The sequence below is a fragment of the Chenopodium album genome, chromosome 5 (genome assembly GCF_948465745.1).
Source record: "Chenopodium album chromosome 5, dcCheAlbu1.1, whole genome shotgun sequence".
In the NCBI taxonomy this organism is placed as follows: Eukaryota; Viridiplantae; Streptophyta; class Magnoliopsida; order Caryophyllales; family Amaranthaceae; genus Chenopodium; species Chenopodium album.
Window position 1 is genome coordinate 17,333,221 of NC_137838.1, and position 72,089 is coordinate 17,405,309.

The window sequence follows — 72,089 nt, forward strand, 5'->3', positions numbered from 1 at the left end:
GGCCGTTGGGGGTGGGTCTTGGGTGGTTGGGATATTTTTAAAAAAAAAATTTAATTTTTTTTTAAAGTTTTTTTTTTAATAATTAATCAACTAATATTAAAACAACCAATTAGTGGCTGCCACGTGGCGTATTAGTCATTAATGACTAACGCTGTTAACTGTCGTTAGTCAATAAGGGCATTTGGTGACATTTTTCTTAAACACAAGTGTATTTGGTGAATTTGAAAGTTTTGATGGGTATTTGGTGAATAAAAAAATTACTCAGGGGCATTTCATGAAATTTCTGTAGTAATAACGATAGTGATAATGATAGTGGTAGTAGTGATAAGAGTAATGAAGAGGAGAATATGTAGTTACTCCTTTAACTATTGTCTTCGAATGTTTAGTTTTTAATGACTACTCGGACTTGTGATATTGCATTACATTTTTGGTCTCATTTTATTTTTTTAATGTCTTATGGATCTAATTTATGAATTTACAATGTGCGATCATGGTACTAACAACTTTTTCAGGTGGTCATCATGGGAGGAGGAAATAAAGGAGAAACGTCCAAGAGGAGAAAGACTAAGGGGAAATCTCAGTTTGTACGTGTTGACGAGGATGAGTCAATGGAGGAAGAGGAGGCACATGATTTGGGGGCCTCTCAAGAAATCGTTAATCGGAGACAGATTCCTAGGCATGTACAAGGGCAACAGGAGCAACAGGAACAACAGGAACAGGAGCTACAGGACCCGCATCCTAATGACTTGCTGGAGTTGGACCCTTCCACACTTTGGTGCGTATGTATTTGTAATGAAATATCCCTAAATTTGTATTTACTTTGATAAAGTGAAGTTGTATTACTTTAACCATGTTTTGTTCACTTTTTATTGATTATCTACTTACATGAATGTATATCCTTTATTATAGGTTTGATGATATCCCAGTGAAGAATGTGCTCTCCGACTCGCTAACCGGCTACTATGTTGAGCCTTGGAGGAATTATGGAGAGGTTGATGAAGATTCGAGAGAGCACTTTTGGAACTTGTTCAGCGTATGATAACTTTAACCTAACATAATACATGTTTTATAAAGTATATTGATGGAGTTGAATTTTGTAATAAAGACATTTTCTTGATTTGCAGAAAAAATTCAAGTGGGTACCCGAGTTAAACAACCAAGTGAAGGACACTTTCGAATCTAAGTTTGCAAATTGCCTACGTGACACGTTCTACAACATCACACACAGGCTGAATGGTGGCAGACCAAGATGGCTTAATAAGGATGTCCACGAACGCATGATGCGAATTGTTGCCACCGATCCAGATTATAAGAAGCGGTCGGAACAAAACAAGAAGAACCGAAGAGGCGGATCCATGGAAAATGTCGTTGAACCGACCCACTTTCAAGGTTCAATGTCAGCTATACAACATGCTAAAAGGATGGTAAGTTTCCTAAAATATGTCCAGTAACAATTAAGTCATTTGTCTATTAATGAATTTTGGTGGGCTAACATGTTTTCATTGATTTTCTACATGTATATATAAAGGCTGCAAAAAACCAAGGCCAATTACCAAATGCCCATGATCTTTTCTTGAATACACACTTCAAGGAAGTGCCTGGAAAAGGCCAAGTGGCTGCCAACACCAAAGCAAAAAGGATTGCGGTAAAAACTTATTATATGAGTTGATATATGGCAAATTAGCAAAGTAGAACTCATTATATGGTTATTTGGATGATTTTGGATGAGTTAGGGTCGAAAATTGACTTATGTGCTTATTTTTCATAATTTCTATCCTTAGGCAATTAAAAGCAATTGATATTGGAATGTTAGAAGAAAGAACGAGTCCATTTGCTTGAAAATATAGAAAATAGGCATGGTTTGAGCCATATAGGCCAAACTTGGATGATTTTGGATGAGTTAGAGTCAAAAATTGACTTATGTGCTTATTTTTCTTTATTTCTATCCTTAGGAACCTACAAGTATGTGATATTGGAATGTTAGCAGAAAGAAACCTTCCATTTGATTGAAAACATAGAAAATAGGCATGGTTTTAGCCATATAGGCAAAATTTGGATGATTCCGGATGAGTTAGGGTCGATATTTGACATATGTGCTTATTTCTCTTAATTTCTATCCTTAGGCACTTAAAAGAAATTGATATTAGAATATTAGAAGAAAGAACGAGTCCATTTGCTTGAAAACATAGAAAATAGGCATGGTTTTAGCCATATAGGCCAAATTTGGATGATTTTGGATGAGTTAGGGTCGAAAATTGACTTATGTGCTTATTTTTCTTTATTTCTATCCTTAGGAACCTACAAGTATGTGATATTGGAATGTTAGAAGAAAGAAACCTTCCATTTGATTGAAAACATAGAAAATAGGCATGGTTTTAGCCATATAGGCCAAATTTGGATGATTTTGGATGAGTTAGGGTCGATATTTGACATATGTGCTTATTTCTCTTAATTTCTATCCTTAGGCACTTAAAAGTAATTGATATTTGAATGTTAGAAGAAAGAACGAGTCCATTTGCTTGAAAACATAGAAAATAGGCATGGTTTTAGCCATATAGGCCAAATTTGAATGATTTTGGATGAGTTAGGGTCGATATTTGACATATGTGCTTATTTCTCTTAATTTCTATCCTTATGCACCTACAAATATGTGATATTGGAATGTTAGAAGAAAGAACCCTTCCATTTGATTGAAAACATAGAAAATAGGCATGGTTTTAGCCATATAGGCCAAATTTGGATGATTTTGGATGAGTTAGGGTCGATATTTGACATATGTGCTTATTTCTCTTAATTTCTATCCTTAGGCACCTAAAAGCAATTTATATTGGAATGTTAGAAGAAAGTAACCTTACATTTGCTTGAAAACATAGAAAATAAGCATGGTTTTAGACATACAGGCCAAATTTGGATGATTTTGGATGAGTTAGGGTCGATATTTGACTTATGTGCTTATTTTTCTTTATTTCTATCCTTAGGCACCTAAAAGTATGTGATATTGGAATTTTAGAAGAAAGAAACCTTACCTTATATTGTTGGTTGTTTTTTTAACAATATTTTTTATTATCTTCAATATTTTGTAGGAGACCTACCGGAAGAAGCTCGAAGAAACAAGGAGTCAGGGGATTCAGAAGAGTCCCAATGAGTTGTACTGGGAGACGATGGGTGGGCGCAATAAGAAGGGGCGTGTGAAGGGACTTGGCCAAAGTGCAGAGCTCTACTATGGCAAACAGATGGGTCGAGGTTCCCGTTCTTCACAGCAATACACGTCGTCTGTCATTTCTCAAATGCAAGACCAGATGGAACACAGGGTGCAAGCTCTCTAAACTCAAATGGAAGCCGAGATGGAAAGGCGAATTGACTCCCGAATGGCTGAAATGGAGAGGAGATACAAGGAGAGTATGGATGAGATGATGAGTCGTTTCACCAACAACGACTCATGTTCCACCATTCATCCTCAGCATCGAGACCCAAGGGACGACCCGGGTAGTGGTGGAGCAAGCCAGGGTTTCCAGGCGATTGCGTAGCTTAGCTTTAGTCTAGCATAGAATCACTCTAACCTAGCTTTTGTTTGGTATAGATACCAAAATGTGGACTATCTTTTGTACTAGGACATAATTATTATATATATATGTAAATAAATATAATTTCGTAGGTCGGTAATTAATTTTTTTAAAACAACAATTTCAGGACTCAATGTTTAGTTTTTTTTTTTTTTGTCGATTTATCATAAAAAAAATTCAGGTTTGAAAATGCATATTTTTACAGATATTTGTTTCGGGCTGGAACTAAAATTTACGACGGAAAAAGTGTCGCAACCTATAATTTACGACGGAATTTTCTGTCGTAACTTATAATTTGCGACAGAAAATTCTGTCGGAAATATATAAGTTGCGACGGAATTTTCTGTCGCAAAGTATAATTTACGACGGAAAAAAGCGTCGCAACTTATATATTTCCGACAGAATTTTCCGTCGCAAATTATAAATTACGACAGAAAATTCCGTCGTAAATTATAGGTTGCGACGCTTTTTTCCGTCGTAAATTATAGTTTGCGACGCTTTTTCCGTCGTAAATTATACTTTGCGACAGAAACTTCCGTCGGAATTTTTAGTTTACGACGGATATGTTTCCGTCGGAATCTTACGACAGATCATCAATAAAGGCCAAATTCAAGTCCGACGATATTATTTCCGTCGTAAATTCCGTCGGAAGGAAGGTTTACGACGGAAATTCCGTCGGAATATGGCCATTTTCCTACAAAGGGTTTTTCGACGACCCGTTACGACGGAATTCCACCGGAACCCTACTTTCCGACGGAATTGACATATGTTACGACGAACTTTTTCCGTCGCAATTTCGCTGTTTTCTTGTAGTGGGAACATATATTTTTTTAAAAAAAATAAAACACATTTACCTCCTAAAAAAACCCTAAAAGCATCCGCCTCTTTCTATCTTTCCTATTCTCACTAGTGGAAAAATTGTCATTCGTAACGGGCTATTTGTAACGGGCAAAGTTATGCCCGTTACAATTAACATATTCGTAACGGTCAAAATAACAGTCCGTTACAAATACATATTATTCGTAACGGGCACCATATTGCCCATTACGAAAAGCATGTTATTTGTAACGGGCAAAATGATGCCCGTTACGAATACCTATTTATTTGTAACGGACAAGATAGTGCCCGTTACAAATGTCTGAATTTGGTCCAGCTAATGAAAAAAGCCCATTCTTATAACTAGGGTTAGTTCCACACTTCATTCTCCTCAAGCCGTCATACCGACCCCTCTTTCCTCTCTCCTCTCTAACTTCACTCAATTTCTCTCTTCTCCTCACTCATTCAATCTCTGAGCCCGAATCTCTCATGGAGAAGATTTCCGAGAAAATTCAACACCCTAATTCTTCTCCCGATGACAATAAACCCGCTCCTTCTTCTTTGAAGCCTAAAATTATGGGTGTTGTTGTTCTTCCAAAAAAAAATATATGGGTGTTGTTCTTCTTCCAGATCTTGGAACAGAGATTTTGATTCCAGTCTGTGTGGTAGTTGGAATCGTTTTCTCTTTAATTCAATGGTACATCGTTTCACAGGTTAAGCTTTCCCCTGATTCTGTGCATGCTAACAATAATAACAATGGATACTCTGAGAGTTTGATTGAAGAAGAAGAAGGTCTTAATGACCCAGGTGTTATTGCACAATGTACTGAGATTCAGAATGCTATTTCTGAAGGTGAACTAATTTCTCTTTCTTTGGGGTTTTATTTTGATTTTTTGTTTATGGGTTCATTTTGTTTTTTTGTTTTTTTTTTTTAAATTTATTTCTTGGTTTGTTTGATCTAATTTGTGTTACTTGATTTGGATTATTTATGGGTTTGTGTTAATTTTGCTGGATATTTTGTTGTATACTCTAATTTATTCGAAATTTTGTGTGTGTGATTTTTTTTTTTGGTGGAATGTGTCAAAGATTAATTCATTTTGGCTGTGTATAATTTTCGTGGGTTTCTTTGATTAGGATTTTTATTTCATACATTCGTTTGATTAAAAAAATTCAAATTTGGGAGCTCTATTATCTGTAATTCTAGATTTTGAGTTCAACTTTTTTTTTTTTTTGCTGATTTGGGCTGTGATTTAAATGCTTAGAAAATAAAAATGGTAATGGAGAATTTGATGTAAATGCTTATGATCTGAATCATTATCGACCCTTTAATCATATTCTATGTGTTCAAGAAATTAATTTTGGATATTTCTTTGTAATTTATAGTCATTTGGGAATTATAAATGCCTGTATTTTATTTTCTTTATTTTTTTTTGTATAATTTTTAGTTTTGGTTTGGAATTTTGATATTTAAATGGAATCAGACCATAGACTATAGATCTAGCTATTTTTAGAATAGCAACAGCCATGTTAGTGCATGTGCATCTGTGTATGTTAATGGAGATCAGGAATTTAGTAGGGGGGAGTGGATTTATATAATATGAATTTTTGTAAAAATTTATTTTTGAAAAAAATATTAATTTTAGAAATATGTAAAGTGATTGAAATTTCAGTTTGTGCATATAAATTCTGCTGGACTTATTACATTGAGTCAGCGACTGTTGTTGCTTTATATATGTATGTTTATTGCTTTATATATGTCTGTCATGTGTTTATTAGTAATGACATTACAAATATTAAGATTTGTGGCTTGACCAAATGTGCAGGAAGATAGACAATTGCATTTACTGCTTGGTTGTAGTGGTGGTGCTTTCAAGATCAATGAGAGGAGGCCACCATAAGATTTATGTCAGAGTAGGTAGGTGACAAGAGAAGATGAAGACAGAAAAAGAAAATAGAAGGGGAGAATATATAGGGTAATTCCAAGTTTCTCTTCTTGAGAAACAAGGAGTGTTTCTCATAGGGATAAACTTGTCTTTTTAGCTAGTAAATCAGGGATAAAAATGTAATTCTCTAATTTTTTTCTCCTTTTCCACAATTACTGACATTTTAGATGTACCATTGAAGCAACTTCTCTCCTCCATTGAAGCACCTTTCTCTCCACCATTGAAGCAGCTTTTGAGGTTAAAAAAACACTTACCTTCTAGGGTTAACAATGTCCTTTCTTTCTCCACTTTTCTTAGGGTTTTCGTAGAACTCGGCGGCGAAGCCGCCGGAAGAAACTGCCGGAAATGGCTGTCGAGATGGTGGGTTGGGGTTGGTCTATGCTGTGGTGGTGGGTTGCTGTCTAATCTGGGTAACAATTCCACCATTGTTACGTTGATAAGTTCAAAAGAAGGAAGCAGGGGAGAGAAGGGAATGAGGGACATGAGTGAATCAGCAACCAAAAAATAATAAAATATTATTAAAGTTGCTTTTATTTACAATTCTTGCCATTTTGAGAAACACTAAATGTTTCTCAAGAAGAGAAACTGGGGCTCCCCTGAATATATATGGTATCATGCTAGTGCTTCGTATATTGGGTAATACATACTCTGGTTCACCCATTGCAATGAGTACGTCTAAAGCTCGTATGTAACCAATGATTTGAGTAAGGTTAGCATCCATGGGTCTTCTTGATGCTCCCGCCATTCGCTCTACTATATGGAAGGTTCTCTCTCTTTCTTTTCATTTCATAGTCTGAATTCATTACTTACTTAAACGGTTGAATCCCTAAAATATGAATTTCAATTGCAATTGCCAGCTAATCGGTTGAATCCCTAAAATACTTACTTATTTATGGGGTTTTGTTTAATTACTTTCTTGCGGACTTCTTGTTGTGTATAATGTTAATTTTTACAGAAATTGTATTTGGACAACATTTTATCTCTTGTATTTTCTGGTTGTGTTTAATGGTATTTGGACACCTTGTCCTCTCTTTGTACTTTGTTTTGTTTTTTCTTTTAAACCTTGTTCTGGTTTTTTTTTTTCAAAAACAAGTCTTTTATTTTAAATTAAAAAAAAAGCCGGGGGCTCTTGATTTTTTTTTACTTTTTCTTTGGTAGGTTAATCTCAAATTTTATTTTATTTTTTTTTTTAAAAAAACCCCTCATAATTTAGCAGTTCATGGTCAATGATATTAGGTGTATAATGGTTGGGTTAAAAATTCCATGATAAGAGTAGCTACGAATTTTACTATATTTTAATTTAATATTGAGCAAAACCTTAATCTAGATGCTACTTAACTATCACTTTTGTGACAGTTGGTATTGTTGAAGGGTGTATTTGATGATAAAGGCAGAATAGTTTTGTGAAGAAAATTAGACATTTTACTAATGTTTCTTTTTGAGGTTGTAAGTTTGTTTATATTTGTCTTTTTCTTGTTGATAAATTGGTTGATGGATAACAATTGCATTTTTGCTCTGAAAACCTATTGCGGATTCAGTCATTTAGCTCTAAATGTGCCCATACATTGCATTCAATCTAAAACATAGTATATGTTCTGTTTTGGTAGTTATGGCAAAAGGATAACTATAACATTTAGTAGCATTGTTGTTCATGTAGTTTCTTGGGACAATCTTCATGTTTAGTAGCTATATTGGCTTAGAGGAAACCTGGATCTGATATTAGTGTGTCAGAATTAGACAAACACTTGTATTGAATTTGTAGTTGTTCAGACTAAAGATAATTTATTAATAGTTGCTGTCGCTGGCTACTTTTTTCGGGAGCTATATGTAGAGTGAGAGGGTGGGAGGTGGAGGTTTGGCTTCTACTTGATTTTTTTTCATACTGAAGAATATTGCACTTGTACATTACCATTTAGCAGTATATGGAATACATTACTCAAATGTGTTCAGAGTCTCTTTTAATGTTCTGAAGTACTCTCTGATTAATTTTTTTTCGACAAAAGCTTCAGAAATTTTGTTTAAGCTTAAAACAAGTATCATCTCATTAAATTGGACTCATATAACTTCAAACACAAGTATCATCTCATTAAAACAAGTATCATCTCATTATTCCACGTGCATATCAACTCATAGAATTTGAAATGCATAATTTTGAATGGAGATGGTAATGTCCAGTTTACTCAACGAATTGTTCAGTTTCTGTACATACCTGTCAATCTATCATTCTCATAATCTCATGTCCTGTGGAAAGGAAGATGTTATAACTTCCCTGGGTTGATATGCACGTGGAATAATGTTTAATATGTACATGAAATTCTGATATTCTGATTTGAATAGTCATTATAATATCTGATTTATGAATGTAGGGTACTAATATACCTGAGGAGAGTCTTCCTGAGCCATTTAACCAGAATAAGCGTGATCTGCTGTTACGTTCCTTCGAACAATCAAGTACAAGCTCTCGCATTCAGAAATTTGCTAGTGTAGCAGAGTCAGACGCAGCTCATGCATCCCATTTTTTTCCATCTTTGAGGAAGCATTTTTCAATGGGAGGCTCATACAGTAAATCAATAAACAGTCTCCAGAGTCTATCAGATTCCGCAGACCAATTACAATCTATGTATGGTTCTAATCCATCTTTGGAAAGAGATGAAGTGGAATATGTAACTTAACTCCTTAATCTGAGACTGTGTCAATTGGTGCTGATTTCTTTTTGGTCAGAAACAAGAGATGATTGATTTTGCGGCGGAAGTTGGTGCTCCAGACAAACCACTTGAGTTGCAGTAACTTGAAAAATTAGTGGAAGATGCAAACGATTTAATATTAATTTAGTGGAAAATCATTTAAATCTCTTATTGCCAGTGAGATTTTCTATTGCTCTATTTTTTCAATTTTAGTTATTAGGCGATAATAAATGTATTTTTTTTTGCTGATTGTATGAATATGAAGTAATATTTTTATCTCAATTAATTAATAAAATAATTTTGCTATAATTATTATGCAAGTTGGCTAATCCAGCACAGCATGTGCTGGATTATTTTAAAAAATTGGGGTACACACTATTTGTAACGGGCAGTTGAAATTTCCGTTACAAATAACCCATTATTCGTAACGGACATTTCAAATGTCCGTTACGAATAACTGAAATGTCAGTTACGAATAACGGGTTATTCGTAACGGACATTTGAAATGTCAGTTACGAATAACGGGTTATTCGTAATGGGCAGTTGAAATTCCCGTTACAAATAACCCATTATTCGTAACGGACATTTGAAATGCCAGTTACAAATAGTGGGTTATTCGTAACGGACATTTGAAATGTCAGTTACAAATAGTGGGTTATTCGTAACGGACATTTGAAATGTCAGTTACGAATAATGGGTTATTCGTAACGGACATTTCAAATGTCCGTTACGAATAACCCATTACCGTTACGAATAATAATGGCCATCCGTAACGGCCGCATACGTAACGGACGCTGCCCGTTACGGATGAGCCCTTTTTGCCTGTTACGGATGACCTTTTTTCCACTAGTGTCTCGTTCTCCTCTCTCTTCTTCTCCCTCTATGTCCTTCTCTCTGTATCTCCTCTTCTTCTCTCGATCTCCCCTCCTCTCCTCCTCTCTCGTTCGCTTTTTCTCACGTTCTCCTCTATTTCTCTTTCCTCTCGTTCTCCTCTCTTTCTCTTCTCTACTTTCCCTTCTTTTACCACCACCACAGCAACATAAACACCAAACTCAACAAGTAATCACTGACATTAACAACAACAAAGGTTAGGGGTTATCTTATTTCGTCCTTTCTCTCTCTTCTCATGCTGAAATTAAAGGTTTTAAGGTCAAATTCGACCATGAAAACTCTAGATTTAGAGTTTTCATGGTCGAATTTGACCTCTTAAACCCATTTTCGAGGTTATGTGCGATCGAAATAAGGTATGTGTCTATTTTTTTTTCAATTTTGATGTTATTTTGTTGTTTTATCGGATTTTTTTAAAATTTATGTTGGTTGTGGGTGGTGGCTGTTGGAGATTGTATTTAGGGGCTTGGGTTGGGATTTTATTTTTTTCTTTATTTTTTGTTAATTTCTGGGTTGTGATGATTTTCGGTGGTGGTGGTGGTGATTGAGGTGGGTGGTGGGGTGGTAGATCTGGTTAGGTAGGTGGCTGTGGCGGTGGTGGTTGTAGATGGGTAGATCTGGTTAGGTAGGTGGCTGTGGCGATTTAGGTGGGTGGTGGGGTGGTAGATCTAGTTAGGTGGTTGGTGGGTAGGGGTTCTGGTGTGGGCTGGTGATACGGTTGGTGGGGTTGGGTGTGGGTATGGTGAAAGTTTGGCTGGTTGTGTGAGGTGGGGGTAGGTGGTGTTGGGTGGCGGCTTGCGGTGGTACGGGGTGGCGGTGTGCTTTTTTGTTTTTGTTTTTTTAATAGCATTTTCCGACGGAAATTTTGTCGGAAATTCACGACGGAATTCAGTCCGTCGGAATTTTCCGACGGAATTCAGTCCGTCGGAATTTTCCGACGGACTTTGCTGGGATATAAATCACTTCCAACGGACTGAATTTCGTCGGAAAAAGTGCTTCCGACAGAAATTCCGTCGGAAAAGGGTGATTTTCCGACAACATTTATTGCAACAACCGGTTGCGACGGAATTTCCGTCGGAAATGGGTTTCCCGGCGGAAAATAGGGTGTTTCCGACGAAAAATTTCCGTCGCAATTTGCCTGTTTTCTAGTAGTGATTTAATATCTCACAAATAGTACCCCAAAGTTGCACATAACATTTAACGGAGGTAGTATATCATTCAGTTAGTTGAGACGACCACTACAAGAGGAGGGTGAATTGTATGTGAGTTCCTATTGACTACTTTTTGCGAAATGTAAAACATAATGTAAAAGAACTTGCAATGCACACCGGATTTTACGAGGAAACCTTTCAGGGCCCAATTGGAAGTAAAACCTCGATCCTCTAAGGAATTTCAAACACCAAAACATTTCACTATAATAGGGCAAACACACAAGTTACAACCTATTATAATCAGACATAGACTCACAAGTTCCAAACTAAACTTGCTATATAGTAGAATCCTATTCTACCCAACCTAAGTTCCTGACTTAGATTCATTCACTCGTACTCCATGAGTACTTTCTCACTCAGCTTCAACCTAGAAGCTTATAACACTGTATGCAATGATATAATTCACTCACCCAAATCCCAACCAATACAAACACTTGATCTCTAGTATATGAAAGGAAAGCTATACATGATATCCGAAACTAATATGACAAAGCATTAACTTGGAAAATTTACACAATTAAGGGCCTATTTACATTGACTGAACTGAGCTGAACTGAACTGAGCTGAACTGAACTGATCTAAACTGAACTAAACTGAACTGAACTGAATTTCAATGTACGAGAACAGGCCCTAAGTACTCTTCGAATTCTTCATGCATAACCTCACCAAAAAATATGAAATGTTAATTCTATTATTTATACAAGATTAACTCATATAGAATGTAGGGTTTTGAAAAGATAACTTTAGTTAAATTACCAAATTTCACAAAACATGTTTTAAGTAAATCTTTTGTAAAGAAAATCTTTTTTGAAAAACTTATCAAAGATAGATTATAAAAAGAATAATATCTTTTTGTAGAACTGGATTTTATGAGATAATTAGAAAATCTTTTCATAAAAACTTATCTTTTTTTTATTTAACTTTCCTAATTTAAGCTTGTCAAGCTTTGTCACGTTTCTAATAGATTTCATAGAGTGTAGTTTTATTAGAACCTTCAAAGAGTGTAGTTTTATTGAAATCAATAACAAAAGCATAAAAAAAAACTAAAGGAAAAGGGCCGGGAATAGCCAATTAGCTTATTTCGGCCTATAAAACACTTTTTTTTAGAACCCTAGAGAGAAAAAAGAGAGAAAAACAACTAGGTTTTTTTTTTTTTTTTTTTTTTTTTTTTTTTTTTTTTGCATATAAAATGGAGTTGATGAAGTAATATTTATTAATTTTTAAATATAACTCTATTTTCATTATTTCTAAATTAAATGTTATTTTTTTAAAAAAATTTCATCTAAAATCATATGAGCACCTTCCTAATTTATGATTATTATCAATTTGAGACCTTCAAGCTCCAACAATGGCGTTATTTATATTTAAGTGCTTCAATATTTAACAATGGTGAATAAATAAAAAAAATATAATTAATACTCCGTATTAAATAAACTTAAAATCATAAGATATAATACAAGATTCTTTAAATGAAAATGTTTACAAAGATAATCAGATTAATTATAATCTATAAAATTAATTTGACATAAAATTCAAGAATAATCATGATAGTTATACATTAAATTTATTGATTTCTTATAAACTTTGGTAACATGGACCGAAAGATAAACCATCAAAATGAGGATGAAGGTTGAGTTAGCAATTCAATGGCGTTTGAGTTTCTTTGGAAAAATAAATTGCCCTTTAAAAGTAAGAAAACAAACAAAACTTTACTGACTTATCGCTGACAGGTCATGACTTAAATGATGTGTAAATTAGATTTTTTTAAATTTTTTTAAAATGGAATATTTGAAGGCTTAGGCTTTGTTTGGTGGTAGCGTTTGAGGTAGTGGTTAGCGTTTTGACCAGAAAAAAATTGAGAGTGTTTGGCTAGGTAACGGTTCAAGTAGCGGTTAGAGGTAGAGGTAGCATTTAGGTAGCTTTTCTCAAACGTTAAAAATAGTGGCGTTTGAAAGCAGCGGGTAGCATTTGACAGTTTTTTATTACTTTTTAAACAATATTTATATAAATTTTTATATATTTTAGTATTGCAACCGCTACTTTTGCCAAACACTCATACTATCAACCGTTACTTTGACAGCTAACCTCTACCCATTATTAATTAACCGCTACTCGCTACCTTAACAGCTACCCGCTACTCGACCGCTAAAAGCTACCCGCTAACGCTACCACTACTTTTTCCAAACAGGACCTAAGATTAAACAACAAACGTTATAAACTGTTCACATATAATCTCTTAGTGTAGACGTCTAGTCAACCATCATATTATGATTGCTATAGGCATCAAATTTTTTATGAGAACGTTAAGTTGAATATCATGGTATTATATAGTATTCTAGTAATCTAGTTTCTAATATAGTAGTAATACACAAAAATCAATTCATGTTATTAAAATCTTTAAACAATCTAACTCCAAAAATCAATTCTATTATACACTAAACAAAACAAAAAAAAAAAACTCAGCTAGATAAAATATAAACTAAGGCTTGGATTGTAAGTATCGAACCCTCCTTGGCCTCAAACAACCTAAATACCTAGTACAAGGCAAAACTACCACTAAGCCATTTTACTACATCTTATTCAATTTCATACATATATATACTACTTTTAACCCTTTTTTTTCACAACAAAGCAGGATTGATCTGCAGCACTTTTTCGTGGGAATCCTTTATTAAAAAAAAAAATAGTGGATTTAATGGGTTCAATGAACCCACCCTAAATACGCTACTGCCGTGGTTGATTGAACTTAATACAAAACACTATTATATGAAGCAAAATATTCTCAATCAAATAAAAAAATTTTAAATTGACGTACTTTGAATCAAATGAGTCCAGATTCCTATAAATTATTTTATAGAAAATAATTATCTACAATATAATTTTGTATAAATAAGAATAGCTAATTTGAGATTTTCCAAATCAATTGATGTTTATTGTCTAGTGAGCAAATGGATATACATTATACAATACAATTACTATATGGGGTAGGCATACAAATGATACAATCATACAATACAACATTTCGGAAATACTCCGTAGAACAAGTTGCCAAATTGGAACACTGATCAAAACCAGCAAGGCGGCCATATGAGAAAATTCATTGTTTTGATTTTATTATATTCATGTACTCTTCTGTTCTTAAATAATTGGCATATTTTAATTATTTTTATTCACTAATACTATTCATATAAGGATATGTTTACTTCACCTTTAAAAAAAAAAAAAAAAAAAAAAAAAAAAAAAAAAAAAAACTCTTTTTGTATTTTAATAAGTATTACGCTTTCTTTTTTTGCAAAAAAAAACTTTTAAATATAATATTTCTCTCCTCTCATGTTCCCCACCTAAACCCACTACTAATTTTTTAATATTTATTTGCTCTCACATTCATTAGTTTTCAATAAACTATTGACCCCTCTATCTTTCATTTACAATTTTTTTTAATGCTCCAACTACTCCACTTACCTTTTATTTTATTTAAGTCAATTATATTGTCTAAAACTACGTGATGGTCAAAGTGTAGCACTTATTAAAGCACTGATGGAGTATTCAGTTTAAATAAGTCCATTTCAATAAAAATCACTAATTTTATAGAAAAAAATATAATAAAAATTCAGAAAAAAAAAATCATTTTAGCAAAAATAATTGTTGTGTTCAAGACTCACTACTAACACTAGTAGGATAGCTTGTAGAATAAGACAAGCAATTAGTAGTGTGTTGAGTAAGCCAAGTGTTGACTTGGTTGCTTTTGTAGTAGTGTGCTTTGTACACTTTGTAGTTGGCTTGTAGAATAAGCCAAGTTTGGTAGTGTGTTATATAAGTTTTAGCATACTACTTGTATAAATAGCACAAGTAGGAGTGGGAGAAAGTAGTGAGATACTTACTCTAAGGTTTTGAGTGAAAACATAAGAGAGTGAGTAGTTGTTAGTAGCTTGTGAGTACAAATACTAGAGAGTTTGAGCTCATTAAGAGTGTTTGTAATTGTGGTTTTGTAGCTCAAATTCAATAGTGAGATTGTCTTTGAGAAGGGTAACAAAGTTACCCATAAATTGCTTGTGTTTTTTTTTTTTTTATTGTTCTTTGGCATTGTTGTTTATTATTGCTTGTTTTCGGTCTCGAATTCCTAACAATAGTTTTAGTTTAGTAAAATTGATTTAAGTTGAGTAAAAGCTAGTACAAAACCCTTGCTATGTACGACTTACAAATCTTGATACTCATATTCATTTCACAAAATTTTAAAATAAATAATTTAATGAATGATAAAGAATTTACCTATAAATATGTCTTAATCAAATATTTTAACCCTCAAAATAATGATATACAAAGTACAACTTGAAAACAACCTCATTCTTAAATTGTATAGAAAGATTTGAAAAATAATTCAACTCAATGAACTAACAATCAATACCCAAATTAAGTCATATTTTTTCCCCTCATTTCTAATTGCGCCACTAGCCACCTCATTTTTAAATGGGGGGATTTTTCTGTGTGGTAGGTCACATCGTATGGCTGGGTTACTCGGTTAGGGGTTACTTGAGTTACTTTTGACCGAGTAACTTGTAACCTCTGACCGAACCCCTCGTGTAAACCCTTGACCAAGTAACTCGAATAATCCCTGATCGAGTAATTGCTGGCCGAGTAACCCATCTCCGAGTAACCCCTAACCGAACACCTCTAAGTAATCAATGACCGAGTAACCCCTAACCGAACCCCTCAAGTAAACCCTAAATTAAATCTTGACAGAGTAACTTGAGTAACCCATGACCGAGTAACCCATGGCCGAATAACCCCTGAAGTACAACCTAGCCGAGTAACCCCTTAAGCAACCCATAACCAAGTAACTAACGCCAGACCGAACCCCTCTAGTAACCCCTGCTCGAACCCCTCAAGTAAACCCTGACCAAGTAACTCGAGTAACCCCTGACCGAGTAACCTCTTAATTAACCCATGATTGAGTATTTAACTAACCCCTGACCGAACCCCTCAAGTAACTTCTAACTGAATCCCTTAAGTAACTCTTGATCAAGAAACTCGAGTAACCCCTGCCACACATGTGGCCAACCACATATAAAAATTTGTCTTTTAATTGGCTATCTTTGTCCTCTAACTTAATGTGAAGTATATTTTGGAAAAGTTTACCATTAAAATAAATATGATCATTATATATATTGTACTTTATATCACAAATAATTTTTTTATTCTTTTTCTCCTCAATGTCCTCTGAAAACACTTAAAGTTTAACATGAAATTTTAAAAAATAGGATTTTTGATCACATCACTAACTACCTTAATTTTATTATATGATGAATTCACCTGATCATCACCACACATCTATTGGACCTTCGACAACCAAAAATCTACAAAGCCTCTAACTTAAAGCTTAGTACGAAGTATTTTTTTTCTAAAATTTTAACCTCGGAATGATGTTTAGTCTTGTCAATTGTTTGATTATCTGTCTTTTTTTTTTATTTATCAATTATATGTAATTATTTAATATTTTATTGCATATATAATATAATAGCAAATAAAAAAAATATATATACAAGCATATAAGAGAAGAAAAAAATTGAATATCATTCTTACATATCACCAGTGACAACGTATACAAAATCTACAACATATTTTATGTGTGACTTGTCACACAGTTTGACTGCTTGTAAAAAACAAGGGAGTATTTAACCCCTATGACACTCACAAACTCATCACTATCATATTGATATAGTAACTTTTAAGACTTGTTCACTTCATCTTATATTTGCTGAACTAAAATTATATTTGCTGAACTAAAATTATTTTTGCTGATCATAAATTATTTTTACTGAATTGAAATTATTTTTGTTGATAATTTTTTTTATTGTTTCTGTATTATATTTATTCTTTAAAATAATTGTTTTTTACTGAACTGAAATTAAATATACCAAATTAAACTTATTTATACTAAACTGAAATTAAATATACCAAATTGAACTTATTTATACTAAACTGAAATTATTTTTACCAAATATTATATTAAGGTGTAGTGAACATAGTCTTATTATACCTATTTAGTAACCCTTAAATAACAAAGTACAACACTAACAAAGTAACAACTATAACACTAAATTGGTAACCCCTATAACACTAACTTAGTAACCCTATGATGGTTGGCTACACACATATAACATTAGTACCAAAATCTATATTAATAAAGAAAATTATATATTTTTTTTCTTATAGGGTGGTCGTATATATACACTTACATGCCTCGTATTTTTTTTTTAATATGCATTTATTTATTCCTTTTATGGAAACTTATGTATGATAGATAAATAAAATCATTCTTGTGCACACTTGGTACTAATATAATTTATAAAATTTTCTAGCTTCATAAAATGATAAAAAATGCTTATAATTTGTGGCTATTCAAAATCTATTATTAACTATCATTGTAGGAAAAAATCTAAATAACTTGTCAATCTTTTACCAAAATTATGTGCAATGGCATTTGAACATTAATTATGTTATACGTCATACATGGTAATTTTTCTAATTATATCTTCAGAAAATATACTTACAAGACATATGTGTATTCTTAGTTTATTAGTAAGAGAATGTTAAAATATATATAAGATAATTATATTTTATATTTATGTATATGAGTTAGGGTCTGTTCACATTTACTTAATTTCAGTTCAGCTCCAATCAGTTCAGTTCAGTTCAGTTCAGCTCCTAATTTTCCTCTCTCATAAAATATTCATTTCAGCTCAATTCAGTTCAGTTCAGTTCAGTTCAGCTCCAATCAGTTCAGTTCAGTTCCAATCAGTTCAATTCAGTTCAGTTCAGCTTAGTTTAGTAAATGTGAACATGCCCTTAGTTTGTTAAGTAAATATTCTTGTGCATAATTGTAACTAATAAGTTTGTTTAAGAGCAGCGGAAAGAAGAAAGATGTGGGGAAGAAAATAGGCAAATTGTTAGGGATTTTAGGATCTATAATAAAATAATACCATGAAAGAGTTTAAATCATTGCCTTTTCATTAGGAACGGATGGATTCCCAAATTACAAGATCATAATTACCCTAAACTTAAGAAAATTTATTAGCTATGTTTATGCACAAAAATATTTATTAAACAAAACTAAGCGATATACATAAATACGGAATATATTTATTTTATATTCTAACAGAGAAAATATATTTTCAAATTTCTATATATTGAAAAAAAATCCTAAGACAGGGACACGTGGCAACCATGGAGTTAGTGTATCCTGTTTTAGTGTAGTATATAGATAGATAAGTAAAAATGAGGCGAAGTGAACAAGGTCTAACATTGATTATACTCCAGTTTTTTATACACTGACATAAGGATAACATATATTGCCATAAGATATATTTTTAAATAAATTTTCCAAAAAAAAAAAAAGATGCCAAAACATACATATTTGAATAATAATTTTTTAAATACAATCTTATTAATATTTAATTATATAAAAATAAGGTCAAACTACTATATTGACATGTATATGAAGTTTTACTGTACCAATTATTTTAGGACAAAGGAAATAACCTATAAAACAAATTTGATCACGAGATATATTATTAATAGGTACTAATATAATGTTATATCAATTTTTATACCAACAAGAAGTTTTCAGTTTGTACATGCCAGATCATGAATTAATCATAGATATCTAAGGTTAAACTATTGCGTTAACATGCGTATCATGTTCAAATGTGTTAAATATATTTAGGAATGGATGGAGTATGAAGTTAGGAAACTATTTGTTGAATTAGTCGTAGTATATTATTTATAATATTTTTTTAATAATATTAAACTAATACTTCGTACAATATTAAAGACTATACAAGTATATTATATATATTTTATTGTAGTAGTTGACTAGCTTAGTCGGAGCATAAGACTATACAAGTATATTAAAGCATATATAGATGACATAGGATTGGTATGACAGTTATTTTCCACTAATTATGCACCTCAGTAAACACATTAGTAATGACTTCAATAAAATTGCTAAAGGCTATGACTTATGAGTGCAAACAAAAGTGAGGTAAGCACAAAGCTAGAATACCACTTCAAGAGTTATCAACAAACTATGGGTGTTTATCAACTAACCACTAACCACTAACCACCTAATAAATCTAACACAGTAAGAGAATACATAAATTAAACAACTCGGTTTGTGTGCAGCTAGCCACACTATATTGCTGCTTATACAAAAATAAAGATAACTCTATAATTCTGATCAAGTAATCCTTATAATACTGACTGAGTATCTTTTATAACACTAACGAATTAACCTTTGTAATATTGATCAAATAACCCCTATAACAATAACGATGTAACTTTCGTGAAGGCTTACCATACCGTGTGACCAACCATAAATAAGAATAATTTTTTATTAAAGATTGTTTGACTTATCTCAACAAAATGTATAGAGATTGATGTATAAGGACAATGTTAAAGTAAAAAAGGAAACAAATAAAAAAAATATGAAGAGTCCAATATCTTAAAGTTGTAGATAGGAAGTCTTATTAGGCCGCAGTTTAACAACTTTAATGGCTAAAATATTTAATAGCCTTTTTTTAAAATAAAAAATGCCACTTGCTAAAAATTTACATCGATTACTGTCAATACTTTAATACGGAGTACTAGTTACTACACTTCAAGACATTATATAAACAAGGCACTATCCTTTAATGTATCACAGCCTAGAATATCCAAAGAAATTCCAATATACATTTTGAGAGCTGAAAAAATGTCTAGTGCTCAACCTATTGCTTACTTTCATCCAACCCGTTGGGGTGACAAGTTTTTAGAATTCACTCCTCTCAATAAGGTTCATTTAATTTATGCTTCCTCTCCGTAGTTGAGCCTTTCAATTTTATAAATTAATTTTGCATGACTAAAATCTTGTCCTCCAAATTTATTTTTATTGAATGTAATTTAAGTACTTCGTAATATAAAAGTTTTTGTTTTGCTTATAAACTTTTCTTTGTGTTGAACTTAAAAACATGGATACAACTTGATATATATAGTTTCGTTACAAAAAAAATTTCTTAAAAGAATGAAACCCTATGGATTTTTTTAGTTACAATCTAAGTAAACGAAAAAAAAAACCTAATACCAGTAATACAAATTGAACCTTTTATACATCTATTGTAATTTGTATAACAAATAATTATTGTATGGTATAGGCAACCCAACTTGAAAAGGAGCAAGAAGTTGAGCATCTAAAAGAGGAAGTGAGGAAAGAGCTAGTTGCAAGAGTTGCAAATGTTAACACGCCATTGGAGTTGCTAAATTTCATCGATGCAATCGAACGCCTCGGGTTGGCGTATTACTTAGAGAAGGAAATTGAGGAAGCTTTACTTCAAGTGTACCAAACCTACCATGATCAATGTGACAAAGATGATTTGTACCATGTTTCCACTCGATTTCGAATCCTCAGGCAACATGGCTATCATGTGTCTTGTGGTACGTAACAAACAATAATTTTGTTTTAGAGTATTATTTTATTAATCATCATAAATGTATATAATATAACAATAACTCCGAAGGTGTAATGGACATTTTATTTGACTTGATTGGTGATGAATAATGAAGATGTTTTCAAGAAGTTTAAGAATGACCAAGGAGGTTTTGACGATTGCATAGTCAACGACACTCGAGGCATCCTAAGCTTGTACGAGGCATCCCATGTTCGTATCCATGGAGATGATATCCTAGACGAAGCTATCGCCTTTACAACAACTCATCTTAAACTTATAGTCGATAAGTTGAGTCCTCCTTTGGCTGAACAAGTAGTTCACGCCCTTCACCAACCACTTCACCTAGGCTTTGTTCGATTAGAGTCAAAGCATTACATCGGATTTTATGAACAAGATGCTTCCCACAACAAAATTCTTCTCAACCTGGCTAAGTTAGACTTCAATTTGCTTCAATTATTGCATCGAAAGGAGTTGCAAGATATAGATAGGTAAGTCCCTACATATTTCCTTCGTTTTTATTTACTGATAATAAGAGAAGTAGCCTTTCAGCCTTCTTAATCGAACATCTCTCTTTTTATATTAATGTGAATGGATGTATCATTGACCATAATTAAATTTAAGGATCAAGTTTCAACAAGTTGTGACTTTGAATGTCCAATTAGGTGGTGGAAAGACTTGTATTCAAAGGCACCATTTGCAAGAGATAGATTGGTAGAGGCCCATTTTTGGATATTGGGATGCTATTATGAACCTAAATATTGTCGTGCTAGACAAATACTCATCAAACTATTTATGATTGTGGAAGTCTTTGATGACATATTCGACGCATATGGCTCTCTTGAAATCTTGAAACTCTTCGTCGAAGCAGTTCATAGGTACTTTAATTCAATCATATTATACATGTATCAAAATTGTTCTAGATCATTGATCATATATCATAGTACTATTGTTCGGGTGAATTAATATAACTGTGCAAAATAAATACATAGGTGGGATTATAGCTATGTAGCTCAACTGCCAGAATATTTCAATAGTGTGTATCAAGTGCTTCTTGAAACATTAGATGGATTTGAGAAAGAGCTAGCTGAAGAAGGCAGATCATACGGTGTACAAATTTATAAAGAGCAGGTATGTTCTGCTTCAATTCAATTCACATGAATTATTTGTTATTATGTAATAGGGCATGTACTGTTGAGGATCATGGAGTGGAGGGACGGTTTGCCCCTCTATCTACCCCAGGAGTGACTTGGGTTCGATCCTCACCCTACCACTCTTGTGATAGGAGGCCAGGGGCACCCCTGTATGGCTGTATCTTACCCTGTAAAAAATGTAATAGGGCTTATTCGGCATTAGTTTAACCACAAGTGAAATTTCTTGGCAATTATTCCAATTATGACAACTATTTATGGTCACCTCGTTAATAATTTGATCTTATGATGGTAATGCTTTTTTTTTTTTTTTTTTTTTTTTGACAAGTATGATGGTAATGCTTGACTAAATGCATTTTGTTCAATAGTTTTATCGTGGTTGCGAGGCATGGCTTCGAGAAGCCGGATGGCTCAAGAAAAAGTATACCCCCAAATATGATGAGTATTTGGAAACTTCTATAGTGTCAATTGGCCAAATTCAGGGGATCGTCGGGTCATACCTTGGCATAACTGAACCCATTGCAACCAAAGACGACTTTGAATGGGTGTGCCAAGATCCAATGCCTAAGGTAGTTGAAGCATCACTTATGATCATTAGGCTATTGAATGACATCGCAAGCACCAAGGTATATATAATTTACTCATGACCACATTCTTAGTTTTGTTTTCCAGTTGCATGAAATAATTTGCGCCTATAAATTATTGACTTATTATACATATGTATTGCAGATTGAGCAGGATAGCAGAGACCATGTAGTCTCCTCTGTACAATGCTACATGAAGGAAACAGGAATTGCAGACGAACAACATGTTTATCAAGTACTAGAAAAGAAAGTGGAGGATGCATGGAAGGATTTAAACCAAGGAATGCTTCGACCATACTCGATCCCAAAGCCTTTATTAGATCGGATCATCAACCTTGCTCGTGCACCCGAAATCTTCTATAAAGGAAGAACTGATGGTTTTACTGTTGTCAACCAGATCATACAGGATAAAATTGCATCACTACTTTTTCAGCCTATTCCTATATAACTGCCGGAAGCTTTTAATTAATTTGGTGTCCTGTCCTAGCATGTTGGCCTATTGGTAATCCCATCGAACCTCCTGAATTAAGGCTACGTTTCTATTTTAGTTCGTCTCAAAATAATAAACACCATGTTATCTGATTTTACTCTTAATAACCCGTGTATAAAACATATATTGTAACTATATTCTCTATGTTTTGGCATATACGATACAAGTGTATCAAATAAACTCTTTTTAAGTACTGTAGGTAGAATTGTTCAATTCAAGTGTATCAAATAAAATTTGAATCCTTTGAATAAAAAAAATAAATAATGTTAGTATTTCCATATACAAAATTTAGAGATCGAACTTTCATTTCTTGGTTTCAAGAAATGGTTCAGTAGTGGTTTCTTGTAATTTCATTGAGGCAAAAACCTCTGTACAAGACTTGCGTGGTGTCGACGAGACAGAATTTTCCCTACTTGAATCGTAAAGCAATTGTGAGAGACAATTTTCTACATTAGAAGACTTCCGCCGATTGTGTCCTTGTTTATTTGACCCACCCTACAGTTACACATTGAAATATTACAGTCTTTCTTAGGATTTAAGGAATATAACCATGTGGGATCATGTTAAAAACTTAAAATCATTTCAATGCATATATCAAATCCTCTCATCAGCTTTTAGGCTTTTATATAAATCTACCATCTATTGTAAAGCATACTTCTATCATATATACATTTGAAAATCCTATGAAATTAATAAAAACTGGTAGCTGTTAGTTTTTGGATAAAAAATCTTAAAAATTGCAACCATTACTATTGAATCTCATATATGAAAATACGATAGAGCTGAATGTGAGCTCTAAAGAGATCCAAATGCATGTAAATTACCCCCGAGGTACTAACAAATTATGGACTGTTCAACTAAAGATCATTGTGCATATGGTAATAATATATACTTGTATTGTAGTCTTGTAGAAGTGAAACTGTGAAACAACTAGTTAACATCATGCAATAAATAAATTCAAGGAAAACTTATTGGTGCCTTGTTCAGCCTTCTCATTGATGGGGCTCGTGCAATCGAAGATGCAGCAGCTGCAGCAGCCACACGAATCCTGCAGAAAATTAAAAGCAAACAGAAGCCAAGGTTGATCTCATAATTCAAGAATCATGTCAAACACTATTACAATTTACAAAGAAACCTTTAACCATGAAATTGAACATACTGATTATGCACATCAACATATTCATCTGTCTCATCAACAATTTCCTCCTGAAATGGCGAAAAACTAGCTAGTCAAGTGTATTTCAGACAGTATAAAGGGTTATGTTAACACAAGTACACTAGGATAAAAACGTTTACAGTCCATACATACCTGTAAAAGTTCTTCAAACACATCCTCGAGGGTGATAATGCCAATGACCTCGCCATCTTCAACACCAGATGGAAAATTCGTGGCAGCTTGCACATTCGTAGTGATAGCCTTCCAAGTCTTATCGATGTCAATAACTGTTTTTTCCGAGCTTTCTTCTTCCTTTAGAAGCAAGGGAGTTGTTAATGCGGAATCCTCAATTGTTGCATTGTTGTAGTCCCTTGGTTTCTCTGCATGGTTTCTACTAGTTGGGCTCCTGCTTTTCGCTCTAGTCTTTACAACTGCGGCCATATGACTACTTCCTTTTTGGAACTCATTTAAAATGTCATAGAGAGGCATATCACAAGGTACCCTAGCAAAGATTGAATATATATTGAATTTTGTAATCGTTTCTTACATTGCAACGGCAAATAACTCAAACATGTTGCAAGAGTAGGCATACCTTGGAATTCTGCGGATGGAAACAGCACTGACAGGGGTCTCTGTTTCTGCCCGAACAGTAAGCAGACTTTTTACCTTAACATGAATGAAAATACATTATGGATGAGCACCATTACGACGATAATATAACTGTAAATCTATGGATGTAAAACTTGTGATTCCATGTGTGTACTAATGAAAGAAACCTACCAATAATAGACCAATAATATTTTTTGGATTTTCAGAATAAACAGGAACACGACTATGGCCTCTTGCTAGAATTTTTCCCATTGCTTCCCTGTATTTTAAGTAAAACAATTAGGGAATATACCGATTTCAATGTTTATGGTATACGTCTACAACGATAAACCTTGAATAGCCATCACAATACATGTTTTTCAGATTTCATAGAACTAGTCATCACCGTCAACATAAGTTCCACATAGAACTAACCACAAAAAATCTCTGAATATTATTACGATATAAGACATAAATCAAAATCTACAATGCCCCAAATTAAAAGAAAAGACGAGGCTCAAGAGAAAGTATGGTAGGAGTATGGACTACATACAGAAACACGATATGATACTACATATGAACTATTATGCACAGCTTCTTAAAAGGCAAATAATATGTTCAGGAGCTTACCAGTCTAGCTTCGAATGAACATCTAATGAAAATGTTGACTCAATTGGTGTCATTGCTTCCTTGGCAGTCTTCCTCCCGCCACAGAAAAGAATAAAATTGAAGACTTAGATACTAGACTGACATACTGATGAAATTGAAAATACCTTCTCAGTCAAATCTATCAAATGAAAGAATCTACAGTCTGTCTACATAGAGATGACATTGACATACCTTCTCAGTCAAATCCAGAGCACCACTGATAATTGTTGTTTCGTCGTGGGTAAGATCACCCCCTTTGCCAGCCTACACTTTGATTAAGGTAATACAGGAACATAAATAGATAGGACAAGTTATTAGTATCAAAACAGTTTAGTGTGCACGATGTTAATTTACCTCCTTGCTATGAATGCTAACAAGCGCTTTCAATTGAGCACGCCTAAAAAGAACCTCGTTATGTCCCAACAAATAGTCCAGAACCTGACATATAAGAAAATATAATGCCCAACATTAGATATTAAATTGCATTACCGATTTGCATCATTAAAATAGAAATTTATTGAGGTAATACCTTGCCAATCGGATATGCAATTGGGTAGCAAATTATCATCAATATACGCACAAGCCAGACGAAATTCGCACCAACAGCAAGTCCATATCTGGTGCATATAGCTTGAGGAATAACCTAGTATATATGTTTCATCATGAACTTCATAAATGTGATCGTAAAATTTATTTTATCATATCCATTGTTGGTCTATCTTCACAATTTTACCTCTCCAAAGAACAGAACAAAAGTTACTGAGAGAACTATAGCCAAAAATTGATTGACAAGCTTATCCAAGTATAGAGGAAGGGCCTGCAAAAGACAGTTTAGAAATTGATTACATAATTATAAGAAAATAAGTGCACAGCTTCTTGCTAACTAAAGCAACAAGAACAAAGCAGTACTGCTAAAAGATGCTGACATTGAAGAGCAACTCGGAGTTGATTACATTATATTGAAAATTCTTCTCACATATGTATTTAGACATGGTGTCCATCAAGCAAAGAATACAGCAACAATTATAACATATGACATTTGATAAGTTTGATGATCTAAAATTAAACTTGAAGTTACTAAAAACATGAAAAGGGAAGTTGAAATGTAGGTACATACCTCCATAGCACAAGCATTGCATAGAAGCAAGGTGACGAGCAACTGATGTTGCTTCTGAACAACAGGAAGAATGGCAGCTGCGTATAAAAGCATACAAATCACTCTATTATATATATATATATATATATATATATATATATATATATATATACAAGGAAAAACAACAAAGGTTGGGAATTGAAAGTAAAATGAAGACTAGTAAAAGATGTTTCTAATTCATATCTGCCCACATTATATACGAAGTAGTAACTTGTTTTTAATCATCATTGTCATATTTGCTGTGCATTCTCATAATAGTTCTACCTTAATCAATGAAAATATTTTATTATTCCACAATTCGTTCATTTTTCATTAAAATTTCTTGTAAACCAATAACGAATACATTTTTCATTCTTCAACAACGAAAATTCGACAACATTATACACATTATAAGAAATCGACAACACGAAAATGAGGAGAAGAAAAGAATGATCACCAGCTTGGTTTTTCTCAGAAGGATCTCCACTACGTTGGAGAATTTCAAGGTCAACAAGACTAAGAGACATCAACCCAAGAGTAAGACCCGACATTATACCCGCAAAAAGTACCATCATAAATGATATTGCGGCGTATATTATCCACCACGTTGACCCGAACGGCAACCGCCTTACCTCCGCCAATTCCACCGCCCCTAAACAACGCGCCGCCGTGCGCGCTAATGTGATTGCATTCATCATTATGTGCATCTTTTTCTTTGTTCATTGATCAAATACCTATGTATATTTGAATGTTGATGACATTTTCTTTGATGAATTTGGGTTGAATTAGCTAAATTTGTTCATTATGATTGGGAGGAAATTAATGTGCAATTCTATTTCTTTATTTGGAGAGGTCTAGGTTCCAAAGATTTAAGGTATGTAAATGTGTTTAAATAGTGCCAATATGATTTTATGAATCGTGATTGTGGGGCCAATAAAATCTTCACAGTTCGTTTTTCCATTTTCCTTTTTTTTCCTCATTTTATCATTATCTGTATCCCTTTTACCATTTCCTTACTTTTACTCCAAAATAACTGATTTAGTCAACTGTATTTGACTTTATTTTATATAATTAAATATTAATAAATATTACTTAAATAATTATATCATGAAACCTTATTTTAATATCTATCTAACAACATATTTTATACTATCTCCGTTAACTATTATTTGCAACAAATGGGTATTATTTGTGAGATATAAAATATTCTTTTATTGTAAATAATAGTTAACGGAGGTAGTATTAAAATATATTTTCATTATGTTAGTATAAAATTAACTAATACATAAATAGTGCAAATTAGCTAATAAAATATTTTTATATTATAAGGGAAGGAGAATTTAATTATAATATGTGTGAATGTGTGATAGAATGTATAACTCAATCTTGGGTCTTAACGATTTGGTTAATCTTTTGGTTGTGTGGATCTCTTGACATGGTATCAAAACCAACGTGATACAGAAGTGAGGAAACTCATGCTGTATTCACACTTTAAACCCAACGATCTCTCATATGATTATGATGATATGAATTCAAGGGGTGTAATATAATGCCCTGTAACCATCAACTTAAATTTTTGGTTGATTTAATCAGTGCGATAGATTATATAAACCAATCTTGATCCTTAACCATCAACTTATGATTATGATTCCCGTTAAAAAAAAACCTTAAAATTTTAGTTGAGTTGGTCAGCATGAAAGAGTATGTAAATCTAGGGTCCGCTATTTATGCAAACATCCCACAACACAAGACCTCGCATAATTTCCCAAATTTTGATATGTGTTACAAAGTATAAAAGATTTTTAACGAGAAGATGTAACTAATGAAGACTTTCGTTTAGATGGTAAGTCAGACATTTGGTGATTTGCCAGTTCGAAACTTTTGTCGTATTTTTTGGCGAACGCCTCTGAAAGGTTTATGGCACTGGCCCCTAAAAGACATCACTTAACTTTGAAACTTAAATGATGCACCGTGCTCATGGTGCACTCGGGTAAATAAAAAAAGGCGGAAAGAACATTTAGTGTTTGATAAAGAACATACCATCGTACACAGGGTAAAGTCGTATCTCCTAATATAATCCAGATTATGAGGAGGTAACCAATATTTATAATTGAATAATAAACTAAACTACGGAGATCAAGAATAAGGAGAAAATTATATATAAAAGGATTTAGGGCATAGGTTCACCAATAAATAATATTCCAGGGTAGAATATAATAATCATTCATCAATGCATACAACAATCAGATTATAAAGGGCTTTCGCTACGTATTATAATCACACAATTAATTTACCAGTATTAAATCTCATCTTTCGAATCTCGACCGAACCATTTATAAATTAACCTGGCTATTGAAACTAGACCTAAACATCAATTCTCATCTGTCGAATCTCGAATCAATATTTTCAAACTCATGCATAAAAGATCAGGCCTAATCTAGTCACATAGCATTAAATCAATCAATAGGAAATTAATCTAGCATTGATAATTAACAATAATAAATTACCCCTTCATATTATTTATGGATCCCCATAAACCCTAGAAATAGAACTACTCACACATAATAAAAACTAAACAAATCAAAGCAATAAAGCTAGATATGATTAAAGGAATAAAATAAACAACTAAGATTAAGAGAAGAGAAATAGTTACCAAACAAATCTGGAATTAAGAATGGATTAAGAACAAAAGTATAAGAGAGAGAAAATCTAAGAAAACAATTAAGAGAGTAAAGAAAAAGTAAAGAGTAAGAGAGTGATTAAAAGAGAGATCCTAAAATCGTTTTACGGAGGAGTATTTATACTCCGTACAAATCCTAAACTAAAACAAACTAAAACGACGTTAATCGGCTCCTAATAATTACACGCGCCCGATCGGGCGAGGCACCGTCCGATCGGCCGCGCCTTTTTGCTCCAATGTTCAATCTCGCGCCCGGCCGAGCGCGTCACCGGGCGCTGACCTTTGCTTCTCCCGCCCGGCCAGGCGCGCCTCGGGGCGCCAGCCTCTTTGGCCGGGCGGCTCTCTTGGGCCACTATCTGGACTACGATTGGGCTCCGATTCTTCGGGCCAATCTGGGTTTCCTCTTCCGGTCTTGAATACTCGGTCCAAATGCCCCGTTATCACACATACCGAGACCTTAATCACCGGTTCGATGGCTCTAACCGGCCCTGGGCTATAAAATCTGGTCGTGCTTCTCCAGTGCTCGTGATTGCTCCATAATATATCGGGAAAATGCTCCAAAAGTGCAAATCCCTGCAAAAGTCAACCAAATTTACGAAAATACTAGAAAACACCAATTAGTAATAAAAGTGGCTCTAAAGAGCCAAAAACACTACTAATTACGACCAAGGGACGGGGGTAAAATACTATATAAAATAGACACATCAAACTCCCCCAAGCCAAACTTTTGCTTGTCCCTAAGCAAAGATCTCATTAATGAATCAATAAATATGCTTCACCCCAAAAAGTAAAAATCAAGCACAAACGATTCAGGGTAAATCAAATAAACATGCTTCAAAATTAACCAATCAAATCCATCCAATTACCTTTCCTCCCTAATAATTGTCAAATAGAGCAAACGACAAGAGCATATAGAATTCAAGACTAGTGCTCACTCACTCAACTCTCATTTATGTGACGAGTAAAAGATGTACTCGATCGCTCTCTAACCAACCCCTTTATGTGAACAATGCCCTCCCAACTCACACTCTCGTGTGTATAAAGAAGTGAACGCTCAATCCTACTAGTCGACTCGAAATATGTCAAATCATAACTTGCATTGATAAACAACACTTTCACATTCATACAACTCTATGCACAAAGGTCGGAAGGTCTTTAAAGCTTGTAATGTAAGGCTAGGATAAAGGGTAGGAATCATTTGGGAATAAGTGAGAGAAAAGCTATGCTTAAGGGAGCAAATCCTAATAAAACCCATGATCAAAATAAATAATGATCAACATCTTCTACATAACCAACTCTAACATCAACCAAATATACTCCAATCAAAATAAACAATCCCAGCACTTACATATCACTCATAAAAATATAATAATGAAGAAGTGGAGTGAATAAACAAACTTTATTTTCCAAACTTGAATTTTTCATTGAAGCTCTTATTTTTTCTTTTGATCAACCTCCAACTAGAACATTTGAACATTGAACACTATTTTCTTTCTTTTTGATTTTTTTTTTCTTTTGAAGTTCACTTATTTTTTTCACTTTTTTTTTTCTTGAACTTCTCTTTTTTTTAACATCATGCTTTATTTTTTTTCCAAGAAAATATAACTCTCAAACTCATCAAAAATAAGCATGATCAAAAACAAAATAACTTCTCAAATCCCACCCAAATTGTGCAAATAATAAGCACACTACAAACTCCCTCACCTCACTCACTTATAGCTCCCCCAAGCCAATCTTGGGACTAGTAACCAATGGGGCAAAATAGGCTTGTAATGTGGCTAATAAACAACAAAAAGTCAAGGCAGCAACATGGGTAGCAAGAAGGGAACAAATGTATCTACAATCATCTGGAGGCTATCTAAAAGAACAAATGCATTCGTCCTCCTCAATGTGCATAATAATAAATCATACAAACATTACTTATAGTTGCAAATCAATACTCAAATTCATTGACATACCAGGAACTAACACACATTCCTTATCAAATCAACTAGTCAAGCACTATATTCACAAGTAGTTGGGCAAAATTGACGCATGTTAAGGTTTCAAGGCAATCAAACATCAAATCATGATCAACTAATCCACAATGCTTATCATCAATAACCAAGAATCAAAACAATTTTCTCAAGTAAGGAGCACAGGGAAGCATAATTTACAATTCATTGGAACGTATTTTTGGATTTTTTTTTTATTTTTCAATTTTTTTGTATTTTTCATATATAAGAAAGCAATAAAACTAACCTAGAAAGCAATAAATCTAAACTAAGAAAACACACCAAAAATAAAAGAAAAGAGAAAAAGAAAGATACCAAATCCAAAATCTCCCTCAAGCCAGAATCAGACAATGTCCTCATTGGCCCGAGAATTAGCCCAGCATAGCTAGTCGTGATCATCCTTATCCATCGAGCCGAAACTTGCACCTCCACTGCCACCTGCACCAGAAGAGCTACCACCAAAATAATCAGCCTGAAAAGTCCCCTCCGCAGGTCCCCCGAAAGGAATGTCCTGGCTGTACCCATGGAAGGCAGAATAGTCAGTGTAAATACCACGGGCAGTGGGATACCTATCGTATCCCTAGGGTGGAGCCTGAAACCAGTCAGGGTAAATAGCATCGTCGGGAATGTTGCCCCGATGAGCATAATCATCGTACATAGGGTAGAGAGCTCTACCCTGGTTCCTCTCCAGGTACCCGAACCTCTGGTCTATAGAGCCTACCATCCTCCTAAGGCGGAAAGAACATTTAGTGAGTTCTTTGAGTAAAATTATACGAAGTATGTTCTTTACATTATAACTTATGTTATTTAACATATGTTGATAAACATATACCAGTATGTTTTTTTGGGTTTAATAATACAAAGTATATTCTTTGAATTTGGCGTGTATGTTCTTTAAGGTCGTAATGACGCCCAAATTCTATTTTTATTATCATATGTCATATTTAAATTACTTTTATTATCGTATATTCTTTGAGTTTGATTAGTGTGTTATTTAGGTATTAACTATATGTACTTTACAATATAAACTATTTTTTTTTTAACATATGTTATTTTGATATTTGATATTGAAATCATAAATTATCTTTAATTGAAAATAATTTTATTAGAGTAAAAAAAAAACTAAATTATTATGGGAAGTTGAATTTTTTTTTTGGGAGAGATAGAAAACTATTTTTTGGGGAAATGATAACTTTGGTAAGGATTTTTTAAAAGCTGATCAACATTGGCATGACTCGCTTCCTGACCCGATCCGGCCCGAATAGGGTGGGTTTGGGCAAACCTAAAAATGTATTTTTAGTTAAAACTCGAACCGGGTTCGAAAAAAGCCCAAAAACCAGCTACTTTTCTACGGGTTTGGGCACGAGAAATTATGATATAGCCCAGCCCAACTCGATTTTTTTACCACCTCTAAATTTTTTCCGTTAATAATGTGTAATTTTTCAGAAAATTTTATTAAGTTTTTATCTCGTTCTTTTTATTATATCTTTAATTATGTTCTTTGGTAATGCATGTTTTTGTCAAATACAAACATGTTCTTTGTCAAATGCATATATGTTCTTTATGAAACATAGGATGTTCTTTCCGCCTTTTTTTTTATTTATCCGGGTGTACAATGAGCACTGTACACCCGTGTGTATAAACCATGGATTACTTAACTTTTTGGTTAAGAACTTAAGACGCAGCCCCAATTTTTATGAGTTCCTTTCACCTAAAATTCTACTCATTTGAAATTATTTTTACAAGTATTAACTACATACTCCCTAAAAGACATCACTTAATATTATTTGAGTTCCTTAATTTTTGCCCTATTGCAAAAATATGAGTCAAAATTTGAAAACTTTGACCATAAATCTATAAGTGATAATATATTCATGTGAGATCTTATTAGAATTGTCTCTTTGTATAGTTTATTAATATCAAATTTCTATAATTTTTACACATATAGAAATAGATCGAGATATACGCGTTTGAAGATATATCTTGGAGACCATGAAAAGTCAAATGGGACAAAAAAAAAAAAAAAAAAAAAAAAAGGAATAGAGGGAGTAATTATTAGTGTGAAGCGTCAATTTTTTTTTGGTTTTTTAAGTGCACCTACGTACCACCCTACTTCTACTTTTATAAAGTTTAAATTGTGCAAAAATAATTTTACTAACACGTGCTATGAGATAACAATTTAATAAATTTTCTAACAATATGGTACTTTATTAATTTTGTGTTAAGGTAAAATTCAATCCCTGCTAGTCACAAAATTAGTAAGCATGCATAGTCACAATTTGTAATGCATACTTTAAATTCCCTGGTAGTCACAATTTTCTTCATGAAACAAAATGAGTACTTTAACTTTGTGATAAACGATTATGTGGCTAATTCTTTTGTTATTTAGTTGTATAAATAATCATACTCTGTATTGGTAATTGATTAGTAAAGATCAGGAGAACACTCAATATAATGAATATTACTTGTAGTCTTTTGTTTTGCGATGAGAGTTTGTTTAGTAGAAGCTGAGCAAGGTTGTGTTTGGGAAGATAGATTTTATTTCAAATGCATCATTTGAATTATTGAATTTGAGTATTTCAAATGATATGGTTTACCTCGTCATTTGAAATCCTTACCTTCATGGGTTATTACTTGGTAATTGTATAATTTGGGCAAATTCCTCATTTGAAATTCTTGGACATCCAAACATTATAATTGTCCCAATTCCGAAATTTCAAATGAAATTCTAGAATCCAAACACACCACAACATTATTTTATTTACAAAAGCTTTTTAGTTCAATGACAAACCAATCACTTCCTATATTAAATGAATTACAATATCGTCGACACATATACAGAGTAAATGTTCAAAGACTTAAAACTAATTTCTTACATAACTAGTAATAATGAAGTACCTTGGCATACAAATTTCCAATTATTTCTACTAACACTACAATGTCTACAGACTCTACACTAGCACTAGATAGATCTAGCAAGCAATCAGATCACAATCTAAACACAACGAAATCAATATCATGTGAAAATGCAATTAAGCCACTTAACCTGAGCTCAACATTATCAATGCTTGAGCAGCTCCATCCTCCTCATTGGCATCATCATGCTATTCTTCCTCATCACCATCGTCATCATCGGTATCATCATGCTGTTCTTCCACATTAGCAATATCAGCATGCTGTTCATCCTCATCATCGGTATCAGCATGTTGGTGTTCCTCATCAGTGATATAAGCATGTTGTTCCTCCTCCTCAGCGATATCATAATCATCATGATCATCGATATACAAACCAGTAAAGCTGACATTAACATTTCCAAGGCTAGGGCAGTGCCATTTAACCCAAGGTGGAGGCGGAAAGAACAACCCTCGATAAAGCTTATGGTCCTTGTTTGGGTAGTCCAAGAGAAGCCTAACCTGCTTTTGTATGTTGAACACATGAAAATATTTATCATATGTTGGAAAAATCAGACTATTGAGGCACTCTAGTCCCTTTGGCATAGGACTATCAGGCCTGCTACTTCCTTCACCATATCCCTCCACCCCTTTTTCTACATCGACATCAGGAAACCACCAACAAATCGTACTCGGCTTCCATTGTGGTAGATAATCTTTCAAAGATGGAATACCAAATGACACCTCATTATAAGGCCCAAAACCAAGGAAAAAAGCTCGATCACCCAAGTTTTTCAAACGCACCCACTCTTTTTCTTCCTTAAACAGGAACACAAACATTCTGCTAGTCCAACTCTCTCCACCATAATCCTCTCGCATTCCGTTGATGGCAAGATACAACTCCTCATTCGACGACACCATCTTCAAATACCGTAACTCGTATGAAATCCCTTTGACATTAATTTCTTTGTCCACTTGATTTTGTACCAAAAAATCAGGCCTATCGATGAACTGCATCGAAATCATTTCATTTTGAGGATTGATTACTCCGATTTTCCACTTTGGACAATTATGCCCTCTTTCTTTGAGCAAGATTACATAGAATTTTCCATTATGAAAAGCCATATCAAGTACACCTCCCCAATGGCAAATCTCGATATCAATCCATTCTTTGTCACCCAATCTCCATAACATCAATCCATCCTCTCTCTTATCATTCACTAACACAGCATACTTATAACTCGAATTCAATGCCCAACCATCTACAACTCGGTAGGATATACATTTGGGTTGGGTTTTACAGTCCGATAGATGAACCAAGTACATGGGTTTATCAAGTTCAAGAACCCGACAATCCAACAGATTGAGACCCAGTTTCCCAACAATGGGTGGATCCGAGTGAAAGTAGTCTAGGGTCAAGTGATCATCAACCGGGTTAAGGAGGTGCCATTTGGACGGTTCGAGTTCAATCATCTTGACAACCCATGCACCACCATCGACACCGGAAGAGGGGAGAGGAGATAGAAAGTAGAATCGGGTTTCGAGGAGGAAAAGAAGGCGATCTCCGTAAAGAGGGTGTGATGGAGTCCTGAAACAGGGTCTAAGATGGGAAGGAAATTCAGGGTTTGGAGAAAGAGCGGTTCGCCAAGAAGAGCAAACGGCACGAAGACGGTGAAGGTCTGGCTTCAAACCATGGTGTTGGAGGATGTGTAAGAGTATGTCTCTTGGAAGATTGCTCCATTTATCCACGCTTTTTTGCTTGCCGGAGTAAGACCTTTGTGTTTCCATTCTTGATGTTATTATTGGGAACAGAGCAAGTAGAAGAAACAGAACAACTAGTAGAAGAAACAGATTAATACAACAGAAATGAGGCCCCCCTAAATATATATGTATAAATGGAGGGAAAAAAGATTTAGACTCGTATCTTTAATAATTCTTATTTTTGGAGCACTATCAATTATCCTCTCCATCTAAGACATGAAGATATCTCTTGTAAGTAGGCAATGTGAAAATTGAATATATCACATTTATGAATTAGCAAGCCAAAGACCCAATGCTATATTACTAATCAAGTAATAGGTCTTAGCTACAGCCTGGTGCGGTAGGATAGCCAAAGACCCAATACTGTATTAGATCATATTTCAAATAATCTTGCTAACGAGCGCCTTAAATGTGATTAAGCTTGTACATCGGGCTAAAACCGAACCGGACCTGACCCGGACGTGAATGAACCAGAACCTTAATTGATTTTTAGGACTGGAGATTGAACCTAAATCAACAAGTCCGGTTTTCGGTCCAATTCTTAAAAATTAGTTTCGATCCGGGTTTATCTTGTGTTAGTGTAATTAAAATACTATTCTTATTAAAATTATAAGGAACATTAATTACATCATAAGAGATCTCTACAAAGAAACAACTTACACTAAAGTGAACTAGTTACTCAAAAATTTATGAGAGGTTAAGCACAAAACTAACCTGTCTCTCTTCAGTCCCCGGCTTAGTATAATCACTAGATGAAGCCCGTGCGATGCACTTTTATTTGAATTTTGAAAAATAATTATATATGTGTAAATTGGGAAATCTCATTCGTCAATTATACTTAAGTGTCATTTAAATTAGGAAATTTTGAAAAAATCACCTTTTAAATTTTTTTTTTTTTGTTTTTTTTTGTTTTTGTTTTTTTTTTTTTTTTTTTGCATATAACCCATCTTTTTTTAAAAAAAAATGTTGCAAAAGACCACCAATTTTAAAATTTTTGTTGCAAATTACCACCATTTTAATGTAAACAATTGATAAATTTGGCTGAAAAAGTGGTATTTTGCATATGTTCTTTTCTGTAAATTATCATACATTAATTCATTGCTTGCTGAATTGGAGTTGGAACATTACAAATTATTATAGACGCTATTACTTGTGAATTTGCATATAGAAATGATGAGACAATGTTTTGTATGATGATTTGGTTACTTAATTTTAATTTTATTGTTTTTTTCCTTTATTGTAATTTGATATTTTATTAATTCGATCCTTTCAAAGCAAAGCCAAAAAAAAAAAAAAAAATAGTTACATTTTTTACTTTACTCGATAATTAGGCCCCAATTTCTCATTCCGCCCATAGGCCACCATAAAGCTAGGAACAGACCTGAGTAAGTGTTTAGTTTACTCTATTTTCTTTCATCCGTTATACGTCCCTCACATATTCTTAGGTGCACACTCATGCACCTAGAAATAGGTGTAACAACAACACAATATGAACATTAGCTTTTCAGAAAGTGAACATTAGATTTCTTCCCTTTATTTTTCTTCTTCATTTTTTTATTTTCTCTCTCCTCTGTTTTTTTTTTTATTTTTTTATTTTTCCCCTTTTTTACACTTTTTTGATTGAATTTGTTTCTTACAACATGAAAATAGTTATTAAGTATGAATTTTTGTGTGAATTTTGATTTTGTGCCTTAATTTCGATTAATTAAAGTATATATGAATCTTTGAATTTACAAATTATACTCTATTTTTTCTCCTTCCTTCTTTAATTCCTTTTTCCTCTTTTATTTATTTATTTATTTATTCAGTTTTTCGATTTAATGATTGAATATGTTACTTACAATATGGAATTGGTTGTTTATTTGATTTTTTGAATTCATATGAATTGTGCTTTTTTTTTTTTTAGCTTCGATCAATTTCATTTGTGTATGAATTTCATTGGATTTTCTGCATTTTTTTTTATCAATGAACATAATCATGCAAAATATGAACATATGCATAGGTTCCCTTAAATGTGAACATTAGCTTTTCAGAAAGTGAACATAAGCTTAAAACATATGAACATATGCATTTAAGAAAGTAAACATAACAATTCAAAATATGAACGTAAGCATTGATTTCCTTAAAGTGAATATAACCATTTAAAAGGTGAACATATGCGTAAAAAATATGATCATATGAATTTAAGAGAGAGAAGATATGCATAAACTGACTTAATGAGAACAACAAATATTTACTATGAATATTTACATTATGAACATATAAAATATTATTATGAATGTAAGGCATTTTATTATGAACATAAAAAATTGAAGAAATAAAAATAATGTGGTTATGAAACATATGCATCATAATTCATAAGTATTAAAAATACAAACATATGAATTCAAAATATGAACATATGCATTGGTTCATTTTTGAATGCGTATGAACATAATTAAGCATTTCAGAAGGTGAACATATACATAAAAAAATATGAACATATGACTTTAGAAAGTGAATATAAGCATTTCAGAAAGTTTACAAACGGATTCAAAATATGAACATAAGAATTCAAAATATAAACATATGCATTTCAAAATGTGAACATAAAATATCCGTTTGATTTCACTAATTTTTTTGACAATTCCAGTAATAAATTTCGAACAATATTCAAACAAAATTAAGTGATAATCATATAAATTCAAACAAAATTAAGTGAAATTTACATAAAATTGCCTTTTTGAGGAGGATCCTTATGATTTTGCATCTCTTTCCTAATGTCCATTGAAGTTTTTGCAGTTTTTTAGTGAAAGAATGAAATAGAGGAGAGAGAAAGTGAAAAAGAGGAGAGAGAAAATCATATAGAAGAAGAAGATTTTTGAGTTTGGAAATGACGTTACATTTATTAGGTGTGGGTGGGTTTATTGGGTGTGGGTGGGTGTATTGCACTTTTCGTGTTTTTTAGTTTTAAGGTTTTTTTTTAATTGGGTTGTGTGTAATTAGGCTTTTGGGCTACGTTGTTACACCTATTTAAGGTGCACAAGGGTGCACCTTAGACTAATTGATACATCCCTATCCTTTAAAATCCATAACATGTGTTACTACTTTGAGGGAATAGTGTATGCCCTTTTAACCTTAGAGTTGTGCATAGTATTTACGAAAGTACCATTTTCTTTGTTGACTTTTTTTTTTTTTTTTTTTTTTTTTTTTTTTTTTTTTTTTTTTACCTTGTTCTATGGCATGATATGGCTTGCATGGAAAGAAAAGCTATGAGACTGTTTGTTCACTCTCTCTCCTCTAACTGTGTTTCACTCCAATTTTTCGACAGAGATGAAATGGCCCACCACCATCACACATGCATCCTCCGCCGTAGTACAAGCAGCGGCCGCCGCTTCCTCCGCAGCACCAACAGCATCCTGGAATGGACTTTCACCAGGGCCCACCTCCACCTCCTACTATGATGTGACAGTCTTCTGCTTCTTCTACTGATCTCCCTCCTCCCGATTTTCATCACCCTCAACAACCTCCTGAATGTAATCTCTCTTCTCAAATTGTTTTTCGAGATTTGGGTAATCAAATTTATGAATTGGGGGTTTGAGGGATTGTTTGATGTGGAGTTGATTGAATTGGTGGGTAACTGTTAGATTTTCTATTTATATAAGTAATATTTGGTTATAATTGAAATTGATGATTAAATTTGAGGTGAGTTTTCTTTTAATTTTGTTACCCTTGTGATTTTGGAAAATTGATTAGAGTTTATGCTCAAACTATTCAATTGGGAGGCTTTTATTGATTATTCAGAGCTATCTGGGGTAATTTGTTACCCTAATTAACACCATTTCTTGGAAGACTTCTTTCTGAAATTCGGATTATCAGTGATTTTGTGTGAAATTTAGAGTTTTGACTATTAGTTATTGCCAATTTGCCATAGTTGGGATAATCTCTATATTTTATACGTAGTACAAGTTAAGGGAGGTTAACAGTATTAGTTTTGTTGTTATGATTTGCCTTTTATTATCTTGTTTTCGATTTCTACTGGACTCTCATAGCTCGGGGTTCGTTTATTTTGCATAGTTAGCTGCCCTTGCTGTAATTATCTGTAGTCTGACATTGTTATTCATTTTTTTGAACAGATTAGGGATGACCTGCATGCTGAATTATATACTACCTCCGTTACACGTTATGTGCAACGATTTGACATAAAGCAGAGAGGGAAAATGTCTAATCGTTGCACATAACCTGTAATAGAGGTAGTAGTACGTATTGTTATTCATTGTTTAAAATTTATATAGTATACTTTGACAGGTGCAGATTCTTCATAAATTGAGAAATCAAATTATGGGTTTCAAACTTTCAACTGTGTGAAGATATTTAACAAGAAGGGGAAGGAACCCCAAGTTTGGCTTTATCTAATGGGTTCTGATTTTGTGCTTTGAGTACTAAATTTAGCAATGTTGCTCATTTTGATTGTTTTTTTTTTCCCGATAAGGAATCTTTTGGTCCTTAATTATCAGGTGCCTCGCTTAAGAAGTCACGTGAAGAGTATTTCAACTTTTCAAGCCTAGCTTTCAATGTGTTCTCGGTAAGTACATTGACTTCCCTTGATTTTCCTTTTTCATTCAGAGATTCAAAATATTCAAAGTTTCGTTCATCTCAATGCCTATGTTTCTTATTGTTTGTGTTATTGTTGTTGGGGTTAGAGGAGGCATGGCCGCATGAGGGCTTAGATGTTTCATCATATAATCAAGACACTTTTTTAATGAGTAATATAATTATATTTGTTTCACACATATTTGTGTGTGATTTTTAGAGTTGTGTAGTATTATGCCACTACAGTGTGATTTTGTGAGTTTGATGTTTGACTTTGCTTTAAATTATGCATCTTAAATTTAAGAATTTACTTCTAATAAATATGAGAAACAAAGGCATATAAACCATAGCCACATGTTTGTATCCGATTAGTTTGACTCTTCGTCAATAAGCTTTCTAAGATTATAACTACAAGAGCTTCCAATCTAATGCTTTGAAATCTTTGAGATCATTCGGTATCACCCTTATCGGTGCTTTTTTCACCTGTCCATTTGCTTTTGTATTATGCGGCTATTGCATACTCATTTATAACAACCAAAACAAATGTTATAAATGTTAAAAGTACGAACTTGATCATTGAAGAAGCTAATTTAGTACGAACTTGATCATTGCAGCTTGTCACAAATGTTAAAAATGTATGCTCTATTTATCCAGGTCTTCATGACTTTTTTGTGAGCAAGTGTGGTGTCAACGTGAACTACAAAGGGAGATTTTCATCCTTAATAGCCAGAATATGGAAAAGGTTCCCATTGAGGAGCCAGTCTCGTCTCTTTCTTCTGGACTGTCATTGTTGGAGAATAATGAAGCACTTTCTGGAAATGCCCTTTTTACAGATATCAGAGAGCATAATCGAGCTGGCCTTCTGTGGACTGGAAAACTGCACCCGATTTTAGCTGTTCACTAACGAAAAGTTCCAGATCATAACCTGTGATCATGGGTCAAAGTTACAATACAGGAACAGTTGAGGGTCTTTCAGTACAGGAGGAAGCTGAAGTGAATTTAACCAACATAAATGAAGATGCTATTATTGAAGATGATGGAGTCGTAGGCCCTGATGAAGACGATGGTTTATAAGAATTCGGTAAAACTCTGCCAACTTGGGAAGCTGCAGGTGACCGTTACAATTCCAAAATCATATCAAGAACCCTCTCAGTAATGTTCTGCATCTCTTTCATATGCTGCCAGCTGATCTTTATATGACTGATTACACCTTTTGAATGACAAGTGAATTCTCTGTCTGATCTGTTCAGCTATGTTGTCATGGATACAATTGCTACAGATTAATGTCCTCGCATTGGTGAAAGTCGTCTCTGTTTTTTATGGAGGGAATCAGACGTGTAATTTAATCCAAGGAACGAAATTAATACTCCGTACTTCATATTTTTTAGGAGAGGTCAGAGATAAAGAGAGAAACTACAGCCAAAAGTAGTGATGTTATACCTAGTATGCAGTTTTCTAAGTGAAACGTTGCGATTATTAAGAAAAACAGTGGAAATATAAAGAAAATTTGGATCACTTTTTATGATTGGCTCAAGGACCATTATTTTGTCTTTAATTTTTTTATTAAAAATGTAAACACGTAATACTGTAAATGGTAGATTGATAGTCTAGTCGATGCATCGCAAAGCTCCAAGAAGATTCCTAAGTTAATTTTTAATCCATGGTTTATAACTTGTATAGTTGTACTTTTCCTTAGAAATTGTTTTCCTGCATCAGTATTCAGGCTTGCATAGGATTGAACATTATGCCAATGGAAAGTATAACACTTCAAAAATCTTCCCTCATTATGAAGAGAAATAGGATGATCGGCCACAAAGGTTATCCGATGGTGGTGGCTTAGCTTGGCGTTGATAGATGATTATGTGGCTAATTCTTTTGTTAATTAGTAATTGATTAGTAAAGATCCGGAGAAGACTCAATATAATGAATAACATTTTTTTTTTAGAAAAGCTTTTAAATGAAAAACAATGTCATGGACACATATACAAAGTAAATGTTCAAAGACTTAAAACTAATTTCTTACATTACTAGAAAAAATGAAGTACCTTGGCATACAAATTTCCAATTCCTACTAACACTACAATGTCTATAAACTCACTAGCACTAGATAGATGACATAGATCCAGCAAGCAAGATCACAATCAAAACACAACAAAATCAGTTTAGTAAACAACCTTACGCGTTATCTTATGTGAAAATGCAATTAAACCATACACTTAACCTGAGCTCAACATTATCAATGCTTGAGCAGCTCCATCCTCCTCATTGGCATCATCATGTTGTTCCTCCTCATCATCTTCGGTATCATCATCAGTATCATCTTCGGTATCATCATGTTGTTGTTCCTCATCAGCAATATCATCATGTTGCTCTTCCTCATCATCGGTATCAGCATGTTGGTGTTCCTCATCAGTGATATAAGCATGTTGTTCTTCCTCCTCAGCGATATCATCATCATCATGATCATCGATATACAAACCAGTAAAGCTGACATCAACATTCCCAAGGCTAGGGCAGTGCCATTTAACCCAGGGTGGAGGCGGAAAGAACAGCCCTCGATACATTTTATGGTCCTTGTTTGGATAGCCCATGAGAAGCCTAACCTGCTTTTGTATGTTGAACACATGAAAATATTTATCATATGTTGGAAAAATCAGACTGTTGAGGTACTCTAGTCCCTTTGGCATAGAACAGTCAGGCCTGCTACTTCCTTCACCATATCGCTCCACCCCTTCTTGTACATCGACCTCAGGAAACCAATAGCAAATCGTACTCGGCTTCCATTGTGGTAAATAATCTTTCAAAGATGGGATAACAAATGACCTCTCTTTACAACGCCCAAAGCCAAGGAAAAAGGCTCGATCGCCCAAGTTTTTCAAACGCACCCACTCTTTTTCTTCCTTAAACAGGAACACAAACATTCTGCTAGTGCAACTCCCTCCACCATAATCCTCTCGCATTCCTTCGATGGCAAGATACAACTCCTCATTCGACGACACCATCTTCAAATACCGTAACTCGTATGAAATCCCTTTGACATTAATTTCTTTGTCCAATTGATTTTGTACCAAAAAATCAGGCCTGTCGATGAACTGCATCGAAATCATTTCATTTTGAGGATCGATTACTCCGATTTTCCACTTAGGACAGTTATGCCCTGTTTCTTTGAACAAGATTACATAGAATTTTCCATTATGAAAAGCCATATCAAATACACTTCCCCAATGGGTAGTCTCGATATCAATCCATTCTTTGTCACCCAATCTCCATAACATCAACGCATTCTTTCTCTTACGATGCACTAACACAGCATACTTATAACTCGAATTCAATGCCCAACCACCCAAAACTAGGTACGATATACATTCGGGTCGGGTTTTACGGTCCGATAGATGAACCAAGTACATGGGTCTATCAAGTTCAAGAACCCGACAATCCAACAGATTGAGACCCAGTTTCCCAACAATGGGTGGATCCGAGTGAAAGTAGTCTAGGGTCAAGCCGTCATCAACCGGGTTAAGGAGGTGCCATTTCGATGGCTCAAATTCAATCATCTTGGCAACCCATGCACCACCATCGACACCGGAAGAGGGGAGAGGAGATAGAAAGTAGAATCGGGTTTCGAGGAGGAAAAGAGGGCGGTCTCCGTAAAGAGGGTGTGATGGAGTCCTGAAACAGGGTCTAAGATGGGAAGGAAATTCAGGGTTTGGAGAAAGAGCGGTTCGCCAAGACGAGCAAACAGCACGAAGACGGTGAAGGTCTGGTTTCAAACCATGGTGTTGGAGGATGTGTATGAGTATGTCTCTTGGAAGATTGCTCCATTTATCCACGTTTTTTTGCTTGCCGGAGTAAGACCTTTGTGTTTCCATTCTTGATGTTAATATTGGGAACAGAGCAAGTAGAAGAAACAGATTAATACAACAACAGAAATGAGGCCCCCCTAATTATATATATAGATGGAGGGAAAAAAGAATTAGACTCGTAGTCTTTAATTGATAGTCTTTAAGAGCAATTTTGGTATGGTTAATTATTCTTATTTTTGGAGCATCAGTTATTTCCTTCATATAAGTCAAGAAGATATCTCTTGATAGTAGAGAATGTGAAAATTGAATATACTACCTTTGATTAATTGATTTTATTTAGTTGTAACTCTAGGGTATTATTTATAAGATATAAAATATTTAAAATTTACAATAAAAAAAAAAAAAAAAAAAAAAAAAAAAAAAAAAAAAAAAAAAAATCAGCGGTAGTATCACATTTATGAATTAGCAAGCCAAAGGCCCAATACTATATTTGTGATCAAGCAATAAGTGGTCTTAATTGCACCACACTTTATAAAATGAACATTTAATATTAATATTATAAACACATACAAAAAATGAACAAACAGTAATTAAAAAAAAAAGTACTAAAAAAGTGAATATGTTTTATTAAATTTATCAATTAGTATATTAAAAATGAATTTGATTAGTATACTGATTAATTATCACAAGAAATAGAAATTTTTAAGAAAATTTGCACACTAGTGCATCCATCTTCATAACCATCATTTTTAGGACCGAAGGCAGGACCTTAATCAACTACTCCGATTCTGGTCCAGACCTTGAAAATCAGTTTCGGTTCGGGTTCATCTTGTGTTAAGGTAAAATACAATTACTATAATTTAATTTGTTTGGATATATTTATGTAAAGTTGATATATCTTGTTGTATACTACCTCTGTTTTTTATTAGTTTACATGTTTCGACTTTAGCACTATTCACACACCCGTCTTTAACCGTGTTTTATACTTTATATGTCATTAAAAAAAATAGTCATGTTGGATTTTGTTAGATTTGTCACGACATATTTTTTCAAAATATCAACTTTTTATAATTTTTGTTTATCGGTAATTAAGGATATTAGTTTGTGTCAAAAATAAAAAAAAATAAAAATATTAGTGGTTGAATTTGTGTATTGGCAAACGTGACTAAAAAAACGTGTCGATTAAAAAACGGAGGAAGTATATTTGTGTATAATTTTTAAAATTATAAGGAATATTAATTACATCATAAGAGACCACCACAAAGGAACAACTTACACTAAACTCTAAAGTGAACTAGTTACTCGGAAATTTATGAGAGGAAAGACACAAAACTAGCTTTTCTCTCTTCAGTCCCCGGCTTAGTATAATCATTTCCAAGTATTTGGGATGGAAAGACTACAAAATGAAAAGGGCATCTTAAATGAAAAGACTACAAGGTTCACAGGGACACAAACACCACAAGCTTGACCGGAGTCGAAAACCACCAATCAGCAGGAAGCCTCCTGATCAAGTGGGAGAATGTTATAAATTCCAGCGGAGAAAGGAATTTCATAGCGCTGAAGCTGATCATCGATAGGAGTCCCCGTATATTGTGGAAGCACTGGAACGCTCTACTCTGAACTTGAGCAAGGTGATATTCATCCCAATACCGACACGCCAGGGTAACCCACTAGCAAAGCACATTACATTGTCATGCAAAACATACAAGGTATCCCACATAGCAAACTGCTTGATGGCACCATTAGGCAGTGTGCCCCAAGTGACGGCGAGGCGGCGAGCCACTCATGGATGGTCAAGTCTCATGCACGAAATAAACCACATAAATCAAATTCTTCACCCTCAAAAACCCTACTCAGGCCACTCGGACAGTCAGACTAGCTGGACTGGAAGACTTCGCATTTTGCTTCAAAAGCTGTAAAACTATTTTAGCTATTGAAGGCTTGAATTAGAACAAGATGCTGACATTATGTAAGCCAAAAGAACATATACAAGCTAAAAATGGATTTATGGCCACACTCACAATGTGAACATGTTGTTTTGATAGGTTTTGTTACTTTTGTAAAAAAATATAATTAGGAATTTTGGAGATAGGGGGATTAGAGTGATTAAAATTCGGGCTGGGTTAGGTCAGGCCTTAACATAATATCTAGTAATTAAAAATGAGTTTTTCACCCTAGCCCAAACCCGCCTTGATCACCTCTAGGACATATCTATCTTGTGTATATACTCCGTATTTTGATAAGTAGATTTAGGCGGCTTGGGTGTTTGGTGTATCCGCAAGTGTTTGGTGTGTGTTGTTGCTTGTGTGGGCAGCAACAGGTGCAATATTGTTGTGTTTAAGTGCAGTAGCTACTCTGTCTCAAAAAAAAAAAAAAAAAAAAAAAAGTGCAGTAGCTACTCTACTACACTCAAGTGGAGTGTGCGTGTATTTAAGGAATCTTTGGCCTCTTATTAAAGAAAGAGAGTTACTAGTCTTCCTTTGCTAGTAATTGTGATATAGTTTTTTGGTTGCGTATATGTCGCACTCTTGGGTTTCATTGTGAACGTTATTACTCCGCTATCTGTGGGGGATTGACTGAGGTTTCAAAAATCATCAAGAAATTGCTCCAATGATATACAAAATAAAATAGAAAATAAAAAAATAAACTACAAAGACAGATGCTGAATAGCTGAAGCATTATCAAGCTGCAAAAAACAACCTGGTTTTATTTAAAGTCGTCGTAGATGTTAAATAAAGAATCACTCAACATGCTGGTACCTCTGATCTAGTATCTACAATCACCAAAGGAAGCAACACAGTTTTATCTCGAAAAAAAATATAAACAGAACGACACAAAATTGAACGACACGACATGCTTCTGAATCTAATTTCGATAATATGTATAGGAATCAGAAATAAAAGACACCAAGTCCAATATGGCATCTCCTTCTCCCAGACAGGCGCAACGTATAAAGGTCCTTCATCATTTTGTTGACGTAGGAATATCATCACTGGGCTTCTTCAAGCCTTGTCCTTGCCTATTTAAGCCTCCCTGGCCCTGAGAAATGCCATTTAAGAAAGTAAAGGTTACAAATTCCGCAAAAAAGTAGAGGAATATGGAAAAACAGAAAAGGGATTTACTGTAATCTTTTCTTATTTTTTTTGTGCACACACTTGAGCGTGCAGAACTTTCTAAATCTTAACTACTAGCAAGTAATTTACTTAGAAATGCTTGGCTATTAATTGTTTATATAGAATATAGCAGGAAAAAAATAATAACCAGGGCAAAAACAGCTCATTCTTCTTTTCCAAACAAGCTTTGAGTTATTACATCAATACCTCCCGGTGTATATCTTAGAGATTAATTCCTTCATCAACGAATTCATGCAACTTGGCAATAGGTTTCTAGCCATGCTCTAGGAAACAAACCAATAACCTAACATACCTAATTGCTTAGATTCCCTTGCACAAAAAGCAAAGCCAACTTGAACTCATATTAAGATATCTTAATAATTTCATCATTTTTGCCATACAGTCATGAGATGAAACACAATTCTAGAAAAATCAAATAAACCAATTACTAAGATCCACATTTTCAATGCGAAAAAAGCCCCTAAAAAGTAAATATTTTTCAATCAATTATAAATCGCATCACATTACTCTTTACAGTGACCATCACAATAAATCCACTACATAAAATCAATAGATCAAAGCGAGCTTGACTAAGTGTTCCCCTCCAGCCATATGAGGGACAGAAGGAAAGTTCTCTTCCTTTTAAATTCATTGAAGAGGTGAAGATGAAGGATTTTGGCCCTCAGACTCAGGCTTCAGGTACAAGTTATCAGAGTTGGAGGAATTTAGGAGGTGCCTCAATAGCCAAGATAGATCTATTAGGCAACATTTTTTTTTTTTTTGGAATGCAAGTGGTTCTGATCAACTTTAAAACAAGTACAAATTATAACCTAATGATCCCATTTGTCATTAAAATTACCATCTACTTCTTAGGTCAGACAAAACTTAAAAGTTTCATTTACCAGACCCTCATCATTTTACGGAAAAACATGATAGAATATAGAAGATATAAATGCCAGAAGCTAGAGTACCCTGAGTGCAGATTTTTGGCCGTTCAAAAGTTAAAATTGGTTACTTACCAATGCCTTTTGGCTAGTTAATCTCCGAACAGATGGGGCACGGGCAACTGAGGAAGCAGCTGCAACTGCAGCAACACGTATCCTGCATGAAGTGAGTAAAATTGTGAGTGCCAATTTTATGACCAAATCAGTCAACTGCCACTTAATTGTACATGTTGATGGCCGATACCTTTTATGAACATCAATATACTCATCTGTTTCATCTACAATCTCCTCCTGTATTTGCAAAAACAACACGAGGACAGCATTTATTATGGCTTCCATAGAAAATACAAAAAAAATTAATTAAAAATAAAAAATAAAAATAAAAAGATAAAAGAACCATTTTCAGTAGAAGGAAGTAATTTTATTTAATGTGGCCATAAGAAGCATTGTAAACAGCCTTCAAAGCATGAAACTTAGTCAGTTGGCCAAATAAGAGGGAGGTCTAGTGTTAGATGTTAAAGACTCTAATAGCTGTAAGCCTGCAACTGCAGCTTTAAGAAATTATATTTGGCTAGTTGGCTCAAATTTTAATAACCCTACAAGTCAATAGGTTACCACATCTGTACCAGAAAAAAGAATATAGAAAACAAAGTTCACCAGCAGGCAATCCTTGAGGAAAATATGTAATGCAAGAAATATCTTTCCTGCTAGTATTATTGATGCAAATAATTAACAAAGAGCTACCCACGACTATATTACAGCTAATAAGAACAATCAGAATACAGGCGGATCAATGCAGACAAATACAGATACACAGATGAAAAATACTATCCCAAAATATGTCATGTATTGAACTTGTGCTGGAGTCTGAAATTAGAGATTATTCCTAGCAAAGCAACTATATACTCCGTAAATGGCTAGAAGTCAAAAGGCAAGATTTTAACAAGTTATATATTCAGTAGTGTTGTAAAATACTTATATCATTGGCTTGTCCTTAGAACCTAGGTTCAGATGATCTTCCTGTAAAGGAGACTCCTGCTTTGGATGAGCTGTTTCCAGGATGTACGATGTGCTTTCTTTTACATATACTACGTACTAAATATTGAGTAACCAAGTTTCTTCAGTAATCTTAAATAAATAATAGATAACTAGATAAGTATGTAAATAAACATATAAATAGAAGAATAGTTAACAAAAAAAATTTGGGAATAGTTAACAAAAAAAATTTGGGAATAGTTAACAAAAAAAATTTGGCTACCTGCAAAAGCTCTTCAAATACATCCTCGAGGGTGATAATGCCAACAACGTCTCCCTCATCAATATCCTCTACAGAATATGGCATTAAATTTGGTAATGCATTATCCTGTTGTGAAATTTGCTTGTAGGTGTTGCTTTCTTTAGAGATTTTTTCAATGTCTACAATACTCTCAGCATTATCTTTTTGTTTGGACAATAAAGGAGTAGCTAAATTGAACTCAGCATCAGTGCCTTTCGACTTGGATTTTTCAGTGTCAACCACAGGTAAATTATTAATACTCTTAGGTTTTGCCTTGACCACAGCTGCCATATGACTGTGACCTTTCTGAAATTCATTCAGTATGTCATACAAAGGCATGTCTGCTGGAACCCTGGAAAAAAAGCCGGAAAATCACTCCCCCAGTCATGCTATAGGAACTAATGGCATATGTATATAGAGATTGAAGAGCATACCTTGGAATTTTTCGTATGGAAACTGCACTCACAGGAGTCTCTGTTTCAGGTCGTACTGTTAGAAGAGTTTTGACCTAAAGATTGAAAAATGAAAATAAACTCTTTTAGCAAGACACTTCTAGACCATTGAAAGCAGTACATGAAAAACCTACTTCAATAAATTGATATGATGGGTATAGATAATGCTTCAAAAACTCATAACTACAACTTTCTGAGACCTACCAAGAGAAGTCCAATAATATTTTTTGGATTCCCAGAATAAACAGGTACTCGGCTATGTCCACGAGCTAGGATCTTTCCCATTGCTTCCCTACAGGATAAAATATGCCCAGATCAACAAACTGCAAAACTTCCTTTTTTTTTTTTTCTTTTCTTTTTTTTGGGTGGGGGGGTGGGGGGTGGGGGTGGAGAAAGTAATTGGAAGGCTGCAGACAATTTATTATCCAACTAACTCCAAAAATGAGAGGATATAAGGGGCACATCCTACCGCAAATCCTAACTAAAGTGGGAATAACACAAGCTTACCCCCAGCCCCTGCCCACAAATTCCCAGAACGCGCTTATTAAGGCACAAGGTTATCGATGTCTCGGTATATTTGTCGAATATTTTTATAATTATGCAGAAGAATTAATGTTGCCACAAATCCAGATGATAATTTGTAGAGAACATAAATTAGGAGTGGGGTCATGAGAAAACTTGATGTTGGCTTAGATTGTTAAAAATGCCGAAAATCCTAAACATGACAGATGAATAAATGTGAAAGGAGAGAGTGATTATATGATAGAAATTAGCACACTCTCTTGGCTTCTAAGCCAATTCCAATGAACCATTGAGAATATAAAATGCAAGTTTACTCGAGTAATATTAAACAAGTATGCCATTTGCATGCCGTATTAAAAATTAGTTTAATCATCCAATATTATACGTAGAGTCCTCAGGTAATGTTCATATCAGCTATGTGGTAGGTGATAACAAAGCAATTTAGCATCCAACATAAAGTAAAGAAATAATAAATGGCATAGCTTTCACAGTGCAAAATATGGCAGTATCTTTAAAATTATTAATAACACCTGAGTCCAGAGACAGATTGGACTTGCTTATGCCTAGATGTTATACGTTAAAGGGAGAAAAAAGATAAAAAAAAAAAAAAAACCATTACCAGTCTAGTTTTGAGTCAACATCCAATGAAAAGGTTGATTCAATAGGTGTCATTGCCTCCTGAGCAGTCTGTTCACCCAAAATAAAATTTTAAATAAAATTAAAAAAAAACTTGTTAAATTGGGTGTACAGCAGGTATATAGCAGGGTAAGATTGCTCAAAATTGCACCTAGAGAGAGAGAGAGAGAGAGATGGGGGGGGGGGGGGGGAGATTATAGACATTTTTAACTGCATACACTGATTGTTTAAAGAGATACCAGAAATTTCAACAAAAACATGCGTAGAAAAACAATACAAGAAAATGAAGAATTGTGGATTATATTAACTGCCCAATTCCTCTTTATCTCTACTCAATATAAATTTGAAAGCAAGGCCCAAATATTTGACATTCTACACTAGACCAAGGCACTTTGGAGAATCAATCTAGTCATCAGAAGTAGGAAGTTAACACACAGAAACTTTAATTAAAAGGTTGACAATGCTTTCAGATTCATGGGTGTTTTCAGCAGCTACCTTCTCTGTCAAATCTAATGCTCCACTGATAATTGTTGTCTCATCATGAGTAAGTTCACCTCCCTTTCCAGCCTAATAGACAATAAAATCTAATCAGTTTGTAAGTGAAGCCACTCACCAGGTAAAAATAAATAAATAAATATATATATATATATATATATATATATATATATATATATATATATATATATATATATATATATATATACCTTAAAAGCATATAAATAATCTTAGCATTTTAAATAAGTCAAACAGATCAGAAATTGTTGATATAATTAAACTTATAGATAAGCATTTTTGTAAACAGCTGATTACCTCTTGGCCATGAATGGAGACAAGTGCTTTTAGCTGAGCTCTCCTGAAGAGTGCTTCATTGTGTCCTAGTAAGCAGTCCAACACCTACAACTGCAAAAAGTTACTCTCTCCGGCATAGCCTTCATAATTAAGGGTAGTTACTTTTACACTTAGTGCTTAATTGGTTGACCAAAATATAGGGGAATTGAAAAACCATGAGAATTTGGGGATAGAGGGTGGTTAATTGATTATTTTGGATGAGATGAAATGGAAAACCCAAACAAAGAGTAGAGTTTGATCCACTTACAAGCCCAAATGAGGTTACATACTAATGCCACACTGAAAGTCAACCAGTCTACTATCTTACGCACCAATTGGTGATAGGAGTAACTGCTCTAGCTTATAAGGTGGTACTTTCTCCCCTCTTATTCCAATGCGGGACAACTCACAAGTAGTGAACAAAAGGGCTTCAACAACAAAATAAAGTGCAAAAGCAGGAATTACATTTTCTATAGGAATTGGAAATTCCCACAAAACATATACTTCCTCTGTTCTTTTTTACTTGACCTGTTTCTTTTATCACGCTCGCCAATGCAAAATTTTAACGGTTGATAATTTTCCATAATTAAAAAATATAAAAGTTATATATTATGATAGTACTTATTGAGACGAATTCAAAATGATCCAAAATAAATATGTTTTTCCTTACATATTATTCATAAAACACGGTCAAAGGAGGGGTGGTAAATAGTGTAAAAGTCAAAGCGGGTCAAGTAAAAAAGAACGGAGGAAGTATATTTTAATCTCACCCAACCACTCCTACTCCCCCCCACCCCCCAGTCAACATAAATTTCCATAATTTGCAATATTTTCATGTCAACCAAACATAGGAAGTATTCTACGAATTGAAGAGGGATTCAATTCCCATGAAATAAATATTACTATGGGAATGTGATTCCCAAGTCAACCGAACAAGCACTTAGTTTATCTTTTGCTTTTAATAAACAAAGCAACTTCAGTTTTTCTCCCTTGCCTTCTCTTCCACAAATTAAATATTTTAATAAGGAATGCAAGAATAATTACAAAAATTAGCATGGAAACAAAATGTTTCAAAAAGAAAAGGCAAACAGAGTAAGAAGTTAAAAGTAGCCTAAACATCACTTATCAAAACAAGAATAAGAAGCTAAAAATAAACGTCCCTTCTCTAAACCTCTCTACATCCAACTGGAAAAACGGTGGAATTTGCCAGCAAACATGCATCTAATGCATTCTGCTTATCATATTATACTCAATTCTGTGGTCCACCAGCTACAATATAACGGTTATAGATATGGTAAGTAATAAGTGGTACATTAGCTCATTGGCTCCACTGTACAAAATTATAATAACAATACTTCTGGTGTCCACATAAACATGTTTATCAACTTTATCATCCTCTCTAAATTTCTGCTACAAATAGCATAGATATAAGCTATGTTTATCAACTTTATCATCCTCTCTAAATGTACTATATACTACGAAAATAAGTTCATAAGCACACACAAAAAAGTTCAAAAGAAGTCTTTCTACCGTGAAAAAATAATAGAGAAGTAAAAGTCTTTCTACAATGGAAAAAAAAGAGAAATAAATGTAATATAAGTTTGGGAAGTTTAGATAAGTTAAGAAAAGTTCAAAAAAGATAAAAACTAAACAAAATAAATCGCTTAGAACAAAACTAAGTGATTAAAGTGCATAATTGGTCAATAACTGAAGAATAAATTTTCACGAAATTCTCCCTTTTCAAAAATTTACCTCAAAGGAAAATTAAAAAATAGAAAATAAAATCTTAACTATCAAAGTAATAACTACAATAAGAAAGAGAAATGTAGATCCACGAAGTAAAAGTTGATATTTTCTAAGCAAAAATTTCCCTACATAGCAACATTGCAATATTTGTTTAACTTCTTTAAATGGTAAGTGTTGCAAGATTAGGTGAACAGATGAAGTAATTTTTTTTTTTTTTTTAATTACAAGACTAGAAAGATTGCAATATGAAATGTAAGACACTTTATATAAGCACATTTTGTAAAAAATATGTTGGTACAATCATTATATTTCCTAGCTACAAAGAAGCCGTGACTAAAATCAAGAAAATTTACCTTTCCAATAGGATAAGCAATTGGGTAGCAAATAATCATCAATATGCGTACGAGCCATACAAAATTTGCACCAACAGCAAGGCCATATCTAGTGCAAATAGATTGAGGAATGACCTAATTAAAAAAAAGAAAGTTCCTGTGAGTAGGCAGTAAGCTAGGTAAGTGTAAAAACTTCAGAAGGGTGATAGAAATAAAACTACCAACCTCTCCAAAAGCTAGGACCAAAGTTACAGAAAGTATAATAGCTACATACTGATTAAACATCTTGTCCAAATATATAGGAAGTGCCTGCAAGTGAAGGTCAAAACACAGTCAGATAGGGGCAAATTGAAAGTATAATCAGTCTGAAGGACTCTGAACTTAGAATTCAAGTGCAGCTCTCAATTCCTAAAAATTCTACAGCATAGTGGTGAATAAACACGCCATTAATATCCCATAATAAAAAAAAACATAAAAAAAATTATAAAAAAAAAAAAGGTAAGTATGATATGCCAATAAGATCAACATAAAAAATAAAAATTTTAAATAATAACAAAGGGCATCCAAGCAACAGTTTCTTCCCTCCCACCATTATCTCCTAACAAACAGTTTATCAGTAAGTACCCAAACAGCCAACTATAGAACAAGTCCAAACAACATAAGAGGCAGCTGCAAACCACAAACACAGGGGTAAGACAATTCTAAGACTGAAATGTTAACCTTCACGTCAAATACATGTCTATCCTAAACAGTACTTTCATCTTGAAACATCAAGTCTGGTTATGTTTCACATATAACTTGTGAATAGACTTTTCGATTGCGTTTCTTATCCTCAAAATTTCCCATTCACAATAGTTTATGGCCTAGAGGTTAAGCAACAAAGAATATTGCAGAGTTCACCATTGAACAGACCACAGCCAAGCAATGACTAGGACATGACTTGTCAAGATTAAGACACATTCAATAAGTAAACTGCTATGCTAACCTCCATGGCGGCTGCATTGCATAGAAGTAATGTAACCAGAAGTTGATGCTGCTTTTGAACAACAGGGAGGATAGCAGCTGGATAGATAAGACAAAAATATACCTCAACTTAGTTTACACAACAAATGCAGCTATTAATAACACACAATCAGCAAAATAAAAATACTGAGACCATCCCAAATTCCAAATTCTCGATTATGACTTTGAAATCAATGAAATACCCAAATCCAAAGATCTTGTTGTCTAATTCCAAACTACAAAGCCCCAATTCCACACCAAAGCGAACTTAATACGCTTCAGTTCCCCTACATTAAGAATTAATCACATTTTTCTACGCCAAATGCCTGCACAAGTTACACAGAATTTATCGAACCTGCAGGGATATTGCTCACACTGCAAACGAGCAGTATTATACAGCTCAAAATAACTCAATTTACAATCTTTTCAATGTCATACACATGAATAACTGAATAAAAAATTTCAGCAATCCCAATTGGAGGACCATGGTCAATCAAGTTTAAAACTTAACAAAGCCTCAGTACCTAATTCTCAAATCCACAGTATTTTAATAACTCGATTCCTTTAAATGCAGAATATTCACAACTACCCTTTAAAAAAACTAATACTTGTATTCCGAATAATCCCATATTGACAGTATATTCTTCCTCGAAATTCATGGAAACTTAAAAATTAACTTCAAACAAATTCAATCAGGCAACATTTCTCACAATTGACAAATCCAACAAACACAACCCAGTTCATCAAATGCAATAATCAAATCAAATCATAAATTAAACCCATCATCCAAAATTCTCATAATTCCCACCAAAAAAAAGGGACATTAATTCCCATTTCATATACAATACAAAACATTATCTTGCCAAAAGGGTAGAATAATCACCCAAAAAGTTCACCTTTTTCTTTACAAATTACTATAATAAGTGAAACAAATAAAAAGCTCAAACATTCCCCAATAATGAAGTGATTGTGGATAAAAGAAAAACCTGATTGTTTTTGTTCAGAATTAGTGCCACTACGTTTAAGAATCTCCAAGTCAACAAGACTAAGAGACATCAAACCAAGAGTTAAACCGGACATAAGACCAGCAAAGAGGACGAGGAAACAACAGATGCCGGCATAGATGAACCACCAAGGTGTGCCGAATTCAATTTCGGAGGATAACCCATCTGCGCCGTTTCTGAAAGCTATTCGCGCCAACGCCACCGCATTGATCACCTGCATGATTTAATCTTCAGAGTTGGTTGTTTGTGCGAAGGAGATCCAGTGATGTGTAGTGTGTCGTGGTTTGGTACTTTGGTGGTTCCGTATTGTGTTTTGATATTCTTGTGACAATACATGACAAAGTCACATACTATTATTCAATTATTCATAATAGTCCTACACTAGTTTTTTTTACTTTTGTTTATTGAGGTTTATGATCTTAGGGTGTGATCTGAATGTTGGATTCGTATAGGAGGTAAACCCCCCAAGTGTGTGTTTAATTTGAATACAAATTTTTGTATGCAGTTGGTTATACCGTGTGGCCAATAATTATAGAGATTGTTTCATTAGTAAATATTATAGAAACAATGTTATAATAGCAATTACATGGTGTGGTTAACCGCACACAAGACACGTTGTAATTTGAAAGGATTAATGATGTTAGTACTGTCTGGTTGAAGCAATAGTTAATAAATTTTTACTTATATAAATGAAGGTTTTTTTTTTTATTTACGGGTACTTATATAAATGAAATTGATGGTATAAGTATTTAAAAATTAATTGAACTTATTAACACTAATTTTGATTGTAAATTGAAATTAATTACTGGCCCGTACAATGCCCCCAAATCATCATAAATATATATACTGCGATGTTTAATCAAAATTAATTTAGAAAGCTTTTTTTAAAAAATAAAAAGAATATTAGTAATACTCATAGCATCAAAAGAGTTTTGCTACATAAAACAGAACACAAACAGCCAAGTCCAACACAGACCAGGTCACACCAAACCCCTAACTGCACATTACATTCCTAAAGCAGTTACAATGGTTTCTAGTTTTCTACTAGTCTTTACAGGCATTATAAAACTAATTCTTTGGAATATATCAAACTTCAGATCTCTTATTACATCTTCTAGTCTTCTTAGGCATTTCTCCCACACCACTCTATTTCTTTGCTGCCAAATACAGTATGTAAGGCCAGCAAAACAGCTCTGAATTACCTTCCTCTTAAACCTTCCTATAATCTGCTCCATTCGAGCATTACAGTCTTCAATATTAGCAGGATTAAGCTAAATCTTTATAGCATTCTGAAAGTTGTACTGGCACTCAAAGAAGATATGGTCCAGAGTTTCAGGAATCAAATTGCAAAGTGGACAAAGATCATCATTAGTTATTCCCAGCTTTGCGAACTTCTCCTTTACCTTGATTCTTCTCCACATAACCAACAAGCATATGAACCTATGCTTGGGAACATTGAGTCGATTCCAAACCCAATCACTCCAAGCAACATAATTTGAGTCCTGAGTCAGCCATTTATAACCACTAGCCGTAGAATATTTTATCTTTATAATCAGTTTTCAACTTATCCTTTACCCATCAAATCTGCTTCTAATTCCAGCTACAAGTAGGAGGGCACTTGTATCTTATCCAATTCTTATTCTTCAAATACAGACTATTAACCCATCTTAACCACAAAGTATCTTTCTTTTGAGCTATGTTCCAGATGAGCTAGCCCACTACAACAATATTGCAGGCATGAATATTATGCAAACCTAGCCCCCCTTGCTTCTTGCTTTTTGCAGACATACTCCCAAGCAATGGAAGAAGCCCTAGAATAGACATGTTTACCATCCCATAGATAGTTCCTGCAAATAGCCACCACTCCATCTAAAACAACTTAAGGGAGAATGAAAATAGAAGCCCAAAATACATGCATGGACATAAGAACAAAGTTGACAAGAACAACTCTTCCAGCATAAGACAATTTCTTACAAACCCATTAAACCCAAGTCTTAATTCATCTTGCAATTTTATTAATAAGACTCTAGCATTCATCCTTTCCAGGCTTTTTGGCACTTACATTAACACCCAAATATCAGAATTGGAGAGAACCTTCCACAAAACCGGAAGTGTTGATTATCTCCTCTTTGTCATCCTAGCTAACGTTGCAGAAGTAAATATTTTATTTTTCTTCATTTGCTACCAAACCAGAAGCTAGTTGCTGCAAAAGTTGCCAAACTTCTCAAAATCAAATTCACTAAATCCTTATCACCTTTGCTAAAAATGATAAGATCATCAGCAAAAAACTAAGTGGTTTAACTTCAAACTTTTGCACTTAGGATGAAATTTGAACTGAGGAAGAGACCCAACATGAAAGAGAATTCAAGAAAGTTATTTCATGCAAAGTACAAATTAAAGAGGAGATATTGGGTCTCCTTCTCTCAAACCTCTTTTTCCTTGAAAAGAACCATTCAAGCTCCCACTAATATAGATGTTAAAGAAAAGAAGGAGAAGAGACACAAGCCATAATCAACTGAATAAACTTGCTAGGGAAATTCAGAGTTGTTAACGTTTCTGACAAAAACTCCCATTTGACAAAATTATAGGCCTTCCTGATATCCACCTTCAACAAACGTTCACTTGGGGTATTCTTTCTCCCATACTTAGCCACCAAGTAATGTACGATACTAATATTTTGCATTATTTGTCTGCCTTCAACAAAACAAGTTTGGCTCTGAGAAACCAAATGAGGAAGAACCTTCTTCAGTCTTGAACAGAGAATCTTAGTAATGCATTTATATATATATGACATTACAACAACCTAATAACCTATAGGTTTGAATTCAGTGATTAGAGTTGTATGCTCTACTTTAAAGATCAAGGTCAAAGTAATACTATTAATCTCCTTGAGTAACTGTCCATTCTCCATGAATTGCAACACTACATCAGTAATGTCTTCCCCAATCACACTCCAAGTCTTCTTAAAAAAGTTGCTAACACTAGAATCTGCTTTCTCTCTTGGGATAGAGAACATAGCCTTCCTAACTTCTTGTCTAGTGAAAGGAGCATTCAACACTAGACCCGCTCCTCACTAAGCACATTACCATGTTAAACAATAATCTTCTCCCTAATTGTAATTCTAGCACCCTGGTCAGAACCAAGAAGCTCTTTATAATATTCCACAAAAGTAACAGAGATATGATTTGGTGTCTCCATTCTTATACGTAATCGCAATGATTGACTTTAGTTATCTTCTCATCTTCAAAGATATGTGGAAATAGATTCTCATCTCCAATTTGAAGCCATTTAATCTTAACTTTCTGGCTAAGGAACGAATAGTATCTACCCTTAACCTTCTAAAACTCTTTTAAGGTCTACAACTCCAATTCCTTCAAATTCTCATCTTGATAGCCTCCCTGGTGCACTTTCTACTGAGTCTCACTTAATTCTTTTTTCTTCTTAACAAACTAAACCTCAATGTCAGCAAAATCAGCTTTATGAAGAGATATTAAAGCCTACTTCAGCTTTTAAATAATTTTATACATTTTCACTCCATTGATATTAGTACTCCACGCATCTTTAACCATTATATCTCAAACTCAAGATGTGAAGCCCACTTGTTTAAGAATTTAAAAGTGCCCCTTCCATTATTCTAAGCCCTATCCGGATGAATAACTGCATGGATATGATCAAACCAAGATTCAGGCAGGAAGTGAACAAAAGAATCCGAAAAACTCAATATTCACTCCTCATTCACCATAGATCTATCAATTGTAGAATACACCCTTCTACTTCCCTGCTGCTTATTGTTCCAAGTAACCTTGGAACCAATCTGAACTAGATCATTCAAACTGTAGGAACTAGTAAATTTTTGAATGGCTCTATCTCACTCCAAGAGACAACCCTTTCTTCCCTATCATATAAATTTCGAGGACAGTTAAAATCCCCAGAAATAAGCCAAGGCTCTTTTATTCCTTCACCTAACTGACTTAAGCCATTCTAGAGGTCTTCTCTCCCATTACTATCATAAACATCATATACAAAAGTACAATAAAACTCTACTCTCAAAGAGGAATTATTCACTTTCAGATGAATATATTGCTCCCTGGTAGAATTGACCTGAACCTGAAAAAATTTAGCCTGCCAAGCAACCAGAATTCTGCCTCCTAAGATCATCGAGAAATTAAAAGTGACATACCACACTTGCAACATATTGTTTTTTATTATTGGGAATTTATCCCTTTTTATTTTTGTTTCAATTAACAACATAATCCTATTCTTTTTTCATTAAGCAAACGTCTGATTTCCTTCTACTTTAAGAGGTCATTAAGACCCCCACATTCCAACAAAGAATACTATCCATTAACACCTTCCTACTGCCCCCTCCTGGGGCCCCTCCAACTAAACCATCCCCAAACTCCAAGTCCTCATTTGATGCAACTTCTCAAAAGAATTCTAAACCTCTACTCCATTTTCAAGATTTTTCTTCTCTTTTTCACCACTCTTCTTCCTCTTGCTTCCAGTAATCTTCCAACGTCTCTCCTTAGTGTAACCAAAAATAGGAACAAGTTTTTGAATTTGTTGTGCTTTAGGTCTCTTCCTGACCTTAACAACATATGCACTCTCACTATGCTCCATCTTCTTACACACTTTACATGTTATAGATTTCCATTCAAACGCAACTTTATGGCTGAACCCCTTTCTCATTAAAAAAAACTCAATCATAACAGGGAAATCACCATCAATTGCATCCTCTACCAAGAATCTAGCATATTGTAACTTCTTTTTCAATTGAGTCGCAAAATCAGGCTTAATCGGTTTACCCATCAAAGCAACAATATTTTCCAAGCAATTCTTACTCAGTGTAGACACCCATTTGTATCTCCCCAAAACCAAACCCAGTGATGAGTACCTTTCGCGTCGAATCATAATCGAATGAAGTGAAAGTGTGGAAAGTTTAGTGTTGCGGAAAGTTTTAATTTCTTTTCTCTTCTCTCTGTTTTTGAAAACCTATTTTAAGAAAACAGCCAATCCAGTTTGGTTGGTCCATGATATGGGTCCAATAGTAGTGTAGTTGGATAGGGCTTGAAAATAGTTTTCCAACAATATATTATAAGCCCAATTCCGATGAATATTGAGAAAGTTATGGCCAAATTACTGAACTGGGCCCGGTTTGAGCCTTATATGCGGCCCAATGATCTAGAGGAGGGCCTAATATGGATTTATCATTCAGGAATGGTTTTAGTCTTCTAGATTCTTCTAGAAGGTTCTTTTCATTCTTAATTCAATTAGCATTGATAAATTGACTTTTGTTGACTTTTTAGAGTTTTATTTAGAATCAAAGAACGTTTTTGAGGAAAATACGATTTTATCCTCCTGTCTGACGCTAAGGTCAGCGTTTGGCGCTAACTTGGCTTTTTGCGTCAGAACTCTATTTTTGATGTTTTATCTTTTGGCTGATTTTTTCTATAAATAACGTCGTAAAAACTCCGTTTTCATACACCAAGATTCACCAACTCTCATCAAGATTTTCTTGATATCTCTCTCTCTCTCTCTCTCTTTTCTAAACTAGCCTTCTCTCAAATATAAAAATTCCGCATTCATTAGACTTAGAAACACCTAGCCATATTCGAAGTTGCCTTCGCCCTAGACGTGAAAGGTTTAATTTCTGAGGGTTTGGTCCCAAATCTCTCTTTCAATTATTTGATTTAATTGTTTTGTTTATTATTTTCCTTGAAGTTACTAACGTGTGTATTTTGTTATTAGAAAGAGGTACGAGGCATCAAAGTAAGTTCTTTAATGGTTTTTATTGATGTTATTATATAGAGTTCATGTTTAGGTTGTTATTATGATATTCCTAGTATCTTGTCTAGGGTAACTTTAATATTAAATATGATTGTTATGATGCTTCCTATGTTCTTCCTAATATTCATGATTGTTAGTATCATGTTAGGGCTAAAGCTTTGATTTTTATTGTTTAGTGACATGCTAGGGTTTGTTATTAATCTTGTTAGTATCATGTCTAGGATCTTGCTATTATTATTATGCTTTAATATGATTCATGATTATTATTATTATGATTATGATTATTTTTATTGATGATTATTTATTATGTTGCTTGATTTTTATTGTTATTGCTTGATCACACCTTTTATGCATGTTTAAAGGGAATTTGTACTTGTAATCATACTTATATAAGATAATTAATAATCTTGTTTAGGGTTAATTTGATTATAATTCAAGTGATCGCCAATAATAGATTTATTTGTGCATTAAATTCAACCAACATAGATAAACAGGTTTAGGGTTAAATATATTGATTGCATGTTAGTCAGAAAGCGCACATGAATACGATCAGAATAAAGTAGAGGCCTATTATTAGGGCAGGTTCAATCTCTTTTAGGTTGGATTTGTACCTTCATCCCCGAACCCTATTTGGTTCAAGACCTTATAGAGTTGACGATCTCTTGGATCGTTAAGGGGTGTAACCTTCACCTCGTGAACGGTTTACAAGTTCCTAAAAAACTTGTTGGCGACTCTTTTGCTCTATCTTCTTTCCCTTTGGACGCCACCGTACTTTAGTGTATGATCATAGTGGGGTTCAAGCTAGGGGTTAACGCTTGAAATATTCCCTACAGTTTTTGGCGACTTCACTGGGGAGGATTTCTATTTTAATTCCTGAAATTTATTTCGGCAATGATTTAGAATGAGTGGATGAGACTCAAAAAGTTCTAAGTATTTCATGTGTGTAATTATGATTAACATTATTGTCATATGCATAAAAAAGATCTCATTGGAAAGACCATCCGTAATGAGTAAAAACATAGGATTTTACACGTAGGAAATTTGAGAAATATCTTTCACAACTAGGACTGAAATAACACTGCACGAATCTGGAAAATTTTATCGAGCATAGAAAGCTGCCGAGGCATGTAGGAATTAGCGTCAGCGAACAGAATATTAGCGCCAGACTTTTAACTATAGCGCCAGACGACAGTTCTTTCGCCAGGCGCTACAGCTAAAACCTGGCGCCAATCTCTGTTTGCTGGCACCAAATTCTTCAAATACCGAGCCAGAAATATGCGTTCTAATTTCGACCAGTTTTTCGTATTGTTTGCTCGATCCTACTTCCTGATTGAGTTTTTCTCACTTTTCTGAAGCCCATATGTGTTCTACATATGGACATAACCCTCTGGGAATTCATGCTCCATCTACCTGATTGAACGCTCTGAGCAACAAAGGGTACATCCGAGAATGTTGAATTCACCAAACCATGGAAGCGAGTTTTTCTAAACTCGCGGTGTCCCATCCACTCGCGCCAACCCTTCACGGTTAGGCTTCCGCGCGGTGCATCCGGACAATTAACCATGGACCCTCTATTGACTAACCCATATCCCGAACTTTAGAGAACTAGAGCCATGGTTAGGTTGCAAACTCATTGCATCATATCGTGCCTACTTGACTAATTGTGCATTATTTGTTGTGCATATATTATGTTTTCTTAACCGTTTGTTGACTTGTGCTGAGATTAAATAAATTAATGACTTAAAGAACTTTGCCTAATTAATTAATTAATTTGAGTAAATAAAGTCTATTTTTTTAATCAGAATTGACCTAGTACGACTTTAGGCATACCCCTGTTGATTAATAACACCGAAAATAGTCTCAGATTGAAGCTCCAGCATTGGCGCCAAAGTCTGAACTGTAGCGCCACTCTGTGGAGTGTAGCGCCTGGCAACAACTCTGTCGTCTGGCGCTACACTACAAAGAGTGGCGCCAGTCCTGTCCTTTTGATGACAGTTCGGATTATTGATCGAGTCATCATCTAGTGTCTAATTAACCAGTTTGCTAATTAATTCGGTTAATTTTCGCGGTCAATAATACTTTGTTAAGTCATTAATTGAGTTTAGGCACTAAGTCCCATGGTCTTACACAAGAGTCCAAACATGTCACTTACACTCAACGCACACACCAATACACACACTTTGACCATGTCTAAGAGAGTCTTGTATGCACGTTTTTTCCGTCATTTTTTTTAGGGGGGTAAGTCGGATATTAATCCTCCAATTTAAAAACTATACTTAGTTCCCTAAAAAATATATACATTATTTTGCCTAAAAAAATATGCACCCATTTTTTTTTATTATTTTTTTCCTCTTTAAAAACTGTAAAGTCAAGACGATTCGAGTCAAGTAATTAAAACGCAAATTGGTTTAAATTACAGCGCGTGGTCAAGAAAGGAAGGACGGTTAATCAAAGACAACCTTTTCTTACAAGTCCAACTTTTCGACAAACCCATAGCTCGTAAGAGGAAAGCTAGGACAATAATGGCAACATAAGAAAAAGTCAATGAGCTTAGGAACCAACTGCTTACCGTGACTGAGGCACTGAAGCTCCTCACACTTAAGATCGATGATCCCGTGAAACAACAACAGATGGACCTCATGCAAGAGAGTCTAAGCAAGCTATCTAGAGACTACAAGTTTCAAGGGATTAGTTCACAAGGGGTCTCGGTGGACAAAGATCTTCTTCCGCAGAAGTTCAATGCCAACGACATCCCGAAATTCAAAGCAACCGATAACCCTTATTTTCATTTAAGAGCCTTCGAGACAATAATGAGTATTAAGGGTATCAATAAGAAGGTGTTCCCCTCTCTGTTCTCACTATCTCTCGAGACCGTTTGCCAACAATGGTTCTTTTCTCTCGAAAAAGAAAAGACCTCCTCCTGGGAGTCCATAGCAAACGCTTTCGTTGATAGATACAAATGCAACATTCAAGTTGAGACTGACCATAGGGAGCTTGAAATCCTCAAGCAGAAAGAAAACGAAGGCTTCACCTCCTTCTTTAATAAATGGAGAGAAACCTCAGCTAAGATGATCGAGGTGCCGAGTGAAAAAGAGTCTGTAAGGTTGTTCATCAAAAACCTTCAAGAAAAGTATTCCAAGCATCTCAAGTATCAAAAAAATCTCCATACCTTCAAGGCTGTTTACGACATTGTAATCAATATTGAAGACGACCTGGCTAAGTTGAAAGCTGCCAACAATAACTCCAACAGTGGCTGGAAAGGAAAGAAGAACGACAATCCTTCTTCTTCCAAAACCACCCACTCATACAACGTTAGCACTTTTAACCTAGGTGAAGTCCTTGCTATGAACAATCAAGGACAAAAGAAACCATTTAGGAGGAACTTTACTCCTATTGGCATGAGTTATGACACCGCATTTGATCGATTAAATGCAAAAGGTCTTATAATTCCTATTGGATCATTTGGGGACCCACCAGTCGAAAAGAGGTCGGCTAATTGGAACCCCAATGCACATTGCAAGTATCACCAAGGTAGGGGCCATCTCACCGAAAACTGTTGGAAGCTTAAGGAAGCTATCCAAGACTTAATCGATAACAACAAGCTACCATTGCCCCCTGCCATTAAGAAACCAAGTATTGATAATGTACCTCTCGCTCATGCCTTGGCTATCTCTGATGAGAAAAACGAGTTTGACCCCTCGTCTCTCATTAAGCATGTCAGAGAAATCCATGCCATCGAAGAAGAGGAGGAGATCTTTTTCGACGCCATGGATAACCTTCCAGAACCAGCAAGTAAAGATGACATACAATCGCTCACACTATCTATGATGGAAGGATCGCATTTGCTACGTGAAACTCTCAAGGCTATAAAGGAACTTCAGAAGAAATATGACGAGGTTCCACTCCCGAAAGAGGAACCTAAGAGAGAATTCACACCCCACGGGAACGACTTATGAGGCAAATCGTTTTCCTCTACAAGTCACCGAAAAACCCAAGAAGAGTAATAGACTCTACACTCCAATTGGGATCCCATATGCACAAATGTTCGAAATGCTCTCCAAGAGTGGCGAGATCAAACCTCTCGAACCGAGACCATTCAAATCATTGAAAAGGACAGATAGATATTACTGTCAGTATCATCAATCAGGGGGTCACACTATCAAAAACTGTTTAAATTTAAGGATTTAATTCAGAAAATGATTGATGAAAAGAAACTAGTCCAAGTTCCACAAGAAGAGGATGCAAGTATTAATGGAGTTTGGGACAGTGATGAAGAAGACGTCTACTTAAAAGACATAGTAGGATCTCCACCTTCCGTGCATACGCCATGGATGACTTTTGGGCTGAAGAAGACTCATAGATAGACGTCCTCACAAGATCTGGGAGAACGCAACCTCCCGTTTCAACACAACCCATGCCAACCACACAACAAGTTCCCATACCTATAATTGAAGACAATGATATCGTCAATCAGTTTAAGAAAACAAAAGTTGAGATGAACGTATGGAAACTTTTGGCGACATCTCGAGAACATAGATTGGCTGTAATGAATGCCTTAGACAAAATAGGGATAGATTCTGACACCACTCCTGAGGGGTTGGCCAACTTCCTCACGAGTGATCTTCCTAGTCCAATCAATTTGATCACCTTTTCTAACAAGGATTTACCTCCAGAAGGTGACAAACATTACAAGGCATTGAACCTCACGGTAGTCTGCAAGAGAATGAACATCCCTGTGACTCTTGTAGATAATGGATCGGCCATCAACGTCTGTCCACTTAGAACTGCGAGATGCTAGGCATAAGGGATGAAGATTTAACTCCGTCTACACAAGGAATAAGGGCCTACGACAACACTCGTCGTCAAGCTCTTGGTAAAATTACCATGAATGTAACGGCGGGAGCAATATAACATGCTACTACTTTCCAAGTAGTAGACATTAAAGCTTCATTCAATCTACTGTTGGGACGCCCTTGGCTTCATGACCTAAAGGCCGTCCCCTCATCTCTCCACCAACAATTAAAAGCTATAGTTGGGGGAATTCCTATCACCATCGATGCTTCACCCATGAGAATCAAGTCTATAGAAAATCCCATAATTAATGTGGAGCACGACGAGGATGATGAAGATTTATGAGGCTTTAACGAAGAGGTCTCCTTAATCCAGGAGGATGAAAGGACCCCTCTTTGCCATGATCCCCATTCCAACATGATTGTAAATGCTATTATGAAGAAACAAGGACATTTTCCTAGGATGACCCTAGGAAAGAAGAAGGGAATAGCAAAATTGTTGGAGTCACCTGGCCTCCCTAAGTTAGACACTTTCGGAATTGGTTTCAAACCGACTCGGAAAGATCTCAAGCGAGCCCAGGAAAAATCAAAGGCACGTAGGGACGCTCGCACTTAAAAGAAAGCAATCCCAATGGATCAGTATCCTCTCACACTTAATGTCAATTTATAAAAGAAGGAGAGGACTATCCATGCCATGGATTTCCCGAGCCATTTTTTGTAAACGACATAAGGCAACCGGGATTTGAGATTTTCTTGGATTGTTATTTCATAGATGAAATCCCAACTCTTGTCCATAAGGAGAAAGCACCCCCATGCTTTGACTTTAACGTCATGGGATTATTGTTTGGGCGAGAAAAGAATGAGCCAACTTACAAAGAGGATAACTCCTCGCGCATTCAAACAGTCCTACAAAGCGAAAGCTTCGATCCCTCAATGCTAATTACTCTAGTGGAAGGATCACTACAAGGGTAGCGCAAGACCGTCAAGGTGACAACTCCAAGTGGAAGGAAGATATCCATCACGACAGGGCAAGGACCAATGTTTGAAGAGTCGTCTGAGTCTGAGTCTGAGTCGGAGTCTCTCCCTATAAAGTCATCTAGGTCTTTAGTAGTAGCACCTTCCCCCTCCTATTTCTTCTCCTAGAATAGTTAGTGATCAAGTCCCTGAGGACATATCACTCTTTGATGTAATGATCTCAGAGTACAATAATATTTCTTCTTCTCCTCATTTCTTGTGTAGTTCTTCTCTAACCCAAGATGACGAGCATTGCTTAACTAACAATGAAAAAGACAAAGAACTTATTAAAGCAATGGAAACACTCAAAAAGAAAACACCGGTAATTGAAGAAACTGAGACGATTGATATCTCAAATGATTCAACTAATAAAAGAGAAGTTAAAATCGGACTAACACGTAACGAACAAGAAAGAACCGATTTAATTAACTTACTTACAGAGTTTATCGATGTATTTGCTTGGTCATACGAAGATATGCCAGTCATTAATAGAGAAATAGCTCAACACACTATACCACTAATTCCAGGAATGAAACCTGTAAAACAAAACCTACGTCGAATGAAACCCGACGTAGCTCTTAAAATAAAAGAAGAGGTCCAAAAACAAATAACAGCAGGTTTCATCAAGGTATCCAAATACCCTGAATGGGTCGCCAACGTCGTCCCAGTTCCGAAAAAAGATGGAAGGGTAAGAATGTGTGTCGACTATCGAGATCTAAATAAGGCAAGTCCAAAGGACGACTTCCCTTTACCACACATCGATATTCTGGTAGATAACACGACAAATCACGCATTTCTCTCATTCATGGATGGATATGCAGGTTACAATCAGATTCTCATGGCATAAGAAGACATGGAGAAAACAACCTTCATAACACCATGGGGCACTTACTGCAACACGGTAATTCCATTCCGGTTGAAAAACGCGGGTGCTACTTACCAACGTGCAGCAACTGCCTTACTCCATGACATGATGCATAAAGAAGTCGAAGTATATGTCGACGACATGATTGTGAAATCAAAAGACCGTCCAGGCCATCAAGTCGTTTTCCTCATTCAATTTGCTGTTGGGACGCCCTTGGCTTCATGATCTAAAGGTCGTCCCTTCATCTCTCCACCAACAAGTGAAAGCCATAGTTGGAGGAATTCCAATCACTATTGATGCTTCGCCTATGAGAATCAAATCCATAGAAAATCCAATCATTAACGTGGAGCACGACGAAGATGATGAAGACCTATGGGGCTTTAACGAAGAAGTCTCCTTAATCCAGGAGGATGAAAGGACATCTCTTTGCCATGACCCCCATTCCAACATGATCGTCAACACCATGCTAAAGAAACAAGGACACTTCCCTGGGATGACCCTAGGAAAGAAGAAAGGGATAGCAAAATCGCTGGAGTCACCTGGCCTCCCTAAGCTAGATACTTTCGGACTTGGTTTTGAACCGACTCGGAAAGATCTCAAGCGAGCCCAGGACAAGTTGAAAGCGCGTAGGGACGCTCGCATTCAAAAGAAAGCAATTCCAATGGATCAGTACCCTCTTACGCTTAATGGTCAGTTCATAAAAGAAGGAGAGGACTATCCATGCCATGAATTTCCCGAGCCATTTGTTGTAAACGGCATACAACAACCAGGATTCGAGATTTTCTTGGATTGCTACTTCACTGATGAAATTCCAATTCCCGTCCATAAGGAGAAAGCACCCCCATGCTTTGACTTTGACGTCATGGGATTACTGTTTGGGCGAGAAAAGAATGGGCCAACTTATAAAGAAGATAACCCCTCGCTCATTCAAACAGTCCCACAAAGCGAAAGCTTCGACCCCTCGAAGCTAATTACTCCAGCCGAAGGATCACTACAAGGGTGGCGCAAGACTATCAAAGTGACTACTCCAAGTGGAAGGAAGATATCAATCACGACAGGGCAAGGACCGATGTTCGAAGAGTCGTCTAAGTCAGAGTCCGAGTCAGAGTCTTCCCCTTTAGAGTCTTTTAAGTCTTTAGCAGTAACATCTCCCCTTCCTATTTCTTCTCCTAGGATAGTTAGTGATCCAGTCCCTGAGGACATATCACTCTTTGATGTAATGATCTCAGAGTATAATAATATTTCTCATTCTCCTTACTTCTTGTGTTCTTCCCTAAACCAAGATGACGAGCATTGCTTAGCTAACGATGAAAAAGACAAAGAAATTATTAAAGCAATGGAAACACTCGAAAAGAAAACACCGGTAATCGAAGAAACTGAAACAGTTGACATCTCGAATGATTCAACTCATAAAAGAGAAGTTAAAATCGGACTAACATTGAATAAACAAGAAAGAACCGATTTAATTAACTTACTTAAAGAATTTATCGATGTATTTGCTTGGTCATATGAAGATATGCCAGGCATTAACAGAGAAATAGCTCGACACACTATACCACTAATTCCAGGAATGAAACCTGTAAAGCAAAAGTTGCGTCGAATGAAACCCGACGTAGCGCTTAAAATAAAAGAAGTTCAAAAACAAATAACTGCAGGTTTCTTCAAGGTATCCAAATACCCCGAATGGGTCGCTAACGTCGCCCCAGTTCCAAAGAAAGACGGAAGGGTAAGGATGTGTGTCGACTATCGAGATCTAAAGAAGGCAAGTCTAAAAGACGACTTCCCTTTGCCACACATCGATATTCTGGTAGACAACACGACAAATCACTCGCTTCTCTCATTCATGGATGGATACGCAGGGTACAATCAGATTCTCATGGCAGAAGAAGACATGGAGAAAACGACCTTTATCACACCATGGGGCACTTAATGCTACACGGTAATGCCATTTGGGTTGAAAAACGCGGGTGCTACTTACCAACGTGCAACAACTGCCTTACTCCATGACATGATGCACAAAGAAGTCGAAGTATATGTCGACGACATGATTGTGAAATCAAAAGACCGTCCAGGCCATCAAGTAGCCTTAAGGAAATTTTTCGAAAGGCTAAGAAAATATAATATGAGGTTGAACCCATCTAAGTGTGCTTTTGGAGTCACCTCAGGCAAGCTTTTGGGTTATGTCATAAGCTCTAGAGGAATAGAGATAGATCCAACCAAGATTAAAGCAATCATGTCAATGACGCCGCCCAAAACTGAGAAACAGATTCGAGGATTTATTGGTCGGTTGCAATACATAAGTAGGTTCATATCAAAATTGACGACGATATGTGAACCAATTTTTAAGAAGCTTAAGAAGAATGTACCAGTAATATGGGATGACGAGTGTCAAAAAGCCTTTGAAAAGATCAAAGCCTATCTCGCAAATCCTCCCGTATTAGCACCAGCACTTCCCGGAATACCTCTTAGGTTATATTTTACGGTTACCAAAGAGACAATGGGAGCTATGCTAGCACAAGAAGTAGAAGGCAAAGAAAACGCAATCTACTATTTAAGCAAGAAAATGCTCGAATATGAAGCACGTTACACACCACTTGAGAAGTTGTGCCTCGCCTTGGTGTGGGCCACAACCAAGTTAAGAAATTACATGCTAGTGCATACCCTCTTCGTAGTCTCCCGATTAGATCCACTTAAGTATCTCTTTGAGAAATCTACACTCAATGGACGCATATCAAGATGGATAGTCAATTTAGCCCAGTTTGATGTAAGGTTTATGCCGCAAAAAGCTATCAAAGGATCTGTGGTGTCAGACTTTCTAGCAGACTTTCCAATAGAAGACTCGATGCCAATACAAGACAATGAATTTCCAGATGAAGACTTAATGGTTATTGAAGATGATACTTGGACCTTGTACTTCGACGGAGCCTCAAACCAAAAGGGATGTGGCGTTGGAGTATTACTAGTATCACCTAAAGAAGAGCATGTCCCAATCTCCATAAAGCTTGACTTCGACGTTACCAACAACGCTGCTAAATACGAAGCATGCATGGTAGGCCTTGAAACAGCTTTGGCATTGGGAGTAAAAAAATTAAGGATATTCGGAGACTATTCATTAATCATCAATCAAATATCCAAAAGGTGGAAAGTAAGGAGTGAAAGTCTAGCCCCTTATCAAACCTATCTGGAAACTCTTACAGATCAGTTAGAGAAGGTAGAATACACATATCTACCTAGAGAAGAAAATCAATTTGTTGATGCCTTGGAAAGACTAGCCTCGATGGTTAGGATTCCCACGGAAAGCGAGCAAATGCCTCTAACTATAGAGAAAAGGCACAAACCAGCATACATCCAGGCTATAGAAGATGACGAAGTAGTCCAAGATGAAGAAGAAGAAGAAGAAGAAGAAGAAGAAGAAGAAGAAGAAGAAGAAGAAGAAGAAGAAGAAGAAGAAGAACCGTGGTACACGGATATACTCAATTATGTCACCAAAGGAGAATACTCTCCCCATGCTGACAAAAGAGCAAAACGAGCATTAAGACTCTTGGCTTCCCAATATGTACTCATAGACAACGAGCTACATAAAAGGGTACCTAAGGGTCGAGCTCTCTTATGTGTAGGAAAAAAGGATGCACAAAGAGCAATTAGGATAGTCCACGAAGGAATATGTGGCACTCATATAAATGGCAAAATGTTAGTCCAAAAGATAATGCGAGAAGGATATTATTGGACTACAATGAATAG

General features: G+C 34.8%; 5 protein-coding genes and 2 long non-coding RNA genes across 7 annotated transcripts; 4 read left to right on the forward strand and 3 right to left on the reverse strand.

The window, feature by feature from the left end:
* Positions 1–4,787: 4,787 nt before the first annotated feature.
* LOC145630533 (uncharacterized) lies at positions 4,788–9,315 on the forward strand. The gene is made up of 3 exons (XR_014112078.1): positions 4,788–5,231; positions 6,203–7,086; positions 8,689–9,315. It is a non-coding gene; the product is annotated as an uncharacterized LOC145630533 (long non-coding RNA).
* Positions 9,316–19,854: 10,539 nt separating this feature from the next.
* Positions 19,855–20,581, forward strand: LOC145632678 (valencene synthase-like). The gene is made up of 2 exons (XM_081685025.1): positions 19,855–19,935; positions 20,294–20,581. Exons 1-2 carry the CDS (start codon positions 19,855–19,857, stop codon positions 20,579–20,581), a joined length of 369 nt encoding a protein of 122 aa, XP_081541151.1.
* Positions 20,582–20,689: 108 nt separating this feature from the next.
* LOC145632679 ((-)-drimenol synthase-like) lies at positions 20,690–22,767 on the forward strand. Its single transcript, XM_081685026.1, has 5 exons — positions 20,690–21,075; positions 21,250–21,462; positions 21,577–21,715; positions 22,104–22,361; positions 22,465–22,767. The coding sequence occupies exons 1-5, from the start codon at positions 20,690–20,692 to the stop codon at positions 22,765–22,767; spliced, it is 1,299 nt and encodes a 432-aa protein (XP_081541152.1).
* A 982-nt stretch (positions 22,768–23,749) lies between these two features.
* LOC145630534 (DUF21 domain-containing protein At4g14240-like) lies at positions 23,750–26,983 on the reverse strand. The gene is made up of 12 exons (XM_081682787.1): positions 26,794–26,983; positions 26,319–26,395; positions 25,935–26,018; positions 25,731–25,844; positions 25,556–25,639; positions 25,394–25,465; positions 25,184–25,251; positions 24,746–24,833; positions 24,558–24,631; positions 24,119–24,467; positions 23,969–24,015; positions 23,750–23,857 (listed from the first exon to the last, which is right to left on the reverse strand). The coding sequence occupies exons 1-12, from the start codon at positions 26,909–26,911 to the stop codon at positions 23,767–23,769; spliced, it is 1,266 nt and encodes a 421-aa protein (XP_081538913.1). The 5' UTR covers positions 26,912–26,983; the 3' UTR covers positions 23,750–23,766.
* A 7,131-nt stretch (positions 26,984–34,114) lies between these two features.
* LOC145632680 (F-box protein At2g17036-like) lies at positions 34,115–35,689 on the reverse strand. Its single transcript, XM_081685027.1, has one exon. It carries the CDS (start codon positions 35,687–35,689, stop codon positions 34,115–34,117), a length of 1,575 nt encoding a protein of 524 aa, XP_081541153.1.
* Positions 35,690–38,887: 3,198 nt separating this feature from the next.
* On the forward strand, positions 38,888–41,743 carry LOC145630535 (uncharacterized). The gene is made up of 3 exons (XR_014112080.1): positions 38,888–39,177; positions 39,937–40,226; positions 40,889–41,743. It is a non-coding gene; the product is annotated as an uncharacterized LOC145630535 (long non-coding RNA).
* Positions 41,744–46,726: 4,983 nt separating this feature from the next.
* LOC145631992 (DUF21 domain-containing protein At4g14240-like) lies at positions 46,727–56,317 on the reverse strand. Its single transcript, XM_081684237.1, has 13 exons — positions 55,875–56,317; positions 54,872–54,948; positions 54,112–54,195; positions 53,908–54,021; positions 51,791–51,874; positions 51,476–51,547; positions 50,964–51,031; positions 50,027–50,114; positions 49,805–49,878; positions 49,353–49,722; positions 48,339–48,385; positions 48,170–48,251; positions 46,727–47,076 (listed from the first exon to the last, which is right to left on the reverse strand). Exons 1-13 carry the CDS (start codon positions 56,110–56,112, stop codon positions 47,002–47,004), a joined length of 1,473 nt encoding a protein of 490 aa, XP_081540363.1. The 5' UTR covers positions 56,113–56,317; the 3' UTR covers positions 46,727–47,001.
* Positions 56,318–72,089: the final 15,772 nt, after the last annotated feature.

Excerpts from the sequence above, each read along its gene's own strand:
- LOC145632678 (XM_081685025.1), top strand. The coding sequence starts at position 19,855 with ATGTCTAGTGCTCAACCTATTGCTTACTTTCATCCAACCCGTTGGGGT. Across the intron at positions 19,936-20,293 it reads AATTCACTCCTCTCAATAAG|GCAACCCAACTTGAAAAGGA; the intron begins GTTCATTTAATT and ends TGTATGGTATAG.
- LOC145632679 (XM_081685026.1), top strand. The coding sequence starts at position 20,690 with ATGAATAATGAAGATGTTTTCAAGAAGTTTAAGAATGACCAAGGAGGT. Across the intron at positions 21,076-21,249 it reads GAGTTGCAAGATATAGATAG|GTGGTGGAAAGACTTGTATT; the intron begins GTAAGTCCCTAC and ends ATGTCCAATTAG. Across the intron at positions 22,362-22,464 it reads ATGACATCGCAAGCACCAAG|ATTGAGCAGGATAGCAGAGA; the intron begins GTATATATAATT and ends TATGTATTGCAG.
- LOC145630534 (XM_081682787.1), bottom strand. The coding sequence starts at position 26,911 with ATGATGGTACTTTTTGCGGGTATAATGTCGGGTCTTACTCTTGGGTTG. Across the intron at positions 25,845-25,934 it reads TTGTTCTGTTCTTTGGAGAG|GTTATTCCTCAAGCTATATG; the intron begins GTAAAATTGTGA and ends CATATATACTAG. Across the intron at positions 25,466-25,555 it reads TTAGCATTCATAGCAAGGAG|GCTGGCAAAGGGGGTGATCT; the intron begins GTAAATTAACAT and ends ATCAAAGTGTAG.
- LOC145632680 (XM_081685027.1), bottom strand. The coding sequence starts at position 35,689 with ATGGAAACACAAAGGTCTTACTCCGGCAAGCAAAAAAGCGTGGATAAA.
- LOC145631992 (XM_081684237.1), bottom strand. The coding sequence starts at position 56,112 with ATGCAGGTGATCAATGCGGTGGCGTTGGCGCGAATAGCTTTCAGAAAC. Across the intron at positions 51,548-51,790 it reads TCTCCATTCATGGCCAAGAG|GCTGGAAAGGGAGGTGAACT; the intron begins GTAATCAGCTGT and ends ATTGTCTATTAG. Across the intron at positions 49,723-49,804 it reads TCCATACGAAAAATTCCAAG|GGTTCCAGCAGACATGCCTT; the intron begins GTATGCTCTTCA and ends CTTTTTTTCCAG.